Below are 72,089 nucleotides of genomic sequence, written 5' to 3'. Positions count from 1 at the left end.
ATTATATTGGTCCAGGTGACTGAAGGTCGAGCAAAGATCCAGTGTGATTGCATGCGCTATAGACTTATTGCAAGAAGGGTATGTTCCAGATGGCAAGGAAGCTCAGTGATGCTATCTTCTTAAGGCTCAGCCTCTTGAAAATCTATTTGATGATGAGGAGAGTTGTGCTGAAATGATGGATCTCACTAGGTCTATAACCCTCTATAGTCAAGTATCACAATGAGGTGACCCAGTAGATCAGGAGGCCTTCATCTACTTGAGATACAACAGACAGTAGATGCTGGAATCTAGAGCAACAATCAATCTGCTGGAAGAACTCAGCAGATCAAGTTGTAACTCTCAGGGGAAAATAATTGTCAATGTTTCAAGTCAAAACCCTGCATCAGAATCTTCTGAGTTCCTCAAGCAGATAGGTTGTTGTTGCTTTAAAGACTTATCGTTTTTTAGTTGTCAGTCTTGGAACAATCACAATTCTGAAGTCAATATCTATTAAAAAGAAGTAGTGTCAAAATTCAATGTTTTCTTCATCTAAATTTGAATTTGCTTGTTGATAAAATAACTTGTTCAGATTTAGACAATTTACAATATTTATTTGTAGTGAACAGGTCAGGAACTGTGTGGTTAAAATTGTTTCAGAAGAGCAAACATATACGTAAATGACAAAGAGGTACAGTTTTTTTGTGCTGCTTCCATAGGAAGAAATTGTTATTGTGACTGTCTGTTTTCAAGTGCTACCCATTTTAATTTCTGCATTTAATATCTGGTCAAGAATAGAAAGAGAGAATAAAGGGAAGTAAAATTAGAATAAAATAGTAGGGAAGAATACAAAGGTTTATTGTTAAACAAATGCAAAACTTTACTTTTTAGAAATCTCTAAGTATACTTGAAGGAATCAGAATTAGCATAGGTAATTGTAAATCTTTGATGCCGGAGGGATTCATTTGTAGTTATTAACACATTGTAAAAAAGAACACTTGCATTTAGAATGAATGCAGTTTGCTTTTTACATGGAACTTAGTTGAAACTACCACAGAAAAGCAGTAGATTTATTCTATTCAGTGTCTTCAAAAGTGCAGAGATTCTTAAGATGTTCGTCTTACAAACCTAACAGCACACTGGTGCAATTGGGATACTGTTGGTCATTGCCAATAACAGGTGCAATACCTTGTTGTCTGAAGGTGCTATAACACTTATGCGAAAATAATGTAGAGTGTTATTGATGTTGTCACTATTTTTATAAACCGACCCTTCAGCTTCATCTGAAGGAATATTCAAACTGATATGAATGATGGGTAAATGTAAACACACTGGTTACATCAGGGCCTGGTGTGGGAACACCAATGCCCTTGAATGGAAAAGCCTACAACCACCTAGTCCATCACAGGTAAGCCCCTCCTCACTACTGAGCAAATTTACAAGGAGTGCTGTCGCAGGAAAGCAGCATCCATCATTACGGGCTCCACCATCCAAGCCATGCTCTTTTCTCACTGTTACCATCAGGAAGTAGGTACAGGAGCCTCAGGTCCCACAGTACCAGGCTGAGGAAAAAGTTATTACTCCTCAACCATTGGACTCATGAACCAGAGGGAATAACTAGTATTCCAGTCATACCACTTCCAGTAAAAGTGGTAGAGGCAGGATCGATTTCGTCATTTAAAAAAAAATTGGATAGGTATATGGACAGGAAAGGAGTGCAGGTAGGTGGGACTAGGTGAGGGTAAGCATTCGGCATGGACTAGAAGTGCCAAGATGGCCTGTTTCCATGCTGTAATTGTTATAAGGTTATATGGTTATAACTACACTCACTCCAACAATGAACTGATTCCACATCCATAAGGACTCAATTTTAAGGACTCTACAACTCATGTTCATGATAGTTATTTCTTATTTATTTATTTATAATAATTACTACTTTTCTCTTTTTTGTATTTCATAGCTTGTTGTCTTCTACACATTTGTACTTTGTCCGTATTTGTTGTGTGCATTTTCATTGATTCTATTGTGTTTCCTTTGTAGCAGCTTGCTTTCTATATTGTACTGCCCTGGTTTGCACACTGGCTTGCGCATCACATAGACAGCTGGAAGACAACATCCATGGTCGACCCTGACCAACAGATGGCCTTTCACTATACCTATTGTTTCTCTTTGTATTTACTGTAAATGCCCATAAGGAAATGAATCTCAGGGTAGTATATGGTGACATATATGTACTTTGATAATAAATTTACATTGAACATTGAACAATGATTATTGTGTTAAATTTTACCGCTATGTTCGTTGAATAGTTGCCCAGAACTTCAATGAAAAATCCACAAAAAATTGGTTAAACGTCATAACTGCAGTTAACTATAAGTTATGCCATATAGTTCAGATCCTAGAAACTAATGCAGTTTAAAACAGAATATTCCATCCTTTGAATCCTGGTGTTGTATGTGATCATTTGTTTATCTTTCACACACTTGGTCTATTTTATCTTGTATGTCCATGATGAACCTTCTTAACAAAGGATCTCAAGTATTCAATGATTCAGTGTGTCAGGAAGTTTCTGCCCCTTCGTCATTAGATTTCTGAATATACAATGAATTCATGAACAATTCCTCAGAATTTTCTGCTCTATTTTTGCACTACTTATTATTTTTTAATTTTTAAAATATTTATTCTTATTGTAATTTACAGTATAGTTTATACTACTATGTATTGCAATGTAGTGTCACCACAAAACAAATATTTTCATGAGACATGCTAGTGATGTTAAAACGGATTCTGATTCTGATCTACCACCCTCAAAGCAAAATTTCCTTAAGGTTTTCCTTGCATAAATTCATCATTTCCAATGCCCTTCTGCTCTGCAGCCCTTTGCCAATAGAGATACTTCTAATGACTTTCAATATCATGAAACAAACAGCCCATAAGATCGTTCGATGGTTGCCAGGAAACTTCAGGGATTCCATTCACTCTGACCTCAAACTTCTTCCCTGATGTGATTTGGCCAGTCATTTCCCATTAATAATGTAATAATCTCTATTCTGTCTCAAAGTGCATGTCTTTAAACATATCCAAGTTCAGCTGCTCCGTCACTGCATAAAAATATTCCCATCAATACTTTTAATAATCTGAAAAACTGATCATTACAGTATTTTATACACTCAGCCTATTCCTTAAAGCATAGCTAAGTAATTTCTAGCCAAGTTTCAATTTTTGTGAATAAAATGCACAAATTATTTTAGTAATCTTTCAAAGTCTAAGTCACATTGTCATGCTGATTTTTTTATATTAAACTGTGCTTTTATAAAGTTGCTGCAGATTTCACTTTGTATTCACTCTGCATTTGCTAATTCTCAATATCCATCTTCCTATGACCTTGAAAAGGTGTTACTAGTCCTCCAGGTGTGAAGAGATGATATTCTCACATGATTGTTAGGATGGGAGTCCAATAGTTTTCTCCCAGAGGCGCCAATGCAGTGGCAATCTATGGCCAAATCAAAATTGTGTGTATTCTTGAAGGGAATTTAGACATGAGGGCATTTTTATCCACCTGATATCCTTGTCCTTTGTGGTGTTGAAAGTCACCACCTGGGAATCTATTGAAAGTATTTTGGGAAGTTTCTGTGCTAATGAAGAACATAGCTTTGCCTTTGCTAAGCAGACATTACTCTTGGGTACAACTGAATCTGCACCTTTCTGGAAAATTGGGAGGTTCTGAATCAAATCATACACAATGGTTTGGATTTAGTAGATCTGTCACCTATTATAGAATACATCATCTCACATGCTCCTGTTACCATAGTATATTCAGACTAATCTGGCTGAGTTTGTTGTGGACTAAGTAATGGGAATTCTTTGAGTATCAAATAGAAATAGAGAGATAGAGAGATACTTTATTGATCTCAAAGGAAATTACAGTGACACATTAGCATTACATGCGCACATACATGCAATATTAGAAGAGGAATAAAAGAATAAATAAAAATATGTTACCCTGAACAGTGCAACAGGAGACGGTCATTACTTCCCTGGCTATAGGTTGACTTATTATAGAGCCTAATGTCCAAAGGTAAGAATAACCACATAGTGCGCTCTTTGGAGCAGTGCAGCTGTCTTAGTCTATTACTGAAAGTGCTCCTCTGATAAATGACTTCATCACCCTGAACACTTGCATAGCTGCTTTCAGTCATATATGTACTTGTACTCATGAAGCCCTTCTGTTCCATAACATCATCAATGCCTGGCCATTCACAGTATAGCTCCTACCCTAGTTTGAATGCCCAAAATGTAATATATTTATCTAAGTAGAAATGCATTAACTTTTCTTAAATTTTGCAGCTGGACGCATATCTTACACTTCCTCTGGCAACTCATTTCACACACACACCACCCTCTGAGTGAAAAAAGTTTCCCTTCAGATTCCCCTTAAAAATTTTCACATTTCTCCCTAAACCTATGACCTTCAGTTCTAATCTCACTCAAGTTCTGGAGAAAAAAAGCCTACATGTACTTACCCTATCTCAACCCTCATAATTGTTACACCTCTAAAAGATCTCCATTTGCCAGGAAATAAGGTCCTAACCTATTCAATCTTTCATCAAGTCCCAGCAACACCCTTGCAAATTTTTGTTTCTACAATCTTTCAAGTTTGTTGATATCTTTCCTGTTGGCAGGTGACCAGCACTGCACACAATACTCCAAATGCAGTCTCACTAACATCTCATACAAGTTCAAAATTACATCTCATTTCCTTACCCAGTACTGATTTATGAAGGTCAATTTGCCAAAAGGTCTCCTCCCAAATTTATTTTCCTGTGGTGCAGCTTTCAAGAAATTACAGATCTGTACTCCCCGATCCTTTGTTCCACCAGACACCTAAGTGCCCTATCATTCATAGTGTAAGTCTAATCCAGGCTCGTCCTGCCAAACAGCAGTACCTCACATTTGTCCGCAGTAAGTTCCATCTTCCACTTTTCAGCCCATTTTCCCAGCTGCAATTCAGATCATGCAGCAAATGTTGATAACCTTCCTTGTTGTCCACTATGTGCGCTATCTTGGAGTCGTAAGTTAACTCTGAAGAAAAAAATCAGGGATTGATGTGATTGCCTTCAATTGCTGCTTTTACCCATTGAGTAATGTACAGAGAGTATGGAGCTGATTCCCTTACTGTGCTTTCATGAAAAAATCTCAGTGGAATGATTTTCTGAGATAATGGAAAGAAACTCACACTCTTCGTCTGAAACTCAGCTCTTTATTGCAAAATAATATCAGTGAGTGGAAAGATTTAAATCTAGAAATACTTCCACTTTAGAAGGAGCAACTTAAAAATTCCATGCCAGTTTTGTGTGAAAGGACACCAAAGCCAAATTCCAAGCACAGAAAAGAAAATGGATCAAATGTGATAAGGAGCAGCTGGTGGAAAAAGCCAGGTAAGCTGCTGGATGTGAACAGGTGAGTAAATAACCGTAGAGAGTAGCAGTGAGAAAACCAGAAAAAGTAGGGAAGATCAGGCTTGGGTCTGATGGAAGGAGTAGCATTCGTCACAGACACATTGGAACTTGGTTAACAGTGAACACACCTGGTGTAGCTATCTGACCAGAAGGTTTTACAATTTTCCGAATGGATTGAACTGCAACCTCTTGTAAGGAAAAAGGTGGCAGCATATGCTTTTTAGTCAATTTTCTTTGGTGTTTGGACATGGGGATTATGTTGACCTCTTGTTCCCCTGACATAGAACACCTAATTATTAAATATCGACCATTCTATTTGCCTCAGGAGTTCTTGTCTGTGATCCTGACAGCAGTTTATATATCACTGGCAACCGATTATAAGAATTTGTGAAACAGCACAATGTCATCTGCAGTCAACAAACAGACACACCCCTAGGCATTTCAAACTATAGTCGGTGACTTTAACCAAGGGGGAAGCAACATTGGCCAAGCCTCTGGTATTGAGTCTGGCCCTATGGCTCAGAAGGGTAGGGAATGGAAGAGGAGGACAAGCAGAAATAGGGGACTCTATAGTTAGGGGGACAGATAGGTGATTCTGTAGATGTGAAAAAGATGGTAGCTTGCCTCCCAGGTGCCAGGGTTTGTGATGTTTCTGAGAATGTCCACAAATACCCTGAAATGGGAGGAAGAGCAGACAGAGGTCACGGTACATATTGGTACCAACGACAAAGGGAGAAAAAGGGTGGAGGTCCTGAAAGCAGATTACAGGGAGTTAGAAAGGAAGCTGAGAAGCAGGACCTCAAAGATAGTAATCTCAGGATTGCTGCCTGTGCCACGCAACAGTAAATATAGGAGTAGAATGAAGTGGAGGATAAATGCATGGCTGAAGATTGGAACAGGGGCAGGGATTCAGAATTTTGGATCATTGGGACCTCTTCTGGGGAAGGTGTGACCTGTAAAAAAAAGGACGGGTTGCAATTAAATCCGTGGGGAACCAATATCCTGACTGGGAGGTTTGCTATTCCTTTTGGGGAGGGTTTAATCTAGATTTGCAAGGGGGTGGGAACCGAAATGAAGGGGCAGAGGATTGGGAGTTTGGAGCACTAGAGGCAGCTTGTAGGGAGTTTGTGAGAAAGGATAGGTAGATGTTAGAGCAAAGATGCACTCAGCCTGATGGTTTGAGATGTGTCTATTTTAATGCAAGGACTATCATAACAAGGCAGATGAACTTAGAGTGTGGATCAATACATGGAACAGGAGCAGGAATGGCTACTGAGTGTGCCAGGCTTTAGAGGTTTCAAAAAGAACAGAAAGGGAGGCAAAAGAGGTGGGGGCATGGCATTGCTAATTGTCACGGCTGCATCTACAACATTTTCGTCCTTTTTTCTTGGGAACATTTTTGTTAAAGCATCTTAATAGTAATAAATTTGTGCAACTACTGTATGCACTGAGAACTTTTATCTACTGAAATTTATCTCTCAGACATCCAAGTTTGTTCTGCCAGGAAATATACAGGATCTACACAGAAAGAAAATTTCTTATCTTCAATGTGCGTTTGATTTAAACCTAAAATCAAATCATGAGAAATGGAGCAAAATCCAGTTCTTTTCTGGGATTCTATTTAAACAATGGGTGATGACTATAGAAATTACATCATATATTCAACCATTTCCAAGGCTGCTTGAGTTGTGCTGTAACAACAACCTTGCACTCAGAATCAACAAGACTGAGGAAATGATTGTGGACTTCAGGAAGGGGAAGGCAAAAGAACACATGCCAGTTCTCATAGAGGGGACAGAAGTGGAAAGAATAAGCAGCTTTATGTCCTGGGCGCTAATATCTCAGAGGACCTAGCATGGGTGAAACACACTGATGCAATCACGAAAAAAGCATGCTAGTGGCTCTACTTTGTTACGAAGTAGAGTAACTTAGTTAAATAAATATTTACTTTTGTAACATATAATTTTTAATGTATTGCACAGTACTTCCACTGTATAGCAACAAATTTCCTGACGTATGCCAGTGATAATAAACCTGATTCCGATTATGACTTAATCTCTTAAAGGTTCAAATTCCAGTACAAGTTTATTGTCCTAAGCATAAATGCCCAAGGTATAAATGCCATGCAAATTAGCTTTTTGCAGCAGTAGAATAGAATATTTCAAACATGACAATCATATATTAACATAATCCTAAATTTGCATACATTATACATAACTACATTATAAAATAAAAATTAACATAATGATATAAATGAAAATTGATGCAGAGAAAAATGAAATATATTCAAGGCAGCATTAGTGTTTTTCAGGATTGTTCAAGAACCTAATGGAAGTGGAGAAGAAACTGTTATTGAATCTTGAAGTGTGGGTCTTCAGGCTCTCTACATTCTGCCTGATGACAGTAATAAGAAGAGAGCATCTCCTAAAATGGTTGGGATCCTTAACGATGGTTTTGGTCATCTTATTAAGACATTGCCTCTTGTAGAAGCCGTCAATGGTGGGGAGAGCTGAACCTGTGACAGAACTGCCTGTGTCTACCACAGGTATATATTCCTTTAATTCTTCTGCCATTCTAGGTCAGCAATTTCACATTTGTACAGATTGTGCACATGTGATGCATTTATTCACTTGCTTTTTAATAATACGAGGAAATTATGGTTTGAGATGTCCATGAAATAGCCTAGGAAGTTTTAGAGGCATGTGGAATTAATAATTTTATGCACATTGCTAAGATATGGAACCATTTTCAGATTACCACATTGCCAAAACCATGCTTGATGCATTAATAGACACTAATTCATTAACTATTATGTTATGTTGAAAGGCTAGCAAACAGACCTCAACATAAATACTGGAATGACCTTCTCTGAAAGTTGTGTAATAGTAAATTTTCAGCCATTCTACTCGAACAGAGGAATAGATAGTAATTTGGCATTATAAGCCTACCCCAGTGACAGCCATCTTAATTCTAATTAGTATTACAGAATTGTCTTACACAATCTTAAGAATTAAAAAGCTAACCTTGTAATTCTACTCATTTTCACCTTTCCATTCATACATTTTCTATCCTGCAATTTTTTTACTTATATGAAATTTTACAAGCTAAATCTAAGCTTTAATTTCAATATATACCCTCTTATACCAAACAGATTTAGATAGTGGCTCTATCAACATGAATAGTGCTGACATATTGTAAGAGAATACACTCATTGGCCACTTTATTAGGTACATCTGTAGACCTGCTTTTTAAATGCAAATATCTCATCAATCATGTGACAGTAATTCAATGCAGGCATGGTCAAGAGGTCCTGTTGCTGTTCATACTAAATGGAAGAATAGCAAAGAAATGTGATCTAAGTGACTTTGACCGTGGAATGGTTGTTTCTGCCAGTATCTCAGAAACTGCTGAACTCCTGAGATTTTCATGCACAACAATCTCTGGAGTTTGAATCCAGTGAGTGACAGTTCAGTGGTTGAAAATACCTTGTTAATGAGGGAGGTCAGAAGAGAATTGCAAGAGTTGTTCAAACTGACAGGAAGATGATGGGATCTCAGATAACCATGTTTTATAATGATGGTCTGCAGAAGGGTATCTGTGAATGCACATCTCGTTGAACCGTGAAGTGGGTGCGTTGTAGCAGCAGAAGACCACAAGCATACACTCAGTGGCTACTTTATTATGTACAGGAGTTACTTAACTAATACAGTGGTCACTGATTTTATATTGAATAGAATGTCAAATGAATGTAGCATAAAGCATCTGTAGGATGCAGTTATTTTATATATTATGAATAAAGCATAATTTTGGAAATAAATATTGGGAATTATATGGTAGTCATGAGGAATGAAGTAATTTGGAAAAGGAATAACATTGCCAGAACATGTTTCATCCAGAGGCTAATCAACACTCAATGATGCAAACCTTTAATACTCAACCTCAAGCCCAATTAATCAGTCAAAGAGTTTCACCAACTAGCAGACGTGGTTGGACTGCTCAAGGCACTACAGAACTTGACCTTCAAAATCGCTTAGAAAAACAGCCAAGGAGAATTGAAAATCTGTTTAGGGCTCAGTAGCTTCAAAACAAAACTATTAATCATGCAAAGCCCTCACAACACTGATTGAATAGTGCTAAGAGCAGCAAACATGAAATCTAGTGGAAGGCTACTGTGTAAGCTCATCTGAGCAAGATTCATTAACTCTCATTGTAAAGGTAAAATGTTTAAGGTACTAAAATTCTTCTGCATTTTTACTTTTCTCTTACCTGCTCTTCCTCAACAGAATAGCCTAGGACTTGAAGCTCAAAAAAGATTTCTGTAAATTATGGGCTTATCCTTGCAATAGATGGGCCAATGAGAATATCAATGTGCTTCCTCTGTTGAAAAAGCAGTGGAGAGTTTTCACAGCAAATAAACCCAAGAGAGCTGATGTTGCACAGCATTTATTTGGTTTTTAAGAATGCACGATGTGTTTCAGTACAACAAAGGCTGTGCTGTACAGAAGGAATTAGATGCCAGGGTTTAAAAATATCACACCACATGGGACTAAGTGATTCCGTCAAGCATTTTTGCTACTAACACTGACACAAAAATACTGACTAAATTGTTTCCTTGGGCAAAGTGCAAGTCAGACTGAATTCACTACCTGTCTTGTGTGCTTCCTTTGACACCTAGAGGTCCTTGATGCAATAATGATGGGCTAATCATTTACCTGAGGTTACTTTCAATCTTAATTCTATTAGGCTCCAGCTAGTCTAACGAAGACATTTTAAGATAAAATATTGCCCCCCAGCCAATAAAACTATACTATGATTTCCAACTTTGTGACAGGCAAGAAATCAGATCCTTGTAGCATTCTATATCGTTTGAGAATCTCCAAGGTAACAAAAATCCATCAAGAATAATGGTATTGGTGTATGCCTGGAGGGCAACCATATTATTTCTAACTCCCAGTAAGGAATCTGCCTGGGCTGTATACCCTTGCTCAGTACCTAGACACCATTCTCAACAGAAAATGATGCTCATGAATAGTTTCATGCTCTTTCTGAGGATGCACATTTTTCTGACAGTCTGTATCTCTGGATCTAGCCAGATGTGTCACAACACCAATGCCTTGCCAATATTAATGGACGCTTATCTGTACTGCAGATGTTACAGTTTTGCGTTCACTGCCGATTTGCCTTACATCAAACAGATGAACAGGTCAGACATGTCATAATAATCATTTGAACAAATAGAAAAATATTTCTTGAAAATAAGTTATCAGATTTTGGAAAAAAAAAGCTTGCATTAGATTTCAATGTTACCTTTGAAAACCGCATTGCCATTTTGCGCTCTATTTACTTTAAAATGAAATCTACTCTTTGAAACAGTTTAATTAACTGCTAGGTGATTTAGGACATCCTGAGGTGCTATAGAAATACATTTTAATTGATAAATATAAATAACTGTTTTTTCATTATAATGACACTGATGCACTAAGATGAAAATAGTAAGTTGGTTGTACTTTAATTAAGGAACATTACTAGTTGTTAATACTTAACATTTCTATAAATCTAAAACTGAGGCCAGAATTAAAAACTACAATGTTAACGATGCAGAGGGAACACACACTTGCCACCAAAGTCACATGATGTAATTTGCCCTCAATAATATGACATCTGCATCCTATTTGAATTAGCACTAGGCTTTTTTTTAGAATATAGAACCAGATTATATTACAGTACAGGCCCTTTGGCCTATTCTAAGATCAATGTAACACTTTCTTCCTACATAACTATCATCCATGTCCCTATCACCCAGTTGCTCTCACACCTACTGTGATGAAATGCTTTGAGAGGTTGATCATGGCCAGAATAAAACCCTGCCTAAGCAAGGACCTGAACATGCTACAAAAATGCATCAAAAATGGATGCAATCTCACTTGCTCTCTATTTGGCCTTGGACCATCAAGACAACAGCATTACCTATGTCAGGCTGTTTACTGATTACAACTCAGTCTTTAAAACCATCATCCCCTCAGTATTAATCAAAAAGCTTCAAAACACGGAATCTCAGTACCTCCCTATGCAACTGGATCCTTGACTTCCTCATTGGGAGACCAAAGTCAGTACGGATTGGAGAAAAACTATCTCCTCCTCACTGACAATCAACACCAGTGCACCTCAAGGAGGCATGTTTGGCCCACTTCTCTACTCTCTCTACACCCATGACAGTGTCACTAGACACAGATCAAACACCATTTATATACTTGCTGATTACATAAGTGTTGCTGGCAGAATCTCAGAATGTGACGAAGAGGTGTACAGGAGTAAGATAGATCAGGTGGTTGAGTGGTGTTGCAACAGCAAACTTGCAGGAAAAACATCAATAAGACCAACAAATTGCTTGTGGCCTTCAGGAAGGGGAACACACGCTGTCACTGAGCTTAACTTATCTTTGTAAGACATGCTCCTTAGTCCAGACAGCATTTTGGTAAATCTCCTCTGCACCATTTCTAAATCTTCCACATCTTTCCTTTAATGAGGGAATCAGTACTCTACATAATATTCTAAGTATGAAATTTTGTCGCTGAAGGAACTAAGAAAAGAGATTTATTTTCTTATCAGTGTACATTCAAAGTACTAGCACAATTTTTGGTCATTTGTAAAGAAAAATGTATTTGAAGGACAAATTTAGACTTGGCAATAAAGCATGGTTTGCCAGGCAGCTAAGTTCCCTGCCCTCCAAATGTCGTTGAGACACAAATTACAAAGATAGTCACATCAAGGCATTCTAAAGATGCTTTATTGTTCAGCTTTCAGTCTTTTTTTTACAATCACAAGTCACTGCTAGATAATAATAATATCAAGTACAACAGGAGTATTCCATCAGCGAGTTACTCTATAGTGTTGAAGCTGGACTTATTGCATACCATTGTTGTGTTGTCACCTGGACTTGTGTACTGTTGTGCTGAGAATGTGTGCGGTGAGATTGATTGTCTTGAATATTTTTATTGTGATCACAAGACCTTGTTGGACATAGGTAACATACAATGCTGCAAGTCCGGTTCACTGGTTCACTGGTGAGACCAACAGCGGTGAAACTGCATTGCCTTGGTTGTGGTGAGGACTAGGCCTAGGCTGAGGTCATGGGTTCACCTGTGGCAGTCACCCAAAGGAGGAGATGACAAGGTGATGTTACCCTCCAACATTCACTCAGTGCTGCTCTCTGGTATTTGCTCAGTTGAAGAACAAGTTGGATATGGACAATTTACCATACATCTAGTCAAGCCAGACAGGGACTTGAGCTATATTATTACTTTGTTCACTTTGAGCCTGTAAGTTTGTTTCTGAAATCATAACCATATGTGCTATTTGTGCTATGTACTATGTGTAGGTGCAGTGCGTTATACACTGCTGGTAATGTGTTTTTCATCTTGGAGCCAAAGGAACACTGTTTTGTTTAGCTATAATCATGTATGGTTGAATGATTATTAAACTTGAATTTGAACTTATTTGTAAAAGCTGTCTTTGCAAAAGATTAAAAAAATGACAGGATATTTGATCCTTTCAGGCCTATTTCTCCAATTTCAACAGAGATAAAGAGACAGCAGATGCGGGAATCTGGAACAATACACAATGAGCTGCAGAAACTCAACATGTCAAGCAGCATTTATGATGGAAAATGGACCGTCAATGTTCTGGGTCGAGGTCCTTTGTTTGCCCTCTATCTGGACTTCATCCCAAGGCCAAGACTCTAGTTAAACTTACAAACATAAGAAAATTTACAGATGCTGGAAATCCAAGCAGCATGCACAAAGAATGCTGGTGGAACTCAGCAGGCCAGGCAGCATCTATGGAAAAGAGTAAACAGTCGACATTTCAGGCTGAGACCCTTTTTCAGTCCTGATGAATACGTAATAGTTAAATTAAATTAGTAGTGCAAAAAAAAGTATTGAAGTGGTGTTCAGAGGTTCAATGTCTATTTAGAAATCGGATGGGAGAGGGGAAGAAGCTGTTCTTGAATCACTGAGTGTGTGACTTCAGGCTTCTGTACTTCCTTCCTGGTGGCAGCAATGCGAAGAGGGCATGTCCTGGGTGATGGGTTCCTTAATGATGGATGTCACCTTTTTGAGGCATCATTCTTTGGAGATGTCCTGGATACTACGGAGGCTAGTGCCCATGCTGGAGCTGATTAATCTTACAACTCTCTGCAGCTTACTTTGATCCTGTGCAGTAGCCCCACCATACCAGGCAGTGATTCAGCCAGTTAGAATGCTCTCCATGGTACAACTAGAAATCTGTAAGTATTTTTTGGTGACATACCAAATCTCCTCAAACTCCTAATGTAATACAGCCACTGTTGTATCTTCTTTATAGCTGCATCAATATGTTGGGTCCAGGTTAGGTCCTCAGAGATACTGACCCCCAGAAATTTGAAATTTCTCATTCTTTCCACTGCTGATCTCTATGGGTATAAAGAGAGTAGAGCAGTCCGCTAAGCACTCAAATCTGAGATGCACCAATATTGATTGTCAACGAAGTGGACATGTTAGTTCCAACCCGCACAGATTGTGGTCTTCCAGTTAGAAAGTCAAGGATCCAGTTGCAGAAGGAGGTACAGACGCCCAGGTTCTGGAGCTTTTCTATCAGAACTGTCAGAATGATGACTTTAAATGTTGAGCTGTAGTCAATAAACAGCATCCTGACATAAGTATTTGTATTGCCCAGGTGATCGAAGGCCATGTGAGAGCCAATGAGATTGTATCTGTCCTGGACCTATTGTGACGATTGGCAAATTTTATTGGGTTCAGGTACTTGTTGAGGCAGTAGTTAATTCTAGCTATAACCAACCTCTCAAAGAACTTCATTGCTGTAGATGTGAGTGCTACTGAATGATAATCATTAAGGTAGCTCACTTTGCTCTTGCTGGGCACTGGTATAATTGTTACCCTTTTGAAGCAAGTGGGAGTTTCCGACTATAGCAGTGAGAGATTGAAAATGTCTTTGAACATCCTCCATCAGTTGGTTGACTCAGGTTTTCAGAGTCTTACCAGGTACTTCATTGTGGCATGTCACCTTGCAAGGATGCACCCTCTTAAAAACGGCCTCCAAGACGGAAATCACAGGGTTACTGGGTGCAAAAAGGATCCTCATAGCTGTAGATTTATCCTCCTTTTCAAAGAGAGCATAAAAGTCATTAAGCTCATCTGGGCGTGAAACATCACAGCCATTCATGATGTTGGATTTCACTTTGTAGGAATTAATGGCCTGCAAACCCTGCCAGAGTTGACATGCACCTGGTGTTGCTCCAACCTCACTTGGAATTGTTCCTCGACTCTTGAAATAGCCCCCTGCAAGTCATACCAGGTTTTTTCGTACAGACCTGAATGCCATAGATCTAGACCTCAACATTCTACAAACCTCTTGGTTCATCCATGGTTTTTGATCTGGGTAGGTACAATATGTTCGCTTAGGCATACACTCATCCAGACAGGTTTTAATGAAGTCAGTGACAGCTGTGGTGTACTCATTCAGACTTGAAGATGAATCCCTGAATACATCCAGTTCATTGATTCAAAGCTGTCCTGTAAGTACTTCTGCACCTCGATTGTCCATACCTCTTGGTCCTCATTACATGTGCTGCAGTCTTCAGTCTTTGCCTATACTTAGGGAGTAGAAGTGCAGCCAGGTCCTCAGACTTTCTAAAGGGTGAGCGTGGGAAAGCAGAGTAAGTGCCCCTGATGGTGGTGTAACAATGGTCCACTGTATTGTTTCCTCTGGTATTACAAGTAATTTGTTGGAAATAATCATTTAGAGAATTTTTCAAGCTGGTCTACTTAAAACGCCCCAAAATGATGGGAAACACATCAGGATGTACTGTTTCATGGCTGTTGATTAAGTCACTCAGTTTGTTAAGTGCCTCTTTGACATTGGCTTGAGATAGGATGTACACTGCAGCAAAGATAATGGTTGAAATTTCACACGGCAGATAAAATGGATGACACTTGATTGTAAAGTGCTCTATGTCTGGTGAACAGGACTGGGACACCACCGCTATGTTTGTACACCATGAGGAGTTGATCATGAAACATACTCCTCTTCCTCTGACTTTGAAAGAGTCAGCAGTCCTATCTTGGCAGAGTATTGTGAACCCATTAATCTGAATTGCAGTGTCCAAAGTGAAAGGGGTTAACCAAGATTCCATGAAACAAAAGATGCAAGTGGTCCCATGGTCCCTTTGGTACAGCTCTCTAGCTCTGAGATCTTCAAATTTATTTACCAGAGACTGTACATTTGCCAGCAAGATGGGCATTATTGAAAGATGAAACATGCATTTCCTTGAATGAGCTTTTTATCCAGCTCAATATCCCCTCTTCTGCTGTCTTCTTGACACCCATTGTCTTAAAGGGGCAGGGCCCCAGCATCAGCAACCCGAGTGTATTAGAGTTCCATCAATTTTAAGTAGCAATAGATTTTTCTAATTACATTAAGACAACATTACTAACTGTAAATATCTTAGATATAGTTGTGGTTCACAGCTGTAGCAGACTGAAACAGAAGTATTTGAAGGTATCCATCAATAATGCACACACACATTGCCTTCTCAGTGGTGTCCTGGAAGTTCTGATAAGCAGGTAATATCATTTGCATTCACATCACCAGAATAACAGACAGACAGACATACTTTATTGATCCCGGGGGAAATTGGGTTTCGTTACAGCTACACTAACCAAGAATAGTATAGAAATATAAAACCATAAATAATTAAATAATAATAAGTTAATCATGCCAAGTGGAAATACGTCCAGGACCAGTTTATTGGCTCAGTGTGTCTGACACTCCGAGGGAGGAGTTGTAAAGTTTGATGGCCACAGGCAGGAATGACTTCTTAAGATGCTCAGTGTTACATCTCAATGGAATGAGTCTCTGGCTGAATGTACTCCTGTGTCTAACCAGTACATTATGGAGTGGATGGAATGTATACCAGGTGCTCTTTTCTGAGAAGAGTGGACAAAGCAAAAAACTCAAGAATGTGCTCAAAATTGCAAAAAAGCCATTGACCTCTGGGAATATCATTGATGAAGATGGAAAAACTTTTGAGACTGCATTGAGAACTTTGAGTTCTTGCATATGGGCAGACTGAAGTCTTCAAAAGTGGCAGTAGATGTGCACCATCTCAGATACCATCCACACATCTACCTAATCTGTCAAGCATCTATTGCCTGATGTGGGGCATTTTGCAGAGAGAACAATAAATAGTGAAATAATAAAACAAGTAGTTTAAATTCTGCATAAGTTATCTGTGATTATTTTTTCCTCCTCACATTTGGTTTGAAACATATCTTTCAATTATGTGTTTCCTTTATTAAAATAAGTTCTATATAGAATGGCCAGAACTTTGATCAGGAAGTGACAGATTCTGCACTTTTAAGGAAATTGAGAATGACCGATCACAGGAAGTGAGACAGTTTTACCTGCCATTCCTCTGTATTCTGCTACTGGGTTGTATTTTGTGGACTGTATTTTACAACCCAGTCCATCCACAAATTTTGTGACTGTGATTCATTTCCTTCTTGTATGATCTTTTTGAATGAAGGGAATCAATCTTATTGTTAATAACTCTTTTATATGCATAATATTAACTAGCTGTGGTTATTTATGAAGATATGTATTTTGGGAAAAAAACTAAAATGAATACTTTCAATGATATCGGGAAAACTATACTTCTGCTTGTATCGTTTCAGCTTATATGCATTAAAGTTAATCAAATAATGTCAGCTTCTATTAAAAAGAGATTTGTAGCTACCATTTCAAGAAAAACAACTGGAGCTTCTTAAACTCAGTTCTGTGAGTATTTGATGATGTGAAGAACAGTAACAACATCTGTTGCGCCCCTGCAGTGTGACATTCTACATAAAAGTGTGTCCAGCACTGCTAAGTATTTTGTTTTCTTTAATTCATTTACATGATGTCACTGGCAGAGTAATGTGTAATTTCATTACACATCCCCATATCTAATTGCTCAAGACCAAACAAACTGTCCTTGGTAACTGCTGCAGTCTTTGTGCTGAAGACTGTTGGGTAAGGTGTTTCACTATTTGCATCCAGAGGTAATGAGGAAAGAGCTGGCTGGTAGTGTAGTGGCTCCGCACTGGACTTCGAGGCGAGTGGTCCTGGGTTCAAATCTGGCCTGCTCCTTGCACGCTTTCCAACTCAATCTCATAAAAAACAGACAAAAATGCTAAAGATTGCCATGTGATACGTCACAAGGCATGGAAAGGAACAACAACATCAATAATAAAATTAATTCACCACCAATATTGAATAGGCACAATGGTATCAAAATACTCAGCTGATGCTGCTATTATTTCAACCTGTAGCTCCAGTTATGGGCCAGAGATTCTCAGGAGTTGGAGGAGTTTTTACTTTTTTTCAAGAAGGCATCATAGGAAATGTCAGTTATTTCTATCACATAAATCACTATCACTATTTCTATCACAGCACAAATTCATTAAATTATTACTAATATGTGCAAATAACAGGCAAATAATTTTAAAATTACCAAGGTACAAATATATACTACCAGAGAGTTTTTAATTTGATTAATGCCTAAAGCAATGCCCATAGGCAAATGAAAAACTTTCTAATAAAACTGATGGAACAAGACCAATTAAAATCGCTCTACTGTTTCCATTTTGTTTTTTCTTTAAATCCGCTCATATGCAGTATTTTTTCTCTGCTTCCCCCTCTTCCCATCCTTATTTTCAAGAAGAATTTGTATTTCTTCTCCTTCAGTTACAACTCTCAGTGTCACATCACACTGCCAGGTTCAGCAGGCAAACAGTTCACCTCATGATACATTTAATTGGAATTGTATCAGAAGGTGATTAGGCTTTCACATATCCTGGGGCATATCACCTGTTTACTCGCTTCCACTGATGTCATAGATGCAATGTGAAACATTCTGATATTAAAGTCTGCATTCAGATCTCACCTCATCTTAATTCAACATAACAGAGCATTATTCTACTAAGGATGTTCTTCTCCTTCACAACCATAGATGTCTGCTACATAATGCCTCTCCAAATAACAATACTCTTTTAATGAAATATTATTAACTTGACAGAAATTCTGAATGCAGTTAGAGTGTATTTTTTGCATCAATTCTGCAATCTCACTGATAAAGCATTTAATTACCATCCAACCACAAGTCAACATGTGCTAAGAATTATAATTAATACTGAGACTTTCACATTATTATGATATCCTTTGATATCATTTTCCTAACTGTAATATACTGTACGATTAATTGTGGGATACTGGTAAAATCATAGTAATGAAATAACACGGTGAAATTGTTTATAATGATTATATCAAATTAATCTACTGCTGCTTCACTTGGTAAACGTCCAGCAAGCTGCCCTAATGGCTCAGCTGGTAATTTTTGGAAAGTGTAAGTGAAAGAGTGTTGGATGAGGATCAGGCATGATCAAAAAGCCTTCCTTGGTCTGCTGGCTTTCTTTGTTTAATTTAATAATAAAAACAAGCCATTTGGCAAAAATGAGAAGGTGTCTGGTCCCTATTTGCCATGAACACTAGTCAAGAAATTCAGCATCGGGAGATAAAGCAGATCAAGTACTCTTCTTACAACAAATGCATTCCAAACAGGACAAGGTTTAGATTGCTGCCGAAATATCAGTGTTTATTTTCACAGGGTAAAATATATAATTTTTTATTGCAGGGTAATTTTTTCCCCACATATAAATGTAAATATGGCTTTTGTATTGTGTCTACACATTATACATTTGTGAATATTGTGAATATGTGAGAGAGGAATAATATTTTTCTCTCAGAGGAAAAAGAATGCTAATATTTTGAGGTTAAAGTAGTAGCTAACTTCCTCAGGTTCAGGAACCAGCTGGTTAGATGCTCAGTCCAATGAGCAATTTACCATTGATGATTACCACCTTGTACATATAATTATACATAGAAATCTATGTGAGGACATATTGCACTGATAGTTAGACATGTAAGAATGGAGATATTCTGCTTCTGCTGAAGAGCTTTCGATTCTTGCTAGTCAATACTAAACTTAGCAAGCTATCTAAACATTTAAAGGTGAGTGTTAGCAGGCTATTCATCTGCAGATGACATTGGAGATCTAATATCTACTCATATCCACACATAAATACCTATATCAGGGATCATTGGCTCTGAATCAATAGTAATAAATCTGCCGAGCTTTCTGCTCTCTGGTCCAATAGCTCTGAGGCTGATTGACATGTCCCAACCAAAATTCCAGTAGAGATCAGATAGCTCCCAACAGACTAGGGATTGAAGTTGAGATCATTTTTTTTTCTATGTGGCTTAAGTACTGTGAAAAATACTCACAAAGCTATTAAGGGAGCCTTTTTATGGGATTTATAAAACCACACTCTGAACAGCTGCCAATGGATTTCGCATGTTTTCCTGAACCCATGATACTTAACAAGTACAAGATAGAAATAGTTGTGACTTTTTATTCACTCTATATAATTGGTAGCAGAGAACATGGACAAATATCTGAGCCAAGTCTATTTGCTGAATATAAATAAGTGTTGTGAGACAATTTTACTTTGTCACTTATATAGATACTAAACTTTTTTATAATCCAGATGCCTGCACAAACCATATCATTGAACATGACTGCATTTCTTCAACAAGGCTCTAAAGAGACAAACTAATAAGCTGTATCAAAGTTAAGGCTTCAAAAGGCATAATGCCTCTTTTCAGATATATTTGCCAACTTTATGAGGATGAACAGGAGAGGAGTGTGGCCTGATTGGGCCCTTTCATCCGTTTTCTACTAAAGATCACTGTGATTTTATTATTGACATGTTGCACAGGATTTCAATGTAGTCTCAAAGTGAGAGAGAATGACATTTTAGTAACATCTGGTGGAAACGTAATTGGATCTGGTAATTTAGTTGAAAAATGAGGGTGTGGCCAAGATACTAGGGGAATCAATAAACTGCAAGTCCACACTTCAAATAAAGTGTTACAGGGAGAGTAAATTGCTACCACAAGATATCTCTGTAGTGGAGAAACAATGGGGAAAAGAAACATATTATTGTATTGCTTCACATTTGTTGGAACAGATTTACCTTACAAACAGAAATTAAATTTGTTGGACACCATGGCTGCATTTGTCAGATTATGAAATTCTAAGTATAAAAATAAGTTTTTAATGCATTTCAGAGATAGTTATTTAGTCTTTTAAAATGTCAATTTATGTTTTCTGTAAATTCTGCAGGATAAATTGTACCAAGAGCCCCCACTCTTATTTTCTGTAGAATGTCATGGATTAATAATATTTATCCATAGATGTTGCATTTTTTGTTTATTACATGCTGATGAAGCAGTATGAGATTATTGTAATAGTCAAAAAGAACATAGATTTGCAGTATTTTATAAAGTCTTTAAAGGGACTGAATTTTCATTTAAAATTGTTTAACAAGTTTTATTTACTGCTTCAATGAAGGGATTAATCATATTGAACAAGTTTCTTCTGTACATTGTCACCATAAAAAAAAGCAAAAAAAAATCAGCTGCTTGTTCCAATAATTTTTAAAGAGGTTTAATAAAGCCTCTTTTATGCTGACAGTGCTTTCTAATTTGAAGTGATTTAATGTGGTTTCTCTATGCATACAAAGTTAATTTTTAAAATAGGAGTTAATGAGAACTGCAAAATCTTTAGAGCTGTCAGCGGTTAAAAGAATGCTGAGAGAGAAGTGTTATCCTCTTCAATAGCAAATGACCCTTAATTTACCCTGGAAGACTACACCAGCAGTGAAGTCAATCACATACTAAGCCAAAGGCACAAAAGAACAGGCAGTTGATGAGCTCATCGAGAGATAATTGAAATGGTGCATCATGCAAAGCAGCTAGGACCTCACTGAACAGCCTGCATGTCATTTCTTTATGGCAGACATGGATGCTTCATATTGTGTGAAGAAGATGTGGTTGGAAGGCTGGCACAAAACTAACTACTGGTGGTGACATATTGCTTATAGTCAATAAAAATGAGAAAGAATACCTTCTACATTGCATGGAACAAATTGCCTATAACCCATACGACATAAAGGCCAAGAAAATGATTGGCTGCACAACATCAGTAAAACCTGAGCAGAATATAAGAATGATCTATAAGCAGTTTTATAGTAAATAAATTTCTTAAAATATGAAGCTCCATTTTACAAGCGACATACAATACACAATCCAATTTGCTGCATCAGATGTGGTATAAAACAAAATCAGTCATAATGACAATAATAATAATAACAAAACCATAGTGCAGAAAGCTAACATTAGTTAACTGCAGAAAATCAATTATAATCCTCTTTATGAAGAAGTATCACAGAAAAAATTAGAAATAAATTGATATGAACATTAATTCCAATTAAAGCAAAAAAAAAACAAGGCACAAGGAAATTTCATAAATTCTCAAAATATAATAATGATAGAAAACACTCTTTTGAAGGCAATATTAAAGTAAAGTGCCATTGACACCATACCTTCACAGTATCTGGACTAACAGGCGTAGAATTGCAATTTCAGTCACACAGCATGAACTACAACATAGAAAGTTCCTGCAGAGGCAAGACTGTACTGATGTCTGCAGTAATATCACTGAAGGCTGATGAAAACAATTTAAGATGTGTTAAATGCCAGAAATGTTTGCTATTAAAATGGTAAGAATTTTGGACAGTTACGTATGAAAGCAATTAACTTGACACTTTTTATATAATTCTGAAAATTTATCATATAATATTTCACTGTGGAAAGGACTGAGTCCACTCATCCTTTCCATGCTGGCTTTTTGGAAATTTGAACTAATTATCTCTTTGTTTCACTACTACCAAATAATTAATGGATTGAAGATGAAGGATCTTAATGCAAAATGTTGACTTCCTACTTCCCTTAATAGCTGCTGCCCAACCTGCTGAGTTCCTCCAGCATTTTATGCATTGAATTAATGGATTTAATTGTGTTAAGATTTCCTGCAATCTGGAGCTGGTCTGCACATCGCTGGGACCAATCAAATTGTGATCTCAGAGCTGGACAACTAGGTGTAATGCAGCCTCAGCAGTGGCTAAGCCTGAGATGTCATAGAGCTGAAGTGCCCTGGGATGCCTTGAGCTTTCAACGAGAGTCAAGGCTGAAAACAGAGCCGCATCTCATTCAGTTCTGTGAAGCTTTATTTATAAACATCTCTGAATTCAACTCAGCATAAAAATTGATGAAGTATTGAAGACTAAATGCAGATTAATGGGTTTAAAATCAACATTGACATGGTGGGCCAAAAAGGCTTGTTTCTGTGCTGTAAACTCTGTGACTCTATGATGTTTTCATTTTTAATAATTATTTTAATCCATTAGAATACAAATGAAAGCAAAATGCTGAATAATCCCAACATATCCAAGCTCTACAGAAAATTTAATGAGAGAGATAAGTGGTAGATGCCCTGACATCTGGCATCCAATTCATTCTGGACATAGAGCAAGCCAACAGTAGTTTGGAATAGACTTAACTTTAAGCAACTAAATGCTTGGTGGTATTGGGATCCATCAAATACAGTTCACTCCTTTAGTTCATTTCTTTAGAAGGTGTGTTCTAGACATAAGCCCCTATTTTCATTATAATATGCTGAAGTAGTTTTGCAGTCAAGTTTTGGAGATTGAATGTTATTTTGTGTTAAGATCAGTACTCCACTTCTGGGATTTGAAATTGAACACAGTTGGTGAAAGCACAAAACCTATGGATCTTTCACTTAGTGGAATGAGACTTATTAGTTTCGGATCAGTAATTCTTAGTGGTTGGAAAGAAATGCAATTATTTTGTCAACAACTAGAAAATCTTAATCAAGGGTCACTTGGATTACTGGGGAAAACCCTCTGACATTTCATTTTCAATAACTATACTTTTTTTCTGAAGCTAATCAAGCCATTCTTTCCAAAACATTTATGATAGCCTATGATTAACTGTCATTAATTATGTTGCTGTTAGTGGAATCTTGATAAAATCGGGATGTCATGTTTCCTGTATTACACTGCTATTGCTGCAATGGCTTCATGAAGGCATGGAAAGCAGATAAGGGTTATTTACAAGACTGTATATTAGCTTTTGAGCCTTTGCAACAAACAGAATGCTCTAGATTGTCTGTGAATATACAGTATTACATTGAGACATAGCAGCCTTATTACAAGGGCACTTGTCCAATGGAATTGGAATTGCAACATAAACACAAAGATCACAGGATATTTGGCAACATAAAGTTCTGAGAAGTGCCCTGAAGACATTAGAGCCTTAATAATAACAATTACACTCAATGACCACTCTATTAGGTACAGGAGATACCTAATAAAGTGATCACTGAGTGTATGTTCAAGGTCTTCTGCTGCTTTAGCCCATCCAATTCAAACTCCAATGTGCTGTACATTCAGAGATGTCCTTCTGCACACAACTGTTGTACTGCATGGTTGACTGCTAGCTCTGCGGCCTGCAGTTAGTGAATGACACAACACTAAATTGAACTGAACTGAACATTCCTAGTCTGATTCATGGACTCTGTGGTTAGTTGTTTAATATTCTGTGTGTTATTCACTCATGTTTGAACAACTGGCATCCTGTTGCACTCACCTCAATAATAAGCACATGCTTTGAGAGGCTGGTCAAGGGCTACATCTGCAGCATGTTGCCACCTACACTGGACCCCCTACAATTCGCCTATCAATGCCACTAATTAACAGATGATGCAATGGCCACAGCTCTACACACTGTCCTTGCACATCTGGAGAAGAAGGATAATTTTGTGAAAATACTGTTCTTGGACTACAGTTCAGCATTCAACACCATAATTCACTCCAGGCTCAATAAGAAGCTCACAGACCTCAGCCTTCACCCTGCCTGGTGTAGCTGGATCCTATACTTCCTGTCAGATCGATGGCAGGTGGTAGGAGTGGGCTCCCTCACCTCTGCACCTCTGATCATCAACACAGGTGCTCCTTAAGGCTGTGTCCTAAGCCCCCTCCTTTAATCTCTGTATACCCATGACTGTGTTGCCACCCACAGCTCCAATCTGCTAACTAAATTTTCAGATGATACTACATTGATTGACACTCATCTCAAATATTAACGAGGCAGCCTACAGAGAAGAAGTCATCTCTCTGACGCAGTGGTGTCAAGCAAACAACCTCTCCCCCAATGTCACAAAAACAATGGAGCTCTTTGTGGACTAGAAGAGGAATAGAGACAGGCTAACCTCTATTGACATCAATGGATCTGGGGTTGAGATGGTGAGCAGCTTTAAGTTCCTTCACTTACACATCAACAAGGATCTTACGTGGTCTGTACACACTGGCTGTGTGGTGAAAAAAAACAATAGTGCTTCTTTCACCTCAGATGGTTGAAGAAGTTTAGTATGGGATCCCAGTAACTTTCTACAAGGGTACAGTTCAGAGCATCCTGACTGGCTGCATCACAGCCTGGTATGGAAACTATCGCAAGACTCTGCAGAGAGTGGTGCAGACAGCCCAGCACATCTGTAAATGTGAACTTCCCACTATTCAGGACAGTTACCAAGACAGGTGTGTAAAAAGGGCCTGAAGGACCACTGGGGACCCGAGTCACCCCAATCACAAACTGTTCCAACTGCTACCATCCAGGAAATGGTACCACAGCATAAAAGCAGGACCAACAGGCTCCGGGACAGCTTCTTCCACCAGGCCATCAGACTGATTAATTCATGCTGATACAGTTATATTTCTATGTTATATTGACTGTACTGTTTTGCATACTATTTATTATAAATTACTATAAATTACACATTGCACATTTAGATGGAGATGTAACATAAAGATTTTTACTTCTCACATATATGATGAATGTAAGTAGTAGTCAATTCAATACAATTTTTTTTGCTGTTCGCACAATTTGTTCTTTTTTTGCAAATTGGGTGTTTGATATTTTCTGTGAGCGGGCTTCATGGTGTTTCTTTACTTCATGGGTGTCTGTGGGAAGACAGATTTCAGGGTTGTATACTGTATGCATACTTTAATAATGAATGTACTTTGAATCTTTTATTTGAGTTACTGAAACCTTCCTGTCAGCTCGAACCAGTCAGTCATTCTCCTCTGCGCTCTCCTAGTAACAAGGCGTTAACAGTAACTGCCGCTCACTGGGTGCCTATTTCTGGTTTTTTTGCATCATTCAGTGTAAACTCTAGAGATTGTTGTGCATGAAGTTCACAGGAGATCATCAATTCGGAGATACTCAAACCTTCCCATCTGGGACCAAGAATCATTTCATGGTCAAAGTCACTTAAATCACATGTCTTCCCCATTCTGATGTTTGATCTGAACAACAACTGAACTTCTTGACAATGTTTGAAGCTTTTATATATTGAATTTCTGTCATATGATTGGCTGATTTGAAATTTGCATTAACAGGAAGGTATACAAGTATACCCAATAAAGTGAGCACTGAGTGTATATCTAAGATAATTTTCTTGTTAATCAGTTGTAATTAAGGCATGCTGTAGTATACCTGCCAATACTTTTAAACTGAGTTTATGAAGTTTTTAATGCTTACATTTAGCCCAGCAGCCAATGACATTCCTTATACTTTAGATCTGTTATTCTTTTTACTGTAAAAGCTTGCAAAGTAGAAGACCTCATCCAAGGTAATTTTGAATGCTATGCTCTTGTCTTCCAAAATATTCTCACATCACTGAACACCCAGGTGATACAGTTAACAATATAAATATAGTTTTGAATTTGATATTCCAAAATATTTTCACTCGTAAATCCAATGAAATTAGCTGGATCTCACAGGTAGTTGTGCTAATGGTACAGAATTTTAATTTTCCCATAATACGATCCAACATTGCACCAGTTTTCTGCCAGACGTGGTAATGGTATTGATATCAGCTGAGGAAGAGTGAACCATCGCTGTGGGGAAAGGACAACTGAAGATGTATGATCTGCTGGTGCCCTGTGACATCAAATACACAATGAAGCTCACTTCTGAATTCTACACATAAAAAACATAATATAAACGGTAACAAGAAAAGGCCATAACATTTTGTACATTAAGGTGGCACAGTAGCAAAATTAGTTGAGATGCTCCTCACTGCACCAGAGATCTGACTTCACTCCTGACCTCCACTGCTGTGTGTTTAGAGTTTGCATGTTCTTCCTGTAAAGTTTTCATGGTTTTCCACATATGTTGCAGTTTCCTCCCGTATCTCAAAGATAAGTAGGTTAATAAGTTGAATTGTTCCTAGTAAGGAGGTAAATGGTAGAACCTGGAAAGTGAGGTGGTTGGTGTCGATAAGAATGTGGGGGAGAATAAAAAATGGAATTCACGTATGATTACCATAAATGTTGACACAGAATTGTTGGCCATAAGCCTTGTTTCCATGTTGTATAACTCAGTGACTTTAGAATTAAGAAAAAGAAGATTATGCATTGGCAATCAACATTTGAGATCACAATGTTTCCTCAATTCTTGGCAGGCAAACCATTCACACTGTTACTAACCACAAACAATTGTTGGTCATTTTTGGATCCAAGTCTACAGCACCCACAGTGGTGGGCTCATGAATGTACCGTAGATGTTGGATTATAAGCCGCTACTTTTTTCCCACATTTTGAACAGCTTTGAACACTGCGGCCTTTACTACGGTGCGGCTAATGCATGATTTTTTTTCATGCCGCCAAAAACATTTTGCCTCGTAACAGTAGACCAATAAAATTGATGAGTAGTTCACAGAGGTCCAATGAAATTGTACGATAAATCAAACGCACTTTCACAATTAAATTATTGTAAATCAGTCATTTGTACTCACCCTCATCAACATGGAAAATACTCGAAGAAAAGCATTGTGCTGCCTTTATGGCAGTTATTTAGTTTATAATATTTTCGCTTAGTAATTCATTTGTTAGTATTTTCTAGTTAAAGTTAGAAGTACTACATCCCGGGATACTATGACGTCACATCCGGTTTCGCTGCGTCTTGTGGGAAATACCGGTTTGCGATAAACGGGAAGGTGGGGGCATTAGGCGAGCGCGAAACGCTGCTTTTAAGTTAAAGGCGATCAATAACTTTTCCTGGTAGGCTGCAGTATATATTTTTTTACCAGTCGTTAGGAGATATTGGAATGTATACGCAACGTAATTTGTGTGTTACCGATACGTATGTATATTTAAAAGTAGCCGTGTTACAGGCACGGTTCGAAAAAAAGCATTTGCAATATGTATTTGTTTATGTTACCATATGGATTTAATTAAAAGTTAAAAAATCCTCACGTGTAATATCTTTCTGTGTAAATATCTCATATTACAACGTGGGACATCTGCGGCCTAAAATCCGGTGCGACTTGTACAAGTACAAAATTGATTTTCTTTCTAAAATTAGAGCCAACGGCTTTTAATCAGGTGCGCTCTGTAGTGCGAAATCTACGGTAATTGTGATTTTTTCCCATGTCCCAGTATTATTATTATTATTGTTGTTATTATTATTATATAGAACACTGAGTATCTAACATTTATGCCATATCATCATGATTTCCAGACAACAATACTGAAATACACATAGAAATATAGCTTACTTCCTATAGGCATTGGTGGATGCTTGCCTTATAACAACAGTGGAGGTGGTGAAATCAATGTAGAATATTTCAGTATTAAATCAAGCATATGCGTATGCAATGAGAAGCAGCACTGATTCTGATAGCGTACTAATTTTCCAGTGAGCTGCAGATCAGTGCCCACTCCATGTTGGCATACACTCTTGCAGAAATACTGATTTGTTCGGAAAGTATCCAAATCTGGTTGAGTAGAGTTGGGAAGGGCGGCTGGAAGAAAGGCTATTGAAACAAAACAAAGAACACACTACATGGTATGATGAGAAAGGGTTCAAATTACAGGAGAAGGCTTCTGTACTGAGGCACCAAGTATGTTTGAAATAAGAAAATGGGAGTTCAGAGAGATGGTGGAGATTTATAGTTCAGAGTCAACTTGTAAGTCGGTGAGAAGTTTTGAAGAAATCTTGTGAACAACTTCACCTCACTGTAGACTGCCCAACAAAAGGTGAAGTAAGTAAACTTTAAGTAAGGACTTAAACAGCAAAGCAGCACGTTGTGGTCCTTGCAGTTCTGTGATTCACACAAAACGTTGGTCACTTATTGGAGTTCTAATTTATGTTGATTGGGGCATAAATGAGCATTGCATAAATAATGGACATGTACCATGTACCTAGTACTGGAAAGATGATGGAAGTGCTGATATGAATAGCTCATTCAGGCGCCAAAGAGTCACACAGTTTGGGGACAGGTGCTTCATCCCAACTGGTCCACGTCAACCAAGCTCATATCCTCCTAAACATTTTTTATACACATACCTGTCCAAATGTCTTTTCAAAGTTGTTATTGTACTTGCCTCAGCCACTTTCTCTGGCATCTCATTCCTTTGCACACCATCTGATGTTCAGAAAAGATTGCCGTGAAGTTCCTTTTAAACCAATACCCCATAGTTCCTGATTCCCCAACCTGGGGAAAAGACTGAGTGCATTCACCCTGCCTCACCCCTCATGATTTTGTACACATCTATAAGGTAGCCTCTCAGTTTCCTTTATACCTGTTCCAATGTCCCAGTGGACAGTATTTCACCCAGAAATGATAGCTAGTATAATCAACTCATGCTAAATTGATCTCTGTGCAATGTCAGCATGTCAGCCAAATGCTAACCAATCAAAATTCTAGGGTTCAAGGAAAGTTATTCCATTATTATGGCTTAAGGACAGGTCTATAATAAGAATCTTGAATAGACGTCTCATATATTCAAAATGAACTCTTGATCTCACAACCTACCTCATCATAGCCCTTGCACTTTATTATTTTCCTGCACTGCATTCTCTCTGTAGCTGTAACACTATATGCTACATTCAGTTTTTGTTTTTCCCTTGTACTAACTCTATTGACTTTTGTCAGATTTTGTTATGTTAAAGGAGTAGGTCATTTGGCTACCAAGTCAGTGTTGTCTCTAAAATCAAAACATCACCTTTGTCAAATGCCCATCAAGTCCACCCAGATTCTTTTGTCACTCACCTACACTGTAAGTAATTTCAACCAGACAATCAACTGCTAGTCTGCATACCTTTGGAATGTGGGTTGAAATTAGAGCACGGGGAAGATACGTCCTTGACCAAGGCAGCATAGGAGATGATGATTTGAACATGATCGTTGAAGCTGTGAGGCAACAACATTATCAGCTAAGCAACACTGCTCAACACTTGTTGGGGTTGTAATACACACTTGAATACCTATGGTTCAGTTTGGAACACCTGGAAAAGATAATCCAATCACTTAAGTTAAAATCCAAAGAACTGCAATCCTGGAAGTCTAAAACAAAAACAGAAAATACTGGAAGTACTCACCACATGACATCATGTCTGTACAATGAGGAACAGAGTCAATGTTTTGGGCCAGAGTCACTTTGTTAGAACTAAACAAGGGAGAAAAGCTATTAAACCTGTAAAGAGAGTAGAATCCATTTCCCCTACCTTTTCTAATGCTTCTTTCCCTTCCAATAAAGGAGCTCAGGCCTGAAACACTGTTTCTCTCCCCACAGATATGGTCTAATGTGCTGAGTATAGAGAGCATCTTATGTTGTTGAACAGATCATTTAGTCTATTATTGTTTTATTAGACCTTGTGTGTACAAGTCATTTGTTCTATTTTGTTCTAACAGTGACTACACTGCACTCTGCTCACCTCAAGTAATTCATTGGTCATAAAGTGCTTTCAGTCACTGAGGTTCTGAGAGGAGCCATATACATGACAATCTTTTGTTTTACTTACCCTATCAGTGAACCAATAAATGGCTAAAATCTGCAGCAGAGCACCTAGTGTCAGGCAAAAGACTAATAGTCTGATTTAAATTAGATCAGATGGTTTGAGATTGAAATATTTCAGATTGCCGGCTGATATCATTCATGATTAATTTAATATAGTTGTAAAGGGGTTGAATTGTGAAAGGGTCAGTCTTCACAAACCAGAGGAGATTGTTGGAGACAGAAATGACACCTTCAAATAAAACATGAATTAATAAGAAAGAACAAAATTGACCTTTCAGTCAATTCTAAAGCTATTCAGTCAGATAGTTTACCACAGAACAGTAATAAATAATAAAAATAAGATTATTAATCAAAACTGAAAAGTTTAAAATCAAAATGGAAGGTTTGTGATTGCTGTATTAATTCAAAATTCACTGGAATCAATTCATCTTTCATCTGGACCAAAATCACTAGAGCCATGGAAGAGAAAAGAAGAAAACGTAACCTGTTCTTTCCCACATGAGATGGCTGGGTAAGGTTAAAAACGTGGTGTGTAAAAGGTGCCTGTTTTCTTGCAAGAAAAAGAGGAACAGAATGATCCCATTGTTAGATTTATAAGTTTTTCAATGTTACTGGATTTCCCTCCTTCTCATAAATCATTTGGTTTAGACCTTAATTGTGTTTTGTATTAGCTCAATTAACCAGGGATTCTTGCATTCTTGGATAGGAAACGTCACATGCCTCTATCGCCAAGAAGGAGCTTGACGGGCACATAAAAACTGAGGTCCAATTGAGGATTAATAACCAAAAGAACAGATCCAGAGTGGATAAACATAGGAGGTGTGCATCTGGAGATGAAGGGTAATTCCTTCTGCCAATGGGCAGTGTAGAATTCATTGCTACAGAGTGCTGTGGAGTCCAATTTATTGGGTGTACTTAAAAAAGAGATTAATAAGTTCTTAATTGATAAGGGGATTATGAATTACAGAGGGAAGTCAGGGGAATGTGGTAAAAAAGTTCTACAGTGACTGAATGGTGGAACAGACTTAATAGACCAAATCTCCTGATCCTATTCCTATATCTGATGATTGTATGGTCTTCTTTGCTGATGTCAAATCCATTTTTGATCCAAAGATGCATTCTAATCAGAGCCAAGAAGGTAGGCAAACTCATCAAGGACCGAATCTCCACTGGAACAAATCTCCTCAACAGTGGTGTGCTGACAAGAATTTTCTTGACTCCATCTGCAGAAATCTATCCACTCCAGCACAGTTGCTGTACCTGCAAGAAAAACTAACCAAATTGCCAACTAAGATACAACCAGGCCCTAGGAGAGAAACTTCAATAGCAAAGTAATCATTTCATCTTCTATTCCTGAGAAGCAGAGAACATGCTGGTCTTTTCAGATAGTAGTTATCATGAATATCTTTTTTTTAGCAGAAAGGCAAGTGTAGTGTTCTCGTGCAAATTTAGAAACTCTGAACTAAACACCGAGTTAAACCGTAGTCAATGAAGGCAGGATCACAGTAAGATTAACCGTTTACTGTTCACTCTTCCACATTATAGTATGGTGAAAACTGTTGATAAAACAATACAAAATATATACAGTATTTGTTTCCTTCTTGGCATCGTATTTATATCATAAATACTTGTAAAAGTAAAACTACAACAAACTACATTACACTAAAGTACAACATACAGTCAGAATCTACCTACACCATCAACAACTTTAAATACACTTCGACACAAACTATCCATCTAGCAACACTTTCAACAGCACAAGAAAATAAACTTTTATCAACCGTCATTACTTTTAACAAAATCAGCATTAACATTTTTACTTCAACATATCAATTGTCTTATGAACTTACGGCATTGCTTCTATGATGTTTTTTAGTGCATAGAATAAAACTTTTCTCGCACTGATCCTGCACACACAAGCCCCCACCTTCCTGTTTCTCCATACCGGTATTTTCCCACAAAACGTGGCGAAACCGGGTGTGACGTCATCACATGCCGCGATACATCACAGACAATGAATTTATGTTCAACAACCTTAACTTTATCTAGAAAATAATTACAAACGAATTACTAAAGCGAAAATGTAATATAGCTAAACAAATGCCTTAAGGGCAAGTCTAATTGTGGTAATGAAAGAAAGTTTCACTATGGTCTACCACAGGTAATGTCACCAGTGGGGGTTTCCTCAAGTGCCTCCTCCTAGTGATCAAAAGGCCACTCCGCAAATTACATTGTGGATTCCATCTGTCTAGTTTAACGGACATCATTTTCACTATGTGTCTTCTCTAAGCGAGGTGTAGGGGACAGCATCAATCAATATGCATGATCTTCCTGAACATTCTTAAATCGGAATGCAAACTGAACCTATTATGTTTGTTAAATGACAGTGTGGAAGCCATGATCTATATAAATCAACTCAAAACAGATCCACTCTCACTGCAGACCAATGTCTAGCTGTGTCACCACAACAACACATTCTTCAGTCTTTCTCACAGTTAAGCTGAGCCTCACCTTCAGCAAATTTCCTGCTAGACTCAAGCAAATCTTCAGAACAAATAAGAAAATGTTCAACCTGCACTGTGTGGAGAGTGGAAGCAACGTCTCCTTATTCAGTGCTGTACACAGCCAATGATCCAGTCTGAGCTTAAGCAGTAGTGGAGTTCCCAGTCATTATAACCTCATTATTCATTTAGCAATATGAGAAGAAGGGCTTTATATTTAACATCTACAAAATGAAGATCTTATACCAACTTGACCCTATTGCACAAAACTGACAACACTAAAGATCCACAGTGGAAAATATGGACATTTTTAATAACTGAGGAGCATTCACTTAATATAAGCAGACATTTATCATAAAATTTACCATTGCCTCCAGACTGCCAACATGACTGTGGTTGTCTGAGGAAAAATAAAGGATAATAGCTTCAAAATCAGAACAAAGTTCATGGTCTACCAGACTACATTGACTACCTGTAGTAAGGACTTCAAATCACATGGGAGATATTCTCTGTACATTCTGTGCAAAGTTCTCCAAATCTCCTGGAAAGATAAGTGAGTCAATGAGAGAGCTGGAGAGGGCAGGAACAGGGAGATAATGGATCTGAATGTGTGGCTGAGGAACTGGTGCAGGAAGCAAGGATTTACATTCTTGGACCACTGGGATCTGTTTTGGGGTAGGGATGAATTGTACAAAAGGGACAGGTTGCACCTTAATAGGCGAGGGACCAGCATTGGCAGACAGGTTTGCCACTGCAACACGGATGTGTTTAAACTAAGTAGTGGGGGGAGGGGATGAACTGGAAATATAAGGATGGAGTTAAAGGGAAAGTGAAAATAAGAAAAGTTAAAAAGGACAACAGAATCAATGGAGTAGAAAGCTCAAGAAGAGATCATACAGTATGGCCAAGTGAAATAGGAATTGATATGAAAGGAGAGGGGAATAACGAATTAAGAGTATTATATATGAATGCATGAAGTGTAAGGGATAAAGTAGATGAGCTTGAGGCTCAGTTGGAAATTGGCAAGTACGATGTTGTGGGAAAAACAGACATGGCTTCAAGCGGACAGGGTCTGGGAAATAAATATTCAGGGATATACAACTTATCTAAAGGACAGACTGACTGGCAGAGCGGGTGGGGTGGCTCTGTTGGTGAGGAATGATATTCAGTCCCTTGCGAGGGGGGACATAGAATCTGGGGATGTACTGTCAGTATGGATAGAACTGAGAAATTCTAAGGGTAGAAAGACCCTAATGGGAATTATCTACAGGCCCCCAAACAGCAGTCTGGATGTAGGGCGTAAGTTGAATGAAGAGTTAAAATTGGCATGTTGCAAAGGTAATGATACAGTTGTCATGGGGGATTTCAACATGCAGGTAGACTGGGAGAATCAGAATGGTGCTGGACCCCAAGAAAGGGAGTTTGTGGAGTGCCTCCAAGATGGATTCTTAGAACAGCTTGTACTGGAGCCTACCAGGGAGAAGGCAATTCTAGATTTAGTGTTGTGCAATGAACCGGATTTGATCAGGGACCTCGAGGTAAAGGAACCATTAGGAGGTAGTGACCATAATATGATATTTTTTAACCTACAATTTGAGAAGGAGAAGGGAAAATCGGATGTATCAGTATTACAGTTGAACAAAGGGAACTATGGAGCTATGAGGGAGGAGCTGGCCAAAGTTCAATGGAACAATACCCTAGCAGGGAAGACAGTGGAACAAAAATGGCAGGTATTTCTGGGAATAATGCAGAAGGTGCAGGATCGGTTCATTCCAAAGAGGAAGAAAGATCCTAAGGGGAGTAAGGGGCGGCCGTGGCTGACAAGGGATGTAAAGGGCAGCATAAAAATAAAAGAGAAGAAGTATAACATAACAAAGATGAGCGGGAAACTGGAGGACTGGGAAGCTTTTAAAGAGCAACAGAAGATAACAAAAAAGGCAATACACCAAGAAAAAATGAGGTACGAAGGTAAACTAGCCAAGAATATAAAGGAGGATAGTAAAAGCTTCTTTAGGTATGTGAATAGCAAAAAAATAGTTAAGACCAAAATTGGGCCATTGAAGACAGAAACGGGTGAATTTATTATGGGGAACAAGGAAATGGCAGATGAGTTGAACAGGTACTTTGGATCTGTCTTCACTAGGGAAGACACAAACAATCTCCCAGATGTAATAGTGGCCAAAGGAACTAGGGTAAAGGATGAACTGAAGGAAATTTATATTAGGCAAGAAACGGTGTTGGATAGACTGTTGAGTCTGAAGGCTGATAAGTCCCCGAGACCTGATGGTCTGCATCCCAGGGTACTTAAAGAGGTGGCTCTAGAAATCGTGGATGCATTGGTAATCATTTTCCAATGTTCTATAGATTTAGGGACAGTTCCTGCTGATTGGAGGGTGGCTAATGTTGTCCCACTTTTCAAGAAAGGAGGGAGAGAGAAAACAGGGAATTATAGACCGGTTAGCCTGACGTCAGTGGTGGGAAAGATGCTGGAGTCAATTATAAAAGAAGAAATTATGACACTTTTGGATAGCAGTAGAAGGATCGGTCCGAGTCAGCATGGATTTATGAAGGGAAAATCATGCTTGACTAATCTTCTGGAGTTTTTTGAGGATGTAACTATGAAAATGGACAAGGGTGAGCCAGTGGATGTAGTGTACCTGGACGTCCAGAAAGCTTTTGATAAAGTCCCACATAGGAGATTAGTGGGCAAAATTAGGGCACATGGTATTGGAGGCAGAGTACTGACATGGATTGAAAATTGGCTGGCTGACAGGAAACAAAGAATAGTGATTAACGGGTCCCTTTCAGAATGGCAGGCTGTGACCAGTGTGGTACTGCAAGGTTCAGTGCTGGGACCGCAGCTGTTTACAATATACATTAATCATTTAGATGAAGGGATTAAAAGTAACATTAGCAAATTTGCTGATGACACAAAGCTGGGTGGCAGTGTAAAATGTCAGGAGGATGTTATGAGAATGCAGGGTGACTCGGACAGGTTGGGTGAGTGGGCAAATGTATGGCAGATGCAGTTTAATGTGGATAAATGTGAGGTTATCCACTTTGGTGGCAAGAACAGGAAGGCAGATTACTATCTAAATGGAGTCAAGTTAGGAAAAGGGGAAGTACAATGAGATCTAGGTGTTCTTGTACATCAGTCAATGAAAGCAAGCATGCAGGTACAGCAGGCAGTGAAGAAAGCTAATGACATGCTGGCTTTTATAACAAGAGGAATTGAGTATAGGAGTAAAGAGGTCCTTCTGCAACTGTCCAGGGCCCTGGTGAGACCCCACCTGGAGTATTGTGTGCAGTTTTGGTCTCCAAATTTGAGGAAGGACATTCTTGCTATTGAGTGAGTGCAGCGTAGGTTCACAAGGTTAATTCCCGGAATGGCGGGACTGTCATATGTTGAAAGATCGGAGTGATTGGGCTTGTATACACTGGAATTTAGAAGGATGAGAAGGGATCTGATTGAAACATATAAGATTATTAAGGGATTGGACACACTGGAGGCAGGAAGCATGTTGCTGCTGATGGGTGAGTCCAGAACTAGAGGCCACAGTTTAAGAATAAGGGGTAGGCCATCTAGAACAGAGATGCGGAAAAACTTTTTCACCCAGAGAGTGGTGGATATGTGGAATGCTCTGCCCCAGAAGGCAGTGGAGACCAAGTCTCTGGATGCATTCAAGAGAGAGTTAGATAGAGCTCTTATAGATAGCGGGGTCAAGGGATATGGGGAGAGGGCAGGAACGGGGTACTGATTGTGTATGATCAGCCATGATCACAGTGAATGGCGGTGCTGGCTAGCAGGGCCGAATGGCCTACTCCTGCACCTACTGTCTATTGTCTATTGTCAATATAATTGCCATTTCTTGAGCCGAAGTCCCAAGTAAAGAGGTCTTAATTACGCTCTGATGGCTTTGGTGGGCAGGGTATTTCACCTGCATAACAGACATCAGACTCCTGAAACAGACACTCCACTCTGAAATTTGACACAGCAAAGCGTTGCCAGATAGACATCAAAGATATTCTCAAAACATCCTAGAAAGAGTGCAACATCCCCGCCAATTCCTGTATATACTTGATGTACAGAGTTGGTTCTTTCAGAGTGGCATTGAGAACTTCTGGCATATAGAATAGTCTACAGTGCAATACAGGAAAGGCCCTTTGGTTCATAATATCTGTGTTGAACACAATGCCAAATTAACTCGTGTTCAATTTCCTGTTTAATTCAAAGTTTATCATCATTTAACTATATACAAGTATACAGTCAAATGAGACAACATTCCTCTGGACCAAGGTACACAACATGGTACCCATAATTCACACACAAACACATAAAGTAAAATTACTAAAAAATTTATTAGCAAATAACAATAATTTGCATTTACAACCCAAGTTAAAAAGTAAACAGTATAATGCTACTGGTGGTTCATATTGATGAGACCTGGGTGTTGGCAGAGAGTTCGTAGTCTTACAGCGTGGGGAAGAAGCTGTCTTCCATCCTAACAAACCTAGTCCTAATGCTATGTACCTACTTCCTGTTACGGAGAAAGGTGTCCAACGATGACAGTTTACTCACCAGCTTCTGGGGATTGTTAGTATTAACCGCCAAGCTGGAATGGATAAAGAGCTTCCTGGCATACAGATTTATAGAGTCATAGAAAAGTACAGCACCAAAACAGGCTCTTCAACCAATCCAGTCCACGCCAGGACATTGAAACTGCCTACTTTCATCAATATGCAGCAAGATCATAGCCCTCCATCCATGTACCATTCCAAACTTTTCTTAAATGTTGAAATCAAGCCTGCATACACCACTCATGCTGGCAGTTCATCACACACTTTCATGGCCTAGTGAATGAAGGACTTTTCCCTCATATTCCCCTTAAACTTTTACCTCTCAGCCTCAACCCATGACCTTTTGTTGTAGACCCACCAAATCTAGGTGTAAAAAGCCGTTTGCACTTACCCTATCTATACCACTGCTAATTTTGTATACCTCTATCAAATCTCTCCTCAGTCTTCTACATTCCAGGGAATAAAGTCTTAACCTATTCAATCTTTCCTTGTAACTCAAATCCTGCAGTTGCAGCAACATCCTTGTAAATTTCGATTAAACTCTTTCTAACTTATTTACATCTCTCCTGTAGGTTGGTGACCAAAATTACACACAGTACTTCAAATTAGGCCTCACCAATGTCTTCTACAACTTCAACATAACATCCCATCTCCTGTACTTAATACTTTGATTTATGAAGGTCAAAGTACCAAAAGCATTCTTTATAACTGTATCTACCATTTGTTACGAAGGTGAAGCAACTCTGAGGGGCCGAAAGGTACAAAGTCGCCCCCTCCTTTTTGAGAATCGCAAGATCGCTATTATTTTGGATCTGAGACCCAGGAAATGAGAGGGAGACATCCAGAGTACACAAAGTTTGGAATGTGTCCTGACATCAGCAGAACGGAACCACTGATAACTGCCATTGTCTCTTGGAGACGGAATTGTGTATTGAGTACTGTACTATTCATTGAAACTCCTCAGGGGACAACCAGAGTGGTCTGGTTGAGGGATTGCATCATCCCAACCTGATTGACATCTGAGACCCCGTGAGTAAGGATAAAAGAGGGGTCTGGGGGAACACCCCTTTAGACGCATCAGGAGAAACGCAAGAGATCCAGGGACAGCATTTTATAGCAAAGCCGGTGAGAGCTCGTGTGCGTCCTCCCTTGCCTGGGTGGCGGGCTCATCACGGAAGAACGGTTTAGCTAAAGGAAAGGTCACACTTGAACGGCCACGACAACGAGATACCTGACGGATCGAAATCATAAAGGAAGGTTGGCAAAAAAAACCCGTAGCGGTAAATGTTCCCATCCTATCTCTCTCTCTCTCTCTCTCCAACAAATTGCAACACAGCGACAACCAAAAGACGGCAGCTTGTGGAACTGCAGTGAACTTTATATTTCCATCGGACAATTCATTATTCCTTAGACAACGATAGAGCTTATTTCTTATTGATTATTATTATACCCGCACTTTTAGATTTAGTATTGACGACGTATATTATCTGTATATTTGCATTGATATTATTTTTGTGTATTTTTACTAATAAATACTGTTAAAAATAGTACCATCAGACTTCAACGGACGTCTCTTTCTTTGCTGGTAAGTGACTCAGTTACGGGGTTCGTACCACATTGAAGAAGTTTGGTAAGGACCCCCAAATCCTAATAACTTTCTATAGGGGCACAATTGAGAGCATCCTGACTGGCTGCATCACTGCCTGGTATGAGAACTGTACTTCCCTCAGTCACAAGACTCTGCAGAGAGTGGTGCAGACAGCCCAGCACATCTGTAGATGTGAACCTCCCACTATTCAGGACATTTACAAGGACAAGTGTGTAAAAAGTGCATGAAAGATCATTGGGGACCTGAGTCACCCCAACCACAAACTGTTCCAGCTGCTACCATCTGGGAAATGGTACCACAGCATAAAAGCTCTGAGACAGCTTTTTCTACCAGGCCATCAGACTGTTTAATCCATGCTGACACAACTACATTTCTATGTGATATTGACTGTCCTGTTGTACATACTATTTATTATAAACTTCTATAAATTGCACAATGCACATTTAGACGGAGATGTAACGTAAATATTTTTACTCCTCATGTATGTGAAGGATGTAAGTCATAAGGTCAATTCAATTCAATACAATTCAATACCAGTGCCACCACTTTCAATGAATTATGGACCTATATTCTCAGATTCCTTTGTTCTACTGCACTCTTCAGTGCCATACTGTTCACTGTGTAAGACCTACCCTGGTTAGTCCTACTGAAATACAACACCTTATTCTTGTCTACATTAAATTCCGTCCACCTTTTTTCAGCCTATTTTTCCAGCTGGTTAACATCCTACTGCCAGCTCTGATAATCTTCCTTACTGTCCGCAAAGTTCCCAATCTTGGTACCATCTGCATATTTGCTGATCCAGTTAACCACATTATCATTCAGATCAATGTTGTGGATGGCAAACAACAAAGTACCTGGCACTGATGCCTGCAGTGTGAGGCACCATTTTCCAGGTGGGACAGGGCAGTGTGGAGCAAAGAGGTTACGGCTTCATCTGTGGACCGATTTGAGTGATAAGCGAACTGGAACAAGCCCAATACAGCAGGGAGATGGGAGATGGGATTTAATGTGATCCATAAACAGCTGCACAAAGCACATCATTGTTATTGAAATCAGTGCCACTGAATGGTAGTTGTTATGGCAACTTACTGTCCTGTGCTCTACAACAGTCCGCTGTCCCCATAGACTTCAAAACATCCATCAGCGACCCATCCTCAAGATGATGACTGTAAGTTGCCCTAACGACTACCATCCAGTGGCACTGATTTCAATAACAATGATGTGCTTTGTGCAGCTGTTTATAGATCACATTAAATCCCATCTCCCTGCTATACTGGACTTGTTCCAGTTCGCTTATCACTCAAATCAGTCCACAGATGAAGCCATAGCCTCTTCGTTCCATTCTGCCCTGTCCCACCTGGAAAATGGTGCCTCATTCTGCAAGGATCAATTAACTAGGCTGCACCGTCCCTCAGCACTCATGTAGGGGTATGTTATCAAGCCCTGCTGTTTTATGTGGGTTGATACAAGCTAGTGTGTTCCTCATATCAGTGGCCAGAGTGGCTGCATATTGGGGAGGTGGGGGAGAGTGGGGCTGTGGGGCTTTCCTCACTGGCACATTGTTTCCCACATCGAACTATGGGTAAAAGACATTTTGCTTATCAGAAAGGGAGGTGTCACTATTGTTGATATGCAGGGTAGACGTGAGTTCATTTATGTACTGAATGCCCTACCACATGCATCTTGTGTGTCTGGTGTCACAGACAAAGTTGTATATTCTCTGGGAATAATCCTGTTTTGCCTTCAGAAGGCACAGGGAAGTGTAACTCTTGCCGCCCTGAGAGCAGCATCCGCTCTCTCAGCTGTTCCCTGACCTCTGCTGTCAGCTATGGCTTCTGGTTTGTCCTTACATAGATATGTTTAATAATGGTGACATCCTTAATGTACTTTCAGTGTAATCAATCACAGATCCTGCATATTCATCGATGCTAATGTGATTGTGGTAGGTAACTACCTCCCTGAATGTGTTCAGGTAGGTTTTTCAAAACAGTTCTGCAACGCTGACTTTGCTCCTTCTGGCCAGGTCTTTATTTCCCTTAGAACTGGTTTGACTAAACCTCTCTTCAAGCATATGATCGATATCTCCTCTATTCCAACATATTTATGCATCTATCTAAAAAGCCTCTTAAATGCCACTATTTTATCTGCTTACACTGCTATCCCTAGCAGCCTGTTAGGGCACCTACCACTCTCTCTGTAAAGAACACTAGCCCCTCACATCTCCCTTAAAATTCTCCCCCTCACTGTAATTGCATGTCCCCCAGTATTTGATATTTCTATCTTGGGGAAAAGATTCTGACTGTCTATACCTATCATAATTTTACAAACTTCTATCAGTCTTTCCTCAGCATTTGACAATCCAGCAATGTATATTCATCAAGAGCACTGAGTGGCAGGAGTGCATTGTCTTTCAAGCTGCCTTCCTACTTCCTCATTTGAGGAACTCCAGCCAAATTTGTGGCTTGTGCTTGTATTATACTCAATGTGTGTAATTGTTTAAAATGCATTTTCATCTTTCCCAAGGTTTCTTTTCCCCCTGTTACGTTACAAACAAATACATACTCCTCAATTTTTTTGTGATGGCAGGAGTACCAAAGATCAGCATTTCAATCTAGCACTACTAACGCTCTAAACTGGGACCAGTGTCCCTGACTGCATATTGGCTGACTATTAATAGAGATGTAATATAGAACACAGTACAGTTCAACATAATGCTGTGCCAGACTAATTAAACTCATGACACCTAATTCCTTCTGCTGCATGTGGTCAATATCCCTGCGTATTCATGTGCCTATCTGTATGTGCAACATACTGAGAAATATTCAGAATGCTCATACTTCTTTTAATTTTGGAAAATATATTCCCAGTTTGAATAGACAATACCTTATTAAATTATTTTAAACTGATTTGCAGCAGGAGTGTTGTCAAAATGTAGGGCAGTGCAAGTGAATATTCCCTACTAGACAAACGTTAGGATGAAAATGAGACAGTTCAATTGATTTAATTCTCCTTAATGGTCGCATCAGAACCAATCTCTTCCTTCGAAGACCAGAACCACATTCTATAACAGAATGATTCACCTTATGGGTCTAAATTATCATTTGCAATTCCATATTATGACAAAGATTTCAAATTTCTTCAGCCAAATTATGCCAGGACTTGGTCAAGGACTAAAATAAAATGTATCTCACTCCTTTGGAGCTCTCCCGTTTCCTTTAATAACTCTTTCTCCTTCCTCAAGTGCAATGTTATAGTTGCTGCTTGCCAGGCCTGAGCAGCAGTTGGTTCCCAATGAGATCTATCCAAAAATCAATTGTTTAGAGTTATAATAGGTTTAAAGGAGCCTTTGCCCAACCAGCTAGAGGATTATTGAATCCAACAGGTCTACAAGGGTGCTAAGAAGTAAGACCATAAGTAAGAAGAGAACAGGAGTAAAGATGTAAATAAAAAAGAGTAAAGGAGTAAATAGAAGCAGGAGTAAAGCATTTACCCTTTATTTCTGTCCTGCTATTCGGTAAGTTTATGACAGACCTTTCACCTTATTGGTGTTCTTATCATATTTCTATTAATATCTAAAAACATTATGATTTCTATACAATCCAATATTAGAGAAAAATCAGGTTTCTCATACACTTTTACAAAATAAGCAAATCAAATTAACTCTATCCTGATTAACATAATGGTCTTCTTCTTCTTCGGTTGTCCATTGGAATCTGATGATGACGTCCACTCCTTTAACGGTGAGATCTTTGATGACTATACAGTCCTATCCTGGACCCACAAGTTCTATTGCAGGTGGGACATGTATATGTGGTACTGGTGGTAGTGATGGCGACCATGGCTGCATTTCTCCTGGCTATCTTCTGCTGTCTTCTGGCTGTTGTTTGCATCTCCAGAATATGAATCCCGTCCCTACACAGCTGTCGCCGAGTGATACGGTCAGCAGCAACATCCTCCAAGTCCTCAGGTCTGATCTTGCACTTCCTTAAAGTATTCCTTAAAGCATTAAACATAATGGTACATAAAAAGACAAGGCACTGATAGGTGATTACAAAACCCTGTTCAGGCAGCAATTCAATGCAGTAAACAAGCCTTGGTGCTGGCCTAATCTGTCCCAGCCAATGAATGAACTCTGTAGTTACGGCAGTGAGTTTATTGAAATGATTCACAGGGCTTGCAAAGAATATCACCTCTATCTCCACTGTACACAATATTACAGAGAGCCAGCAGCCATTTTCCAAGCATCTGTTCTGCTTTTGTGTTTTCCTTTTGCTTCAGGAGTTATTTGCAGTGAATTAACACTGGTGGGATGTGATGTAGTCAATCGCTTCAACTAAAGAAGGACAATACCAGGTAGAATGCACCTATAGGCTGCCTTATTGCAAGTGAGGGGTTTATTAAAGGAGTTCATGGAGTTGCTTAAACTGAAAGAACCTTTCATTTACTGTCATCCACGCAGAAAAAAAATTTCATTCACTTTCACTGTTTCTCTTGGGTTTTAATCAAATCTTTCCTTACTTAGCCTGTCCATAGAAAGTTATTTTCTTTTGACTGATTTTTATCCATCATGGTTTCCTGTACCTTCATTACAGCAGCAAAAAGATCTCCATATTCCTCTCTCCAAATATGTCACTTAAACTTTTCTAAAACCTGTGCCTAAACATTTCTTTGTCACTTGCTTGAGTTAATTCAACTTCAGCTCCACCTAATTCAGTCATAACAAAAACAACTCAATATTTTCTCTATTGCAGCTGTGGACAATTTACCCTTTTGTTGCAAAGGTTCCTGGAAAAAAAGAACATCAGCAGCAAAATTTGCAAGCACAGAATGTTCTGTTCTAATTATAATGTTTAATAAATAAAAACTGCAGATGCAGGAAACCTGAAATAAAAACAGAAAATGCTGGAAACAATTAGAAGGTCAGACAACATAGCTGGAAAAGGAAGCAGAGTTACTGTTTTAGCTTTGAGAGTTCTTGTCTGATCTGTGATAGAGAAAATAAAACATTAGGTTTTAGTAGCAGAGGAAGTGGGTCAGGATGGGTGGAACTTAATTATTACTTTACATTTGCTCATTTGGTCTCTTTTTTTTCTATTCACCATCTTCCTTCTCCACTGCTGAAAACTAGCTTGTTTTCTCTTTTCCCTTGTTGTGGCAAAGAGTCTTGGACCTGAAATATTAATAGTTTCTCATTTCAGAGAGGCTGAGTGATCTACTATTTCCAGCATTTTTAATTACAATATTGAACTCTACATGTTTTCAGATCTTAGTGAACATACTGTAGAGTTTGCAAACAGTTATAAACCTACAAAGCTGTGTTCATCAGCCACTACGTGATGCGTCAATGGCCATTTTGGTTGTAAGCCCATTACTTGCAAATTCATTGTCCCACTGCATTCCAAAACTGTCAGCACAACTGAACTGACCTTATATAATGAAAGGGCTTACTCTCAGTGAACTCTGGGGAATATAGCTAAGTTCAGAGCCAGGGCTGGTTTCAGGAATCACAAGAAAGGAGAAGCTGGCCATTAACACGGAGGACAATAGATAGGAAGTGGGTCTCTGGCATAGGTCTGATGTCACCAGTGGTAAGCTGGGAATCTGCAGTTAGTGGTCATTGGGGAATCAGCAAAGAGGAGGATACAGGAGGATACAACACCAACTTCACTCTCAGCTTCAGCAAGACCAAGGAATTCATTGTGGATTTCAAGAGGGGAAGTCAGAACACACATGAAAATCCTTATTGACGGGTCAGCAGTGGAAAGGGTTCAAGTACAAGTTCATAGCCATCAATATCCCAGAGGTCCTTGGGTCCAACATATTGATGCAATAAAGAAGAAGGCACAGCAGTGCGTTGAGGTGATTTGGCATGTCTCTAAAAACCCTAGCAAATTACTACAGATGTATGGCAGAGAGAATTTTGCTGGTTGCATCGCTGCCCGGTACAGAGGCTCCATTGTGCTGGATCAAAAGAGGCTGTAGAAGATTGTAGACTCAGCTAGCTAGATTACAGTCACAAGCCTCCTCGCCATCATGATCAGTTTTAAGAAGTGGTGCCTCAAGAAGACAGTATTCATCATTAAGGACTCTCGCCATCCCATCTGGAAAGCGGTTCAAGAGCCTGAAGAACTTCACTCATCTTTTTAGGAACAGTTCCTCCCCTTTGCCATCTGAATTCTGAATGGTCCATGAGCCTTTGAACAATAGGTCGCTATTCTTTTCTTCCATTATTTATATATTTATTGCAACTTATGGTAATTTTATGCCTTGCGCTGTACTGATACCACAAAATAACAAATTTCACATTTTTTTGTTAGGTGATAATGAAACTGCTTTTGACTCTGCATCTGATTCTTCACAGTATCTCTATCTGTCATGCCTTATCATTACTTTCTTCTTCCTTTGAACAGGTTATAGGCATGAAATGAAAAAAAGACGTAACAATATGATATAGAGAGATCAATGTGGGATGGGCTGAGATTATGAGGTGCATAACTGCACATCTGTAGCTTTGACATTAGATTATAGTGTGAGCTGAGAGAAAGATAAGATATGAGAAGGAAGGTTAGGAATGAGGTACCAACTTCAATGTTTCAACCATTGATGCTTGGAACAGCTTCATTAATGGGAGGCCAGTGATGATCAATACTATGTGATAAATCGTCTCTTTTGGGTGGTGGGTGGAGATATGTCTCTACTAAAGGAGGTGTAAGGCACTCCTTTGCTCTGCTAGCCTGCAGATCACCTTTGGGCAAGGTGTAGCACCTGCTTATACCCCCCTAATCAGGTCACATGAAGCCACGGGAGCAGGTGGTGGTTGGTCATATGAGCTGCTGGTGCATATCTCAAGTCCTGGTTATGCAACCACTGACGTCAGGCAGAAAATTTCTGGAAAGTATTGGCTGGCTTCACCCATCTTGTCAAGACAGTTCCCAGCAGAGGGCAATGGCAAACCACTTCCGTAGAGAAATTTGCCAAGAACAATCATGGTCAAAGACCATTATCCGCATGTCAAATGACACAGCACATAATAATTATGATAATAATAATGATGATGATGATGCCGATGAGTCCCCGTTGTCTCACAATGATATGCAAAGTAGTTCTGCAAGTTAAAGGGCAAAGTGCTTGGCTAATGGCATGGTCAAAGTGAAATAGCAGCAATTCATCCAAAATGCTGGTGGAACACAGCAGGCCAGGCAGCATCTATAAGGAGAAGCGCTGTTGATGTTTCGGGCCTAGACCCTTCATCAGGACTAACCGAAAGGAAAGATAGTAAGAGATTTGAAAGTAGTGGGGGGAGGGGGAAATGTGAAATGATAGTTGAAGACTGGAGGGGGTGGGATGAAGCTAAGAGCTGGAAAGGTGATTGGTGAAAGTGATACAGAGCTGGAGAAGGGAAAGGATCATGGGACAGGAGGCCTCGGGAGAAAGAAAGGGGGGGGAGCACCAGAGGGAGATGGAGAACAGGCAAACAACTAAATATGTCAGGGATGGGGTAAGAAGGGGAGGAGGGGCATTAACGGAAGTTAGAAAAGTCAATGTTCATGCCATCAGGTTGGAGGCTACCCAGCCGGTATATAAGGTGTTGTTCCTCCAACCTGAGTTTGGATTCATTTTGACAATAGAGGAGGCCAAGGATAGACATATCAGAATGGGAGTGGGACATGGAATTAAAATGTGTGGCCACTGGGAGATCCTGCTTTTTCTGGCGGACTGAGCGTAGGTGTTCAGCAAAACGGTCTCCCGGTCTGCGTCAGGTTTCACCAATATATAAAAGGCCACACCTGGAGCACCGGACGCAGTATACCACACCAGCCGACTCACAGGTGAAGTGTCGCCTCACCTGGAAGGACTGTCTGGGGCCCTGAATGGTAGTGAGGGAGGAAGTGTAAGGGCAGGTGTAGCACTTGTTCTGTTTACAAGGATAAGTGCCAGGAGGGAGATCGGTGGGAAGGGATGGCGGGACGAGTGGACAAGGGAGTCATGTAGGGAGCAATCCCTGTGAAAAGCAGACAGAGGGGGAGAGGGAAAAATGTGCTTGGTAGTGGGATCCCGTTGGAGGTGGCGGAGGTTACGGAGAATTATACGTTGGACCTGGAGGCTGGTGGGGTGGTAGGTAAGGACAAGGGGAACCCTATCCCGAGTGGGGTGGTGGATGGATGGGGTGAGGGAAGATGTGTGGGAAATGGGAGAGATGCGTTTGAGACCAGAGCTGATGGTGGACGAAGGGAAGCCCCTTTGTTTACAAAAGGAAGACATCTCCTTCGTCCAGGGCCCCAGACGGTCCCTCCAGGTGAGGCGACACTTCACCTGGGAGTCGGCTGGTGTGGTATACTGCGTCCGGTGCTCCAGGTGTGGCCTTTTATATATTGGTGAAACCCGACGCAGACCGGGAGACCGTTTTGCTGAACATCTACGCTCGGTCTGCCAGAAAAAGCAGGATCTCCCAGTGGCCATACATTTTAATTCCACGTGCCATTCCCATTCTGATATGTCTAATCTTGACATCCTCTATTGTCAAAATGAATCCACACTCAGGTTGGAGGAACAACACCTTATATACCGGCTGGGTAGCCTCCAACCTGATGGCATGAACATTGACTTCTCTAACTTCCGTTAATGCCCCTCCTCCCCTTCTTACCCCATTCCAGACATATTTAGTTGTTTGCCTGTTCTCCATCTCCCTCTGGTGTCCCCCCCGCCCCTCATCTTTCTTTCTCCCGAGGCCTCCCGTCCCATGATCCTTTCCCTTCTCTAGCTCTTTATCACTTTTGCCAATCACCTTTCCAGCTCTTAGCTTCATCCCACCCACTCCGGTCTTCTCCTATCATTTCGCATTTCCCACTCCCCCCACTACTTTCAAATCTCTTACTATCTTTCCTTTCGGTTAATCCTGACGAAGGGTCTCGGCCCGAAACGTCGACAGCGCTTCTCCCTATAGATGCTGCCTGGCCTGCTGTGCTCCACCAGCATTTTGTGTGTGTTGTTGTTTGAATTTCCAGCATCGGCAGATTTCCTCGTGTAGCAGCAATTCATGTGAGCTTTGAATATTCCTCAGTGCGTTCAAGTGCAGTGACATTCCCCATCCAGAGTAAAGTCGTCCACTTTGTTGGCTCCCCACCTGTCATCTTAAACATTCATTTTCTCAGCCAATTGCAAACTTGGCTACCCAGCATACAGTCTACAAAATTCACTGGAGTATACCACCAGTGCTTCTTCAAAAATTACTCCCCATTCTTTGATGTATAACATCAAGGGGAATAAGGGGCACAGGTACAGGGGAACACCACCACTTGCAGATTCTCCTCTGGGTCAACCTGAATCAACATTCCTTCATTAATTTTTGTTTTGAACCCAGATAAAACTTGTTCAAAGAGGCTGGGATTTTCATCAAAAGGACTGAGACAGATCAATATTGTGGCTGAACTCAGCCTTCTCTAAAACAGGCAGGGATGTGCATTAAATAATTTTGTTAGTGCCACTTCCTTTCTGTTAATGAGTAACAGAAATTCTGAGTTTGAGTCTTACTACAGTATGCAAGGGTACATTGGAGCATGTGAATATTATGTACATGTCCTGATCGACAGCAATTGCTATTAGGTGAGTGGTGAAGTTGGAGTGAATTAAGCATTGTCCTTAGGCAATGGTATACTTGGTGGGATACAACACTTAAAGATACATTCACAATTCTTGGCCACTGATGTGGAACTTCATCCTGGTTTTTACAGTTTGATTTCTACCACCAATATAGCTATTGCTCTTGATTATCTTTCCAGAAGTGTGTGGTGGACCTTCTGGGAAAATTGCCCATCTTCTCTATCCAATATTTGTGTCGGTCTTTATGGTTCAGTTTCAGCTGTGGAAAAACTGACAGCCTCTGCTCCAATTAAATAACCAATTTCCCTTTGAACATTGCAGTCTGCCTTTATTTGGTGCTGAATACTTAATAGAAAAGTTTATTTCAAGATTTGAGCCAATGATCAATTCATTTAATGTTGACTGGACACTGAAGATATTAAACTTAACAAGCAGAACTAAGCTAGTTTGCTGACTATTTGAAAGCAATGAATGAGTATCAAACAAGCATTGCAATCCCCACACCAATTTTCACATCTATTGAATATAGCCACAATTGTAGTTTTAACATTTACTTCTCTAAACTCAGAACCCTCCAAATACATGCTTCACAGATTTTGTAGATGCAATTGTCAAGGGGATAAAATTACCTATCTTGTGAATCAGTCATCCATCATCAGAATTAAATTGCTTCTACGTTTTATGTTTCTGAGAAAATATGCCACAATTTTTTCATGGGCAATCTAGTGCACTTAAGTTCTTCAGGACAACTCATTTGCTATCCATAGGTTTGAGCCATTAACACAGTGTTATTTCCGAATTTTAATAAATGGGTCCTGTTTCTACGTCTTTCCACTGGAAGTTTCCTGAATTCTTAACCTTGCAAGTCTAAAGTTTTATGTTATAAAACTGAATTTTTTAAATAGTTGATTTAGACAGTAGGCCTTTGGGGATCTCCTTTTGAGAAAGTGTTCTTGTGTCTTTCTACCATGAAATTTAATATCTTTTGCTTCTTGTGAACTAACTCAGTTTTTGGCTCAAACCTTGAAAATTTGTGTCTCCCTTCTAAGATATGCACTTATAGTGTCATCTTCAGTCCTGTATATTCTATACGAATTCTGATTCTGATTTTGATAATGTGACTTAGGTTTCTCATTAAACCTTCATAAGCAATAACTTAGAAAAACAAATTCACCAGTAAGGCTGTTCATGTGTGGTGTAGTTTGTTGATGATGTACACTGACATTGAAAATTCTGGCCTATTTGCTGATTCCAATAATTCTTTAACATTTGTGTAAATGTACAGTAAATTCCACATTTTTTAATCAAGTTCTGAGTATTTCATTGGCTAAAGTTGCCTTTTTATTATTTTTAATCTCTTTTACACACATTTGCCGCATAAGGATTCAATCTGCACTTCCATGTCGCACTTTTTCCTTGACATTAGCTTTGTTGAATTGCAGATAATCTGAGACCATGCTTTCTTACATTTTCACATTAAACCTATGACCTTTCAACCCTGTGTATCATTTTGATGTTAATTAAGCAGAATTTGTGAAATATTTTATCAAATCACAATTACTGCATTCGTAATACTGTCTTGTTAACAGAGGATTTCTGTAAAAAGTATCCAAATTGCAAAAACGTTTATCTTGTATTTTAAACTGTGAGCTATACACATGCAATTAGTAGTCATTACTGCACCCTCAATTTGTGGCTTTGCCTAATATTAGAAACATGGGTTTAGATAATGAGAACAATGTTAATCTGACTGTTGAGTCCTGATAGTGTCTTTGGCACCAAGTCTGTATGTTTAAAGAATGTCCCATGCTTTCTGCTAGGTTATCTTCACACTTGCCTTTTAAAAGTGCTGAGACAGGATAAGGCACAAATGCTCAAGCAGGAAACCAACTGTCCCCATTTCAATAAAGAGCTTGTGAGCTGACCACTTTATGTATTTATACATCTATCTTTTTGAAAAAAAAATAATTCCAGTTTACATCTGCTGTAGCTTTTTTCCCCATGTTGGAATGCTCACAATACTATGTACACAGATGTATATCAATATTATATATGAAATAGTGAGTCACTATCACAAATATAGCTCTACTCTTGATAAGATTATGCTGCAGAGATTTCCCCGTTGTTATGTTCTGCAGACCTTATTTCTGAGGAAATACTTTTACTTCAATCGGAAGTAATGCAACACTGGGTTAAACCACTCCTCACAGAATAAAGCTTATATTTCCCAAACGAATTAGCCATTTTGAATGTGGCAATCCTCCATTCTGCCAGTAAAGGTCAAATTAACAAACCCGAGCAATGATTGTTCAGTTGATTTCTATTAGGACTGGCTGTGGTGCTGCATAATCTTTGTTCCATGATCTTAGTCTAGGAAAGGAACACACTTTCCAGGAAGTACTATGTGCAGATTCTTGGTGAAAGTGAATGCGTAAAGATCGGAAGGTTTAACAATGAATTTCCTGATGGTCAGTAGTTGCTTAGTTGCATTGTGAAGATTACTGTTAAGAATGACAATTTGAATTCTTAATGCTTGGCTATAACACCATCAATTAGATTAGGAATAGATGCAAGCAGATTATTTATTTGTGCATACACACTGATTTAAGCCAGAGTGATAGCTGTGGTAAAATGTGGCACAGAAATGAAATAATACCTATAACTTATAATAAGGGAATAAAAATAATGGTAAACTACATTTAACGTTGTGAATATATATTGTGTCTCAAACATTTCCTCTTTGTAAGAATGGTCAGAAGTTAAATTCTAGAGCACAACATATACTTCGGGAAAGTGTTAGAATGGAGGAGCGTGGAGAAAGGAGAAGGCCATAAGCTCTGTTTAGCCTGCTCTTTTCAATTAGAGAGTATGACTTTAATTTTATTAATGTGCATTTTTCAACATCTTTACTTATCTTGACCTAACAAAATCTGTTGCGTTCAGTCTTGAACGTACCAACTATCATCATAATTACAGTCTTATTGGACAGAATATTCCAGAATTTTATCACCATTGGTGTGAAAAATGCCTCCTGAAATCACTTCTAAACAGATTAAATCTAATTTTAAGGTACGTTCTCTCATTTTTTTTTGCCATTAAGAAAATTATAGCATTTCTGCATCTACTTGTAAACATTCAGCAGCTCAGTTAGATTATGTCTCAATCATTAAGCTTAAGGACAATGGACTTCTGATAATTTAGTTCCCAAATCTCCAATATCACCTTTTCCAGAGCTAATATAACCTCCCAGAGATGCATAAGCTGGAAATTAATTGAGTAAACATACTAATAGCTTTGTTGATTGCTTCTGAGTGGACATATAAGGAGTTATTCCATGCAATTACATTTGTAAACTCCAGCTGTCTTCTCTGCTAATGAATGTTACAATGTGATGGACATTATATATATGAATACCAGGCATCTTCTGACCTGCAGTATTGTTCCTGTCAATTTCTTTTTGTTCTGTCCCAGATTATAGAGTGAGATTTGCTATATGGAGTCAGAAAAGACATTTGAATTGAGACAGACTTCTATTCAATGTCAACCATGCAGAAAACTATTGCATTCACTCTCTGTCATCGTTCAATCAAATCTTTTATTTGTCAGTGTCTGCCACTAAATTTCTTTCCTGTGCACTGATTTATATCTCTTCCTGTTTCTTTCTGAGTTTTCTGTTCAATGTAACAGTGTTCTTAAACTTGAACTGTGGATCTTTCCCTGCAAAATTGTTACGGCTTGCCGATGGAGTAGATAAAACAGTCTTTCAATCTTCATCATTTTTTAAATCTACTTTGGTATAATCAGTCTTCATGCTTTTGTATAGTGAAAAACAAACAGAATTTCTACGCCTGATTGCTATTCAGTTGTCCTGACTAAAAGTGCAAGAATGTGAACACTGGATAAAAGGACTCACTCAGGTATAATGCTGTCATCAGAAGAATAACCTGCTGACATTCATCCTTAAGATACCCCTAATATTAATGGTCTGTCTGTGTACAATCCTGTGAGAATAAAGTAGCATCTCAGAATCTGTGGTGGTGTGGCAGTAAAAAATTCGAACAAAGATAACCAAGTGTATATGTATGATGGACATTATGTACACAAATGTCAGATATGTCCTAATCCACCTGTGGGCTATTATTTTTCACTTCTGATGCTTTTCACATTCTCTATTTTTAAAGAAGCTCTAATTAAAATCTGAAGCTTATTTGCCATTAATTATATCATAACATTTGATTTGATCATAACCAGTGATCAAACTGATGGTTAAGTTACCAAAAAAGACCCTGTTTAAATAAGCCAATATTTATTTAAGTTCCTCCCACTTTTCTGATATCAAAAGTGTAAATGAGAAAGATCTGAATGGAAAAGTCATTGGATAAAGAACGGGAATGTTAAAGAGTTACGAAGTTGACAAATGAACTGATATTATTAAAGACCTTGGAATATTTTGTCTCCAGGATTCTTGAAAATGCTGAACTGCAGTTTCATGGCAGTAATAAGTGCACAGATTTTCAAATTTAAGATGCTGCATTATTTTATTTATGAAATATACATCTTCATATAAAAACCTAGCACTCAGCTGCATCCTTTTGCATAGCCTTCCCTTGCCCCTTGTCATAATAGTGCAATCTTCTGCCTCCCACAGAGAGGACGTTTTTCGATATCAGGCAAAGTTTAATATTTAATGCAAAAAGCTTTCTTGGAGAATACATGTCTTCCTTTTTTATTTTCAAAGAAATCAAATATAAGTAATGTGGAGAAAGGTAATAAAAACAATACTTCATATCTTTGAAAAAACCCAATATGTGTTCACTTTTGGCAATACACTCAATAAGTTTTCAAGGTCATGAAGGAGCATTGTAATTATTCAATTTTAAACAGAGTTGCAAAGTACAAACCCAATATCCTCCATGGAAACATCTTTTGTTTGGCTGTTTAATTGATGTGTTATTTCAGAAAAGGCATTCCAATGTTTTTATCTGGAGTAGTTAACCCATCCAGGATGATACTAGATTTCAGCACAGGCACCAAGCAGATGCCAAATGAATGAGTCATAATCAGAATCAGAATTAGATTTATTATCACTGGCATATGTCATGAAATTTGCTGTTTGCCGCAGCAGTACAGAGCAAAATATTTAAAAATTCTATAAATTATAGTTAGAAATATATGTACAGTATATAAATACTATGTATGTGAATAAATATATATGTGTGAATAAAATAAATAAACAAGTAGTTCGGAAAGTGCAATTTTGTTCATTCTGAAATAATTAACGAGTCATAAAGTCATAAGGCACAGACTTGTAAATGTACTTGAATGGCATACAACATCATGACACTACGTCATGTGTGCGCACCTCAACTCTGAAGAAGGGTCTTGGCCCAAAATGTCAATTGTTCATTCATTTCCATAGATGCTGCCTGACCTGCTGAGTTTCTCCAGCATTTTGCGTGTGACACAGCACAGTTGCAGTTTCTTCAGCCCAACTCATCCATGCTGTGCATCTAATATTTCAGTAATATTGCAAATATATTGTTTGATTAAGCATTCTTTGTTGTTCACATAATTTAGAATGGGTTATGTGTAAAAGTATGTGAATGGCGTATGTTATCACGCCACTACGTCATGTGTGCATGCCTCACTAAAATTAAAAAAACAGCTAAGACTCATCATTCCTGGCTCTGTTTTTCTTTTGATTAGCTTCCTGCCTGAGCTTGTCACATTTGCCTGCATTTGGCCCATATATCTCCATATGTTTCCTACCCATATACCTATCCTAATAAATGTCTTATGTGTCCACGTCTCTACTACTTCATCTAGCAGTTCATACACATACACACAAAATTCTGTGTGAAAAACCTACCCTTCAGATTCCCATATAATCTTTCTCTTCAATACCACCTGGTTTTAGGGTCCACTACCCTATGACCATATAACTTATCTATGCCACTCAAGATTTTATAAATCTCAATAAGGTCACCCCTCAGCCTTGCTTACTCCTGAGAAAACAGTTCCAGTCTATCTAAACTCTCAATATAGGTCAAGCCTACTTATCCAGTTAAATATTTATAAATCTTTTCTGCACCCTGTGCTGTCTAATCACATCCTTCCTATAGCATGGCAACTAGAACTACACACTATACTCCAAATACGAGGCCGATATAAGAACTACAGATTCTTAGACTGACGGGACAACAGGTATCGGACAGGGTGAGTACTTTGTGAGCTGTGACCTCCTTCTGTCATCTGTACAGTGAGTCTGTGTGCTCTATGCATGGGCTTAGTGCTTTCAAAACCATCCCAAATACACCTTCTTTAAGTTATCAATGGCCAGAGATATCCAGGAGTCAGTGGAGATGTTGCACTTTATCATTTGCATAATAGAGGACAAGGACTACTTCCAGTATACTTCCTGCAAAATCCTCTACATCAGGAGTTCTCAACTTTTTTTTATTTCATGGAAACCTGCTATTAACCGATGCATCAGTGGACCCCAGGTTAGGAAGCTCTGCTATAAAACCTCCATATGAACAAGTCCACAGACTTTCCCAGGTCGGTACTCCCAACACTAATGCCTTAATCTCACCCATTTGACTCCAATGAACAGGTAATATGGTTTGCATGCTCAACATCAGATGCTCAAAACAGTTACCCTTTTCAAGCTCTGTCAGCTCAAGAATTTAGCAGATATCCTGGTCAATGCTGCTGTTACGTCTCTTTGAAAACTGCATCTTCCCCATTGATTCTTGGGAATTCTGCTCCATAATCAAAGTGAAGAAAGACTATTGCAGATAACAATGAATGTTTTGTCAGGAACACATAGAAGCCCAGCAAAAATAATGGATGGAATGAACCACGTCTGTCTAAAACAAGAGGTTGTAAGCTTAGAGTGAAAGGATAGAAGGTTTAGGAAGGAACTGAGGAAGAACCTTTTGAAACCTAGAATGCACCTGTTGAGGGAATTGTAAAGGCAAAGTCTCTCAGAACTTTTAAGAAGTATCTAGATGAACAGTTAAATTGCCAAGGGATATAAAGTTTTGGTATTAGTGCTGCGAAATAGGATTGGTATAGGTACTTGATGGCTGGCATTGATATACAATAGTGGTCCAAGTGGCCTCTCTTTGTGCTGTCTAACTCAGTGATTCTATGATCTCCTCAACTATCCATCCTTTCTATCAAGATCCCCCTTACCCCATGTGCGGCAGGATTTGCAGTCCCACATTGACCACACCTACCACCTCAGAATTTATAGAAGTGGAATAAAAGAAATACATCTATATATCCAAGTAACTCCTGAGGAAGAAACATGCATAAATGGAGGGGTGAGCAGCAACTAATCTAAACAGGCTCTTTTTCTACCATTTTCTCATCCTTTGAGATAGTTTTTCATGTATGTGTAATGTTTAGACTTAGAATATTATATGCATGTTGTATTTATACTTCAGGGCTGTACCAAGCATCATACTTCCAATTTAATATTAGTTGATTATTAAAAAGAACATCATATAAATATTTTTATTATGAAGAATTTCATGAAGGCTGTCATAATCTGCTTGAAAATAAATATGTCAGCCCATTTGTCTCACATTATTGCAAGTGATAAACGTGTCAAGCCACCAGTTAAAATATTTATGACTCAGGAATATAATAATGCAACTGTCCTCTATGGAAGACAGGATAAACTGTGAGGAGAAAACACACAGTAAAGCACCACAAGCAAGCTGTCCTGATTAGATGATAAGTCAGTGATGGATACTTTCCAGGAGAACACAAGACAGGAATCCAATTGATGTGTTCAGGTGGCATCAAAAACAATGGCAGCTAAGTGTGAGTTAGACAGTGCAGGAACCCTAATGTTCGATTTTTGCTTCAAGTTCACTGATAAGGATCAGTTGCCATTTAAATATAGGGGCCAGATCACCAACAGAATCTGAAGACATTTTAGAGCAAAGACCTGTATCAAACAATTGAAGATGTAAACAATTCAAAATCTTTCTTCATCAGGCTTAAAAGTAGCACAAACTTAAATACTAAATCTGCAGTTTTGATTCCTGACTGCAGTCTGTATTTCATTGATAAGTGGCACATAGAAATAATTGCAGCTACCATAACACTGGAGAAGCTTGGCAATTATGCTAACTTAACTGACTTTTCCAAACCATCCAAAAGCTCCTCCAACTGAATACCTCCCTCAATCACCAGCATACAGTAGCTGTTGTGTGAAGCAGCCACTAGGTGCCCATTTCTTCAATGATACCTTCCAGAGACCCTGCTATCACCAGCTTGCAGAACAAGCATTCAATACACATGGGAAATGAGGGTCTGCTGGTTCACCTCAGAATCAGAAAACTCTTGATTGGAAAGTAGCCCTGAACCATTCTCTTTGTGGGGTCTAAGTCCTGTGCTCCCAATTGAGTATTGCAATGGAACTACTTTCAAGAGACTGAATGCAGGGAGAAAATTACTAATAAAGACCAACAACTAATGGATCTTGTCAGCCATACTTGCATTCTATGAGAGAATTCCAAGAATCATTCATGAATTTTCCATATAGCAGCTCAAGTTTGACTATTTATATGCCAGCAATGAAACTTAGTACTAAATTATGCTCACTAATAGCCACTGATTCGGGAAATAACTTCCAACCACCAGCCATTCAGGTTTTGCGTTCCCCACATACAGAATGAAACATGGAAGCCTCATTCATAGTGGATGAAAGATGCCTATTCACCTGATTCTCTCCTTTGAGTCTTGCGATGATGAGAGCAAAAGTATAGACTTGGCATCTTGTGCTCCACTTTACATCAGGGAAGATGGTGTTCAAACATTGACCCTACTTACCTGAAATGGGTTTTCAGCCATATGGAAAAAGATAAGTTCAGGAGAATTTGTTTTAATATTTTAATTATTTATTGGTGATGCAATGTGCTTTTAATTTAAAAATTTTAACAACTTTTTTCAATTATTTAACATGTTCTTTTAATAACTACAGCTAACAAAGTCTAAAACAGAAAGAAAAAAAATACTGCGATGGGCTTCATTAGCCCTCTGTATCTGGGAGAGATAAGTACTGGTGAGCTGGTAAAACAGACAGTGATTCTAGGCAGACACAAGTGACTACAGATGCTGGAATCTGGAGCAACCCACAAGATGCTGAAGGAACTTAGCTAATATTTGGCAGTTCCAATATTTTCCAATCCATGCACTATTCCCTGCTCAGCATTACCATTCCCAGGACAATGGCATTGTTCCTATTCCCACCTCAAATTTGCCATCACCTACCCAGCGTCAATGATCCCAGATCAAATTTACTGTTTTCATTACGGTGTCACTGCTCCCCACTCAGCCGCACTGTCCCAAACACAATGTCACTGTTTCATGAAAGATGGAACACTAAAGAAAGGAACAGGCTCTTCCGACCATCGTGTCTTCACCAACCATCATACCAAGGTAAACTGATCCCACATGCCTGTACTTGGTCCATGATTTTCTATTCCCTGCCTGTTTAGGTGTCTGTCCAAATGCTTCTTAAACATTGCTCTTGCATCTGCTTCCACATCCACACCACCAGTGTGTTCTAGGCACCTACCAATCTCTGTGTAAATAACTTGCCTTGCAGAACTCTATTATACATTCCATTTCTGACTTTAAAACATTTTCCACATTGATATTTGATATTTATAGCTTGGCAAAAACAAATCAAACCATCCACCCTATCTCTGCTGTTCACCCCATTTTCAGCTCTCCTCTCATTCTCTCCAATGCCAAAGAAAACAATTCATTCCTGTCCAACATCTGTTTATACTGTTATCGGTATCATCATTCCCAGCTTAGTGTCGCTGTTCCCAGCTCAAGGTCACCATTCCCAGCTCAGTGTCAGCATTCCCAGATCAATGTCACCATTCCCAGCTCAAGGTCATCATTCCCAGCTCAGTGTCAGCATTCCCAGATCAACGTCATCAATCCCAGATCAATGTCACCGTTCCCAGATCAATGTCACCGTTCCCAGCTTAGTGTCGCTGTTCCCAGCTCAAGGTCATCATTCCCAGCTCAGTGTCACCATTCCCAGATCAACGTCACCATTCCCAGCTCAGTGTCACCATTCCCAGATCAACGTCACCATTCCCAGCTCAGTGTCGCTGTTCCCAGATCAACGTCACCATTCCCAGCTCAGTGTCGCTGTTCCCAGATCAACGTCACCATTCCCAGCTCAGTGTCGCTGTTCCCAGCTCAAGGTCATCATTCCCAGCTCAGTGTCACCATTCCCAGATCAACGTCACCATTCCCAGCTCAAGGTCATCATTCCCAGCTCAGTGTCACCATTCCCAGCTCAGTGTCAGCATTCCAAGATCAACGTCACCATTCCCAGCTTAGTGTCACCATTCCCAGCTTAGTGTCACCATTCCCAGATCAGTGTCAGCATTCCCAGATCAGTGTCAGCATTCCCAGATCAGTGTCACCATTCCCAGATCAACGTCACCATTCCCAGCTCAGTGACAGCATTCCCAGATCAATGTCACCATTCCCAGCTCAGTGTCACCATTCCCAGATCAACGTCACCGTTCCCAGCTCAGTGTCACTGTTCCCAGATCAACGTCACCGTTCCCAGCTCAATGTCGCTGTTCCCAGCTCAAGGTCATCATTCCCAGCTCAGAGTCACCATTCCCAGCTCAGAGTCACCATTCCCAGCTCAGAGTCACCATTCCCAGCTCAGTGTCACCATTCCCAGCTCAGTGTCAGCATTCCCAGCTCAGTGTCAGCATTCCCAGATCAGTGTCACCATTCCCAGCTCAGTGTCACCATTCCCAGATCAACGTCACCATTCCCAGCTCAAGGTCACCATTCCCAGCTCAAGGTCACCATTCCCAGCTCAGTGTCGCTATTCCCAGCTCAAGGTCACCATTCCCAGATCAACGTCACCATTCCCAGCTCAAGGTCACCATTCCCAGCTCAGTGTCACTATTCCCAGCTCAATATCATCATTCCCAGATCAACGTCACCATTTCCAGCTCAGTGACACCGTTTCCAACTTAGTGTCACTCTTCCCAGCTCAGTGTCACCATTCCCAGATCAACATCACCGTTCCCAGCTTAGTGTCACCATTCCCAGCTCAGTGTCAGCATTCCCAGATCAACGTCACCATTCCCAGATCAACATCACCATTCCCAGATCAGTGTTTCTGTTTCCATCTCAGTGACACTATTCCCAGCTCAGAGACACTGCTGTCCACTCAGTGGCACTGTTGCCAGCACAATGGCACTGTTGCCAGCTCAGTGTCACCAATCCCAACTCAGTGACACTGCTCCCTGCTCAGAGACACTGTTCCCAGCTAAGAGGCACCACTCAGAATCAGGTTTATTATCATCGGCATGTGTCGTAAAATTTAAGTTAGCAGCAGCAGTTCAATGCAGTACATAATATAGAAGAAAAAATAAAATAGTAATAACAATAATAATTTGTAAGTAAATCAATCACAGTGTATGTATATTGAATAGATTAAAAATTGTGCAAAAAACAGAAATAGCATACATTAACAAAGTGATGTAGTGTTCAAAGATTTAATATCCACTTGGGAATGAGATGACAGAGGGGAAGAAGCTGTTTCTGAATAACTGAGTGTTTGCTTTCAGGCTTCTGAACCTCCTTCCTAATGGTAACAGTGAGAATAGGGCATGCCTGATGCTGGAGGTCCTTAATAATGGATGCTGTCTTTCTGAGACACCACTGCTTAAAGATGTCCTGGGTACTTTGTAGGCTAATATCCAAGATGGAGTCGAACTAAATTTACAACCCTCTGCAGCTTCGTTTGGTCCTGTGCAGTAGCCCCTCACCCCAGTGACATTCAGTGATACTGTTCCCCATTCAGTGACACTGTTCCAAACTCAGTAACATTGTTCCCAGCTCACCGACAATGTTCCCAGCACAGTAACTCTGTTCCCAGTTTGGTGACACTGATTTCAACTTAGTGCTCCTGGTCCCAGTTCAGTAACAATGAGCACGGCTCACTGTCACCATTCCCAGCTAAGTAACAATGTTCCCAACTCAGTGTCACCATTCCCAACTCAGTTACACTGTTCTAAGCTCAGTATCACCATTCCCTGCTCAGTAACAATTTTCCCAGATCAGAGTCACCATTCCCAACTCTGTGACACTATTCCCTGCTCAGCAGCAATGTTCCCCACTCAGTAGCAATGTTCCCAACTCAGTGACACAGTTCCCCACTCAGTGACACTGTTCCCCACTCAGTGACACTGTTCCACTCTCACTGACACTAATTCCCCACTCAGTGACACTGTTCCCCACTCAGTAGCAATGTTCCCAACTCAGTGACACTGTTCCCCACTCAGTGACACTGTTCCCCACTCAGTGACACTGTTCCACTCTCACTGACACTAATTCCCCACTCAGTGACACTGTTCCCCACTCAGTAGCAATGTTCCCAACTCAGTGACACAGTTCCCCACTCAGTGACACTGTTCCCCACTCAGTGACACTGTTCCACTCTCACTGACACTAATTCCCCACTCAGTGACACTGTTCCCCTCTCAATGACACTAATTCCCCACTCAGTGACACAGTTCCCCACTCAGTGACACTGTTCCCCACTCAGTGACACAGTTCCCAACTCAGTGACACTGTTCCACTCTCACTGACACTAATTCCCCACTCAGTGACACTGTTCCCCACTCAATGACACTGTTCCACTCTCACTGACACTAATTCCCCACTCAGTGACACTGTTCCCCACTCAGTAGCAATGTTCCCAACTCAGTGACACTGTTCCCAACTCAGTGACACAGTTCCCCACTCAGTGACACTGTTCACCTCTCACTGACACTGTTCCCCACTGAGTGACACTGTTACCCACCCAGTGACAATGTTCCCCACTCAGTGACAATGTTCCCCACTCAGTGACACTGTTCCCCTCTCACTGACACTAATTCCCCACTCAGTGACACAGTTCCCCACTCAGTGACACAGTTCCCCACTCAGTGACACAGTTCCCAACTCAGTGACACTGTTCCCAACTCAGTGACACTGTTACCCACCCAGTGACAATGTTCCCCACTCAGTGACACTGTTCCCCTCTCAATGACACTAATTCCCCACTCAGTGACACAGTTCCCCACTCAGTGACACTGTTCCCCACTCAGTGACACAGTTCCCAACTCAGTGACACTGTTCCCAACTCAGTGACACTGTTCCCAACTCAGTGACACTGTTCCCAACTCAGCAGCAATGTTCCCAACTTAGTGACACTGTTCCCAACTCAGTGACACTGTTCCCAACTCAGCAGCAATGTTCCCAGCACAATGATACCGTTCGCAGCTCAGTGACACTGTCGCAGCTTAGTGACACTGTTCAAAGCTCAGTGTCACCATTCACAGCTTAGTAAAAATGTTCCCAGCTTATTGACACAGTTTCCAGCTCGGTGTCACCAGTCTCAGCTCAGTAGCTCCACACAAAGGTCAGTGATACTTCTCCCAGCTCAGTGACATTGTTTCCAACTCAGTGACACTGTTCCCAACTCAGTGACACTGTTCCCAACTCAGTAGCAATGTTCCCAACTCAGTGACACAGTTCCCCACTCAGTGACACTGTTCCCCACTCAGTGACACTGTTCCACTCTCACTGACACTAATTCCCCACTCAGTGACACTGTTCCCCACTCAGTAGCAATGTTCCCAACTCAGTGACACAGTTCCCCACTCAGTGACACTGTTCCCCACTCAGTGACACTGTTCCACTCTCACTGACACTAATTCCCCACTCAGTGACACTGTTCCCCACTCAGTAGCAATGTTCCCAACTCAGTGACACAGTTCCACACTCAGTGACACTGTTCCCCACTCAGTGACACTGTTCCACTCTCACTGACACGAATTCCCCACTCAGTGACACTGTTCCCAACTCAGTGACACAGTTCCCCACTCAGTGACACTGTTCACCTCTCACTGACACTGTTCCCCACTGAGTGACACTGTTACCCACCCAGTGACAATGTTCCCCACTCAGTGACACTGTTCCCCACTCAGTGACACTGTTCCCAACTCAGTGACAATGTTCCCAAATTAGTGACACTGTTCCCCACTCAGTGACACTGTTCCACTCTCACTGACACTAATTCCCCACTCAGTGACACTGTTCCCAGCTCAGTGACTCTGTTCCCAACTCAGTGACATAGTTCACAACTCAGTGACAATGTTCACAACTCAGTGACAATGTTCACAACTCAGTGGCAATGTTCACAACTCAGTGGCAATGTTCACAATTCAGTGGCAATGTTCACAACTCAGTGACAATGTTCACAACTCAGTGGCAATGTTCACAATTCAGTGGCAATGTTCACAATTCAGTGGCAATGTTCACAACTCAGTGACAATGTTCACAATTCAGTGGCAATGTTCACAACTCAGTGGCAATGTTCACAACTCAGTGACAATGTTCACAACTCAGTGGCAATGTTCACAATTCAGTGGCAATGTTCACAACTCAGTGGCAATGTTCACAATTCAGTGGCAATGTTCACAACTCAGTGGCAATGTTCACAACTCAGTGGCAATGTTCACAATTCAGTGACAATGTTCACAATTCAGTGACAATGTTCACAATTCAGTGGCAATGTTCACAACTCAGTGACAATGTTCACAACTCAGTGGCAATGTTCACAACTCAGTGACACTGTTCCCAACTCAGTGACACTGTTCCCAACTCAGCAGCAATGTTCCCAGCACAATGATACCGTTCGCAGCTCAGTGACACTGTCACAGCTTAGTGACACTGTTCAAAGCTCAGTGTCACCATTCACAGCTTAGTAAAAATGTTCCCAGCTTATTGACACAGTTTCCAGCTCGGTGTCACCAGTCTCAGCTCAGTAGCTCCACACAAAGGTCAGTGATACTTCTCCCAGCTCAGTGACATTGTTTCCAACTCAGTGACACTGTTCCCAGCTCAGTGACACTGTTCCCAACTCAGTAGCAATGTTCCCAACTCAGTGACACTGTTCCCAACTCAGTGACACTGTTCCCCACTCAGTGACACTGTTCCCAGCTCAGTGACTCTGTTCCCAACTCAGTGACACAGTTCACAACTCAGTGACAATGTTCACAACTCAGTGACAATGTTCACAACTCAGTGACAATGTTCACAACTCAGTGGCAATGTTCACAACTCAGTGGCAATGTTCACAATTCAGTGGCAATGTTCACAACTCAGTGACAATGTTCACAACTCAGTGGCAATGTTCACAATTCAGTGGCAATGTTCACAATTCAGTGGCAATGTTCACAACTCAGTGACAATGTTCACAATTCAGTGGCAATGTTCACAACTCAGTGACAATGTTCACAACTCAGTGACAATGTTCACAACTCAGTGGCAATGTTCACAACTCAGTGACAATGTTCACAACTCAGTGGCAATGTTCACAATTCAGTGGCAATGTTCACAACTCAGTGGCAATGTTCACAATTCAGTGGCAATGTTCACAACTCAGTGGCAATGTTCACAATTCAGTGACAATGTTCACAATTCAGTGGCAATGTTCACAACTCAGTGACAATGTTCACAACTCAGTGGCAATGTTCACAACTCAGTGACACTGTTCCCAACTCAGTGACACTGTTCCCAACTCAGCAGCAATGTTCCCAGCACAATGATACCGTTCGCAGCTCAGTGACACTGTCACAGCTTAGTGACACTGTTCAAAGCTCAGTGTCACCATTCACAGCTTAGTAAAAATGTTCCCAGCTTATTGACACAGTTTCCAGCTCGGTGTCACCAGTCTCAGCTCAGTAGCTCCACACAAAGGTTAGTGATACTTCTCCCAGCTCAGTGACATTGTTTCCAACTCAGTGACAATGTTCCCAGCTCAGTGACACTGTTCCCAACTCAGTGACACTGTTCCCAACTCAGTGACACTGTTCCCAACTCAGTGACACTGTTCCCAACTTAGTGACACTGTTCCCCACTCAGTGACACTGTTCCCCACTCAGTGACACTGTTCCCAACTCAGTGACAATGTTCCCAGCTCAGTGACAATGTTCCCAACTCAGTGACAATGTTCCCAAATTAGTGACACTGTTCCCCACTCAGTGACACTGTTCCACTCTCACTGACACTAATTCCCCACTCAGTGACACTGTTCCCAGCTCAGTGACATTGTTCCCAACTCAGTGACAATGTTCCCAACTCAGTGACAATGTTCCCAGCTCAGTGACACTGTTCCCAACTCAGTGACACTGTTCCCCACTCACTGACACTAATTCCCCACTCACTGACACTGTTCCACTCTCACTGACACTAATTCCCTACTCAGTGACAATGTTCCCAGCTCAGTGACACTGTTCCCCTCTCACTGACACTAATTCCCCACTCACTGACACTGTTCCACTCTCACTGACACTAATTCCCCACTCAGTGACAATATTCCCAACTCAGTGACAATGTTCCCAACTTAGTGACAATGTTCCCTTCTCACTGACACTGTTCCGCTCTCACTGACACTAATACCCCACTCAGTGACACTGTTCCCAGCTCAGTGACTCTGTTCCCAGCTCAGTGACTCTGTTCCCAGCTCAGTGACACAGTTCCCAACTCAGTGACACAGTTCCCAACTCAGTGGCAATGTTCACAACTCAGTGACAATGTTCACAATTCAGTGACAATGTTCACAACTCAGTGGCAATGTTCACAACTCAGTGACAATGTTCACAACTCAGTGACAATATTTTGAAATCAGTGACAATGTTTCCAACTCAATGACAATATTTTCAAATCAGTAGCAATGTTCCCAACTCAGTGACACAGTTCCCAACTCAGTGACAATATTTTGAAATCAGTGACAATGTTTCCAACTCAGTGACAATGTTCACAACTTAGTGACACTGTTCCCATCTTACTGATATTGTTCACAGCTCAATGTCACCATTCCCAGTCCAGCGACACCATTCCCAGCTCAGGTTCTCAAATGAGATTCAGATTTGTAAATTGAGGCATGTAGTGAAATGATTGTTTTTGTAAACAACCAGCACAACCTAAAAATGTGCTGGAGGCAGCAAGTGTCACTACATATTCTTGCACCATCATAACATGCCCCCGATGTTCAACAGAACAACACAAGCAGCAGCAACAACACAGCAATGGCAACTAAACAAGTCACCCACCCACTCTTGTTCACCTTTCCCAGTTCAGTGTCAACATTCCCAGCTGATGGTCATTATACCCAGTGTGGATGGCTATTGCCAGCTTAGTATCATTGTCCTCCGAGTATCATCAAGCTGAATGACAATGTTTCCTGTCAGTGTCTCCTCTCTCAACTTAATGCACACAGTCTCATCTCCATGCAGCATTTACTTTTCTGATTTATTTTCATTCTCTTACTATTAAAGTAGCTCACACGCCTATACAGGCTCCGGGGGGAATCTGAAAATGGCACTATATGTCCAAAGTGCAATGCATAATAAAATATGTCCTGGTGTTTTATACAACCCAGTGGCATACCTTAAAATGTCCGACTGTAATTTACCTTCACCAGCTGCCTTGATATTTCGCTTCCAGCAGCATAGGTAAACACTTCTCCTGTGGAGTTTCACCATGGCAACAAAGACCTGTACATTGCTGATCGCAGGCCTGCCTATCACAGGTACTCTGCATTAAAGCTACGTGAGGGAGTTAAACTGTAGATGCACTTCTCATAAAAGCTATTCCATGTTACAGCCATCTGGCAAGGTTTCTGAATTTATCTGTGCTTACACCACAGGGGGTTGAGACACCAGAGATCATGGCAGTTGTTGGGACAAAGATGCAGAGTTTGAGACTGTGTCATGATTTGTTGATACATTGGTAAATTTGATGTTCGCATAAATAAATAAAATCTTAACTGATCTGTTCCTATCAGCATAGAATTTGACTCAAATTTACATGCTATTTTAACCTTCAAGCATGAGCAGACTAAATAAAATCACACCTTTCTGGGCTCTTTGTGCCTAATTTTAAACCAAATTGCCATTCAGCTAACTGACAGAGTTAGATACAACAACCTGCTGGAGGAAATCAGCATGTTGAGAAGCATCTGCGGGACAAAAGGAATTGTGAATATTTGAGTCAAAAACCTGCATAAATTCCTTTCTTTACAGATGCCTCTTTAACCTGCTGCTTTCCTCTATCCAGTTTCTTGTTGCACCAGATTTCAGCATCTGAGGACTCTTGTGTCTCCAGGGTAATATACTGCACAATTAATTTTACAGGCCAAATTTACCCCCCTACAGAAGCAATGGAGTGCAATTTTGGATGTCATATAAATGGTCATTTCAAATAATCCTATGGATTAGTCATAATTTCCCTCAGTACGGAAACCTCGTGTGCGCTGTCCATCAAAACCACATGCACATTAATTCAACATGAAGCAAGTTCTATTATTCCTATGTTCATTAGTTCCTCTAGATTCCATCACTCACCTGTAGATTAGGGGAAGTTTAACATGGATTAAAACTGTCTTTGGAATCTGGGAGGAAATTGGAGCACCTAAGGGTGACTCATACTGTCAGTAGGAGGATGTGCAAACTCCACACAGAGGGCACTGGAGGTCAGGATTGAACCTAACTGCTGGAGCCATGTGGCAGCACCTCTTTCAGCTGTACTGTCACTAAGCTAAAAAATCCTGCTTTAAAATTACTTAATTTATATTATAGTTCTGTTTTCTACTCCAGGAATGGTCTAAACGTCACAGAAGTTAAAATGCTGGGAAATATCAGAAGTCCCAAATGCAGTGACATACAATAGGAGCTGGAGATTTAAAGATTGTCATGTAGTTGGGGAAAGTGGAATGAGAAACAGAGTTGCTGCATCTTGTAGGGGAACAGCAGCAATTAAGTGCCATGTACTGCAAGTATTAATATAATTATATTGCACAGTCACTGGTTATAAGCCAATATGAAGCAACAACTTAAGTGTTCTGAGTTAAAAAGTACTCACTCTATATTCAAGTCATGCAATTGCTAGGACAGCAGTAACCATCAATATTGTCTGAGAAAGTTTAATAAAAATTGATGCCTTATCCTATTTGTTGTGATTTTAATATTGTGTTTAGTAGAAGGCACAAATCTAACTTTATACCTCTTGTTGGCCAGACAATTATTGTCTATACATATGCAGTGGATTCCGGTTAATTGGGGCATTTTGTGACCAGTACATTTTGGCCCAATTAACTGGCTGCCCCAATTAGCATAAGTTTTATGGAAATAGTTAATAAGATATAAAAGACAAACTACCATTTTACTGAGTATTTAAGTGAAGTACTGAACAAGTTAGAATATCACCAATACTACCACAGTACTACAAACTGTGTATTAGTTCGTAATAGTTATTGATGGAGGAGTTAATCTAGTGTATGCTGCCTGTTCTTTTGATTGACTGTAAATGAACAAAATCAGCACAGACACTCAGGCACTTAGTGCAGATGATAGACTGCATTTATCCAATGTTTTTGATGATTGAATGCTCCAAATCTTCATTTTCATTGTAACATTCAAGACGATTGTCGGCACCTTCAAATTCTTCACAATTCCTAACTTGTGAAAGTAGTGAGTTATTTCATATTCACTCCTGGCTGTTTTTGACATGTCCAATCCTAACTGCTTCAAACCACAGTACACAAACCAGTTCTGAATTGTCTTACTGCATATTTCTTGCCAACTATTACTGACAAAATCATTGCTTTTTGAACACAAACACATGCAACTGATGCCATTTAAAAGCTGTTCATTCTAAGCACAGTGCAGTGTCTAATAGACACACAAATGCACGTGACTGACACTAATTAGAAACCGTTCAGCAGCAGTCTTCTGTCATAATGAAGTGTCAAAGTGTCCCAAATAAATGAAGGGTATCCCTCCTAGCATCTTATACATCTCTACCAAGCTGCCTCTCATCTTCCTTTGCTCTAAAGAGAAAAGCACTAGCTTTCTTAAGTTTTCCTCATAAGACATATTCTTTAATCCAGGCAGCATACTTCATAAATCTCTCTGCATCCTCTCTACAGCTTCCACATCTTTCCTATAGTGGGGTGACCAGAACTCAGTACAATACTCCAAGTGTGGTGTAACCAGTGTTGAATTGAATTGAATTGACTTTATTTCTTACATCCCTCACATACAAGAGGAGTAAAAAAACCTTAACGTTATGTCTCCATCTAAATGTACAATGTGCAATTTATGGTAATTTGTAATAAATTGTAACAGAACAGTCAAAATAACATAGAAATACAATTGTCTCAGCATGAATTAATCAGTCTGATGGCCTGGTGGAAGAAGCTATCCTGGCTTTAATGCTGCGGTACCATTTCCTGGATAGTAGCAGCTGGAAAAATTTGTGGTTGGGGTGACTCAGGTCCCTAATGATCCTTTGGGCTCTTTTTTCACCTGTCTCTGTAGATGTCCTGAATAATGTGAAGTTCACATCTACAGATGCGTTGGACTGTCCACACCATTCTCTGCAGACCCCTACGATTGAAGTACAGTTTCCATACCAGGCAGTGATGAAGCCAGTCAGGATGCTCTGAATTGTGCCACTATAGAAAGTCCTTAGGATTTGGGAACTCACCTCAAACTTCTTCAACTGTCTGAAGTAAAAGAGGTGCTATTGTGCTTTTACAGACCATGTGAGATCCTCGGTGATGTGAATGCCAAGGAGCTTAAAGCTGTTCATCCTCTCAACCCCAGATCCATTGATGTCAATAGGGGTTAGCCTGTCTCCATTCCTCCTGTTGACCACAACCAGCTCTTTGTTTTTGTGACATTGAGGGAGAGGTTGCTTTCATGACACCACTGTGTTAGGGTAATGACTACTTCTCTGTAAGCTGCCTCATTATTATTTGAGATAAGGCCAATCAAACTAGTATCGTCAGCAAATTGAATTAGCAAACCGGAAACGTGGGTGGCTACACAACCATGGGTATACAGAGAGTAAAGGAGGGGGTTTTAGGACACAGCTCTGGGGGGGGCTCCTGTGTTGAGGGTCAAATGGACAGAGGTGAGGGAGCCCACTCTTACCACCTGCCGGCGATCTGACAGGAAGTCCAGGATCCAGCTGCACAAGGCAGGGTGAAAGCTGAGCTCTCTGAACTTCTTGTCGAGCCTGGAGGGAATTATGGTGTTGAATGCTGAACTGTAGTCCAGGAACAGCATTCTCACAAACATCCTTCTTCTCCAGATGTGTAAGGATGGTGTTTAGAGCTGTGGCTATTGTCATCTGTCGATCGGTTGTATCGGTAGGCAAATTGTAGGAAGTATCAATGTGGGTGGTAGCACGCTGCGATGTGTTCTTTAACCAGCCTCTCAAAATATTTACTTATTGTTGAGGTGCGTGTGACAGGATGCCAGTCATTTAAACATGTTACCTTGGTCTTTTTAGGTACAGAAACAATGGTGGATGTTTTGAAGTAGGAGGAGACTCTACACTGGGAGAGGGAGAGATTAAGAATGTCTGTAAACACATCTGCCAGATGTGCTATGCACATCCTGAGTACCCGCCTGGGATGCCATCTGGTTTCGCAGCCTTGTGGCTGTCCACTCGTTGGAAACACCTGCGTGCTTCAGCCTGAGAGATGACCAAGATGCAGGTCGTTTCGGTGGCTCTCCTTGGGGTTCAGTGTTGGCGACATCGAGCCAAGCGTAAAAAAGATTTAGTTCATCTGGGACAGAGGCAGCGATGTTCGAAACTGCACTGCGATGGTGTGCAGATCCTGCCAGAAGCTGCATATGTTGTTGGTGGAGAGTTATGGCAACTTCGATGGGTCTCAGAACTTGGATCTAAAGATCCCTCTGCTTCTCCACACTGCTAAGAATTCTGTCATTAATCTTGCTTTCTGCTTCCAAATTTGACCTTCCAAAGTGTATCACTTCACTCTTCTCTGGACTTCATCTGCCACTTCTCAGTCCAGTTCTGCATCCTGTTAATCCTGTATTGCTGTAACTCAACAGCAATCTAAACTATCCGAAACATCACCAACCTTTGTGTCTTCTGCAAACCTATTAACCCATTCTTCCATTTCTTCCTTTAAGTCATTAATAAATATCTTTGAGATATTTATCAGGTGTCCAAGAACAAATCCCTGTGGAACACCACTAGTTCGAGACCTCCTGGGAGAATATGCGCCCACCCTCTACCACCCTCTGCCTTTTGTGGGCAAGACAATTCCAAATCCACATAACTTGGCATCCTGTGCTTTCTGACCTTTTGAATGAACTTATCATAGGGAAACTTACTAAGATTTATATTAACCATATGTGCCATTCAGCCTTTATCAATTTGCTCTGTCACTGTTTTGAAAAAGAGATCTTCAATCTCTCACTGCTGCAGTCAGAGATTTCCTCCTTTTTCAAAAGGGGTGACAATTATACCAGTGTCTAAGAAGAGCAGGGTGAGCTGCCTCAATGACTGTCACTCAGTTGCACTCATATCTACTGTGATGAAGTGCTTTGAGAGGTTGATCATGGCCAGAATCAACTCATGGCCAAAAGCAAGGACCTGGAAAGGCAATTTGCCTATCACCTCTTCAGGTCTACAGTGGATGCAATCTCATTGGCTCTATCCTCAGCCTAGGATCATCTGGACAATACTAAAACCTGTCAGGGTGCTGTTTATTGACTGCAGCTCAACGTTAAACATAATACCCTCAGTTCTTATCAACAAGCTCCAAAACCTTGGTCTCTGTACCTCCCTCTGAAAATGGATCCTGGACTTCCTCCACAGGAATCAATGGTTTGTATGGATTGGAAATAAAATCATCTCCGCGCTGACAATCAACGCTGGCGCACCTCAAGGATGCATGCCCAGCCCATTGCTTTACTCTCTTACACCCACGATTGTGCAGCTAGGCACAGCTCAAACACCATCCATAAATCTGCTGAAGACATATGTATTGTTGGCAAAATTTCAGATTGTGACGAGAAGGCATTCAAGATTGAGATAGATCAGTTGATTGAGTCGTTTTGCAACAAAAACCTTGTACTCAATGTTAGTAAGACTAAGGAATTGAATCTGGACTTCAGGAAGAGGAAGTCAAGGGAACACACAGCAGTCCTCATCAAAGGATTAGAAGTGGAAAGGTTGAGCAGTTTCAAGTTCCTGTGTGTCAACATTACTGAGTATCTATTGTGGGCCCACATACTGATGCAATTATAAAGAAGGCACAACAGTGGCTATATTTCATTAGGAGTTTGAGGAGTCCTGGTTTAACACCAAAGGCACTTGCAAATTACTACCCTTGTACCATGGAAAGCACCATAACTGTGTGCATCACCATCTGATATGGAACAGCAGAAAATTGTAAACTCAACGCGCTCTATCAAGAGCCTAGGCTCCCAGCATCTAGAACACCTTCAAACAGTGATGCCTCAAAAAGGCGGCATTCACCATTAAGGACCCCAATCACTCATGACAGCCCTCTTCTTCATTGCTTCTATCGAGGAGGAGATAC

The sequence above is a fragment of the Hemitrygon akajei genome, chromosome 4 (assembly GCF_048418815.1).
Source record: "Hemitrygon akajei chromosome 4, sHemAka1.3, whole genome shotgun sequence".
NCBI lineage: Eukaryota > Metazoa > Chordata > Chondrichthyes > Myliobatiformes > Dasyatidae > Hemitrygon > Hemitrygon akajei.
The sequence above is the reverse complement of the archived record's forward strand: the minus strand, read 5'-3'. Positions refer to the sequence as shown.